The sequence below is a fragment of the Bos grunniens genome, chromosome 10 (genome assembly GCF_055505025.1).
Source record: "Bos grunniens cultivar Pamir isolate PY7600 chromosome 10, Bosgru_T2T1.0, whole genome shotgun sequence".
NCBI classification, from domain to species: domain Eukaryota; kingdom Metazoa; phylum Chordata; class Mammalia; order Artiodactyla; family Bovidae; genus Bos; species Bos grunniens.
The window spans coordinates 81658605-81730261 of record NC_141174.1 but is presented as its reverse complement, the minus strand read 5'-3'; the positions used below and the strand labels follow the sequence as shown (position 1 = coordinate 81730261).

The window sequence follows — 71657 nt, the reverse complement described above, 5'->3', positions numbered from 1 at the left end:
GCTGGATCCTGCATGAGTGCCAGGAGTCAGAACCTCCTGAGCTTAGAGGTCCTTTGGAGAGCGCTCTGCTGGGAGGATGCTGGTGGGATCTGATAAAGTGGTACAGGAGTTAGGGAATGCACTTGAATTTCTCTAGCTCTTGGTGAGAGTTTTGATTTCTTGCTGGGGATAGAGTAGGAGAGGAAGTCCAGCCTACGAGAGGTGCTGGAATGGAAGAGTCAGGACCAAGGACAGCTTCCTCCTTTCTGCTGAGCGAAGGTGAATTTGCGAGGTCCTAGTGCAAATGGTACCCCACTCCAGTACTTTTGTCTAGAAAATCCCATGGATGGAGGAGCCAGGTGGGCTGCAGTCCATGGGGTCGCTAGAGTCAGACACGACTGAGTGACTTCACTTTCACTTTTCACTTTCATGCGTTGGAGAAGGAAATGGCAACCCACTCCAGTGTTCTTGCCTGGAGAATCCCAGGGATGGAGAAGCCTGGTGGGCTGCCGTCTATGGGGTCGCACAGAGTCGGACATGACTGAAGCGACTTAGCAGCAGCAGCAGCAGCAGCAGTGCAATGGCAACCCACTCCAGTGCGCTTGCCTGGAAAATCCCATGGACAGAGGAGCCTGGTAGTCTTCAGTCCATGGGGTCGATGAGTTGGACACGACTGAGTGACTTCACTTTCCCTTTTCACTTTCACGAATTGGAGAAGGAAATGGCAACCCACTCCAGTGTTCTTGCCTGGTGAATCCCAGGGACAGGGGAGCCTGGAGGGCTGCCGTCTATGGGGTTATGCAGAGTCGGACACGACTGAAGCGACTTAGCTGCAGCAGCAGCAGCAGTGCTCTAAGCTAGCTAGCACCACTGGTGCCCTGCCCAGATCCTTCTTGCTGGGCCCATGCATCCACTGCCCAGCTGCTGCAAATGTCAGCTGCCAATGGCTCTCAGGCTCCTTCTTCTCTAGAATTGCTTTTGGCAAATAGCATTACCTCTCTTGGAAACTTCCACTCACACTGCACTCAGAGGATCCTATAGACAAGAACTGAATTGTATAGGCAAAAAGCTGCATCCTTTTTCCTTACCATGTGCCCCCCTCACCTCAGGTTGAGACTCCTTCTATGAAGCAGGTGCTATTTCACAGTGGGGTAGCCAGACCCCAGCTAAGACCACATCCTTACTTAAATCTTCCCCATGTTCTTCTGTCTTCCTTCCCTCTCTCCCTCCCTCCCATTCTCCTGCCAGAACCCCTCAATAAATCCTATGCACCTGAATCTCTGTCTTGGGCTCCATTTCCAGGAAACCTAAATTACAACAGTTTAGGTTGTTACATTAAACTCTTGTCGAGCTCTCACAGTATGCCAGACACAGCTCTAAGTCCCTTAAAAAGAGGAATTCACTTCATCCTCAGTTCAGTTCAGTTGCTCAGTCATGTCCAACTCTTTGCAACCCCATGAATCACAGCACGCCAGGCCTCCCTGTCCATCACCAACTCCCAGAGTTTATGCAAACTCATGTCAATCGAGTCAGTGATGCCATCCAACCATCTCATCCTCTGTTGGCCCCTTCTCCACCTGCCCCCAATCCCTCCCAGCATCAGAGTCTTTTCCAATGAGTCAGCTCTTCACATAAGGTGGCCAAGTATTGGAGTTTCAGCTTCAGCATCAGTCCTTCCAATGAACACCCAGGACTGATCTTCTTTAGAATGGACTGGTTGGATCTCCTTGCAGTCCAAGGGACTCTCAAGAGTCTTCTCCAACACCACAGTTCAAAAGCATCAATTCTTCAGCGCTCAGCTTTCTTCACAGTCCAACTCTCACATCCATACATGACCACTGGAAAAACCATAGCCTCGACTAGATAGACCTTTGTTGGCAAAGTAATGTCTCTGCTTTTGAATATGCTATCTAGGTTGGTCATAACTTTCCTTCCAAGGAGTAAGCGCCTTTTAATTTCATGGCTGAAATCACCATCTGCAGTGATTTTGGAGCCCAGAAAAATGAAGTCTGACACTGTTTCCACTGTTTCCCCATCTATTTGCCATGAAGTGATGGGACCGGATGCCATGATCTTCGTTTTCTGAATGTTGAGCTTTAAGCCAACTTTTTCACTCTCCTCTTTCACTTTCATCAAGAGGCTTTTGAGTTCCTCTTCACTTTCTGCTATAAGGGTGGTGTCATCTGCATATGTGAGGTTATTGATATTTCTCCCAGCAATCTTGATTCCAGCTTGTGCTTCTTCCAGCCCAGCGTTTCTCATGATGTCCTCTGCATATAAGGTAAATAAGCAGGGTGACAATATACAGCCTTGATGTACTCCTTTTCCTATTTGGAACCAGTCTATTGTTCCATGTCCAGTTCTCACTGTTGCTTCCTGACCTGCATACAGGTTTCTCAAGAGGCAGGTCAGGTGGTCTGGTATTCCCATCTCTTGAAGAATTTTCCATAGTTTATTGTGATCCACACAGTCAAAGGCTTTGGCATAGTCAATAAAGCAGAAATAGATGTTTTTCTGGAACTCTCTTGCTTTTTCAATGATCCAGCGGATGTTGGCAATTTGATCTCTGGTTCCTCTGCCTTTTCTAAAACCAGCTTGAACATCTGGAAGTTCACAGTTCACGTACTGCTGAAGCCTGGCTTAGAGAATTTTGAGCATTACTTTACTAGTGTGTGAGATGAGTGCAATTGTGCAGTAGTTTGAGCATTCTTTGGCATTGCCTTTCTTAGGAATTGGAATGAAAACTGACTTTTTCCAGTCCTGTGGCCACTGCTGAGTTTTCAAATTTGCTGGCATATTGAGTGCAGCACTTTCACAGCATCATCTTTCAGGATTTGAAAGAGCTCATCTGGAATTCCATCACCTCCACTAGCTTTGTTCATAGTGATGCTTTCTAAGGTCCACTTGACTTCACATTCCAGGATGTCTGGCTCTAGGTCAGTGATCACACCATCATGATTATCTGGGTCGTGAAGATCTTTTTTGTACAGTTCTTCTGTGTATTCTTGCCACTTCTTCTTAATATCTTCTGCTTCTGTTAGGTCCATATGATTTCTGTCCTTTATCGGCCCATCTTTGCATGAAATGTCCCCTGGTATCTCTAATTTCCTTCAAGAGATCTCTAGTCTTTCCCATTCTGTTGTTTTCCTCTATTTCTTTGCATTGATCGCTGAGGAAGGCTTTCTTATCTCTCCTTGCTATTCTTTGGAACTCTGTATTCAAATGGGAATATCTTTCCTTTTCTCCTTTGCTTTTCGCTTCTCTTCTTTTCACAGCTATTTGTAAGGCTTCCTCAGACAGCCATTTTGCTTTTTTGCATTTCTTTTCCATGGGGATGGTCTTGATCCCTGTCTCCTGTACAATGTCACGAACCTCCGTCCATAGTTCATCAGGCACTTGTGTCTATCAGATCTAGTCTCTTAAATCTATTTCTCACTCCCACTGTATAATCATAAGGAATTTGATTTAGGTCATACTTGCATGGTTTTCCCTATTTTCTTCAATTTATGTCTGAATTTTGCAATAAGGAATTTATGATCTAAGCCACAGTCAGCTCCTGGTCTTGTTTTTGCTGACTGTATTGCCTTGCTGGAGCAGCTGAGAAGAGATACCCCATGTTCAAGGTAAGAGAAACACAAGTAAGATGGTAGGTGTTGTGAGAGGGCATCAGAGGTCAGACACACTGAAACCGTAATCACAGAAAACTAGCCAATCTGATCACATGGATCACAGCCTTGTCTAACTCAATGAAACTAAGCCATGCCGTGTGGGGCCACCCAAGATGGATGGGTCATGGTGGAGCGGTCTGACAGAATGTGGTCCACTGGAGAAGGGAATGGCAAACCACTTCAGTATTCTTGCCTTGAGAACCCCATGAACAGTGTGAAAAGGCAAAATGATAGGATACTGAGAGGACCTCCCCAGGTCAGTAGGTGCCCAATATGCTACTGGAGATCAGTGGAGAAATAACTCCAGAAAGAATGAAGGGATGGAGCCAAAGCAAAAACAATACCCAGTTGTAGATGTGACTGGTGATAGAAGCAAGGTCCGATGCTGTAAAGAGCAATATTGCATAGAAACCTGGAATGTTAGGTCCATGAATCAAGGCAAATTGGAAGTGGTCAAACAGAAGATGGCAAGAGTGAACATCGACATTCTAGGAATCAGTGAACTAAAATGGACTGGAATGGGTGAATTTAACTCAGATGACCATTATATCTACTACTGTGGGCAAAAATCTCTTAGAAGAATCTCTTAGGAGAGGCCATCATGGTCAACAAAAGAATCCAAAATGCAGTACTTGGATGCAATCTCAAAAACAACAGAATGATCGCTGTTTGTTTCCAAGGCAAACCATTCAATATCACAGTAATCCAAGCCTATGCCCCAACCAGTAACGCTGAAGAAGCTGAAGTTGAACAGTTCTATGAAGACCTACAAGACCTTTCAGAACTAACACCCAAAAAAGATGTCCTTTTCATTATAGGGGACTGGAATGCAAAAATAGGAAGTCAAGAAACACCTGGAGTAACAGGCAAATTTGGCCTTGGAGTACAGAATGAAGCAGGGCAAAGGCCAATAGAGTTTTGCCAAGAGAATGCACTGGTCATAACAAACACCCTCTTCCAACAACGCAAGAGAAGACTCTACACATGGACATCACCAGATGGTCAACACTTCATCCTCAGCAACCCTATAAGGTAGGTATTGTTGGTATCCCTAGTTTGAGATAAGAAAACTGAGACAGGGAGGTTGAGATTCTTGCCCAAGTCAATCTCAGCAATAGGTTCAAAACAGGAACATGAACTCAGTCAATCTGATTCCAGACTCTGTGCCCTTAACCATTAAGTTGCCCAATATGTAATCAGTAAGCCCAGCAACTACTCTAAAGGCATGGGTGATGTGATTCAAGAGCCTGAACCATGCAGAGGGGTGAGGAGTAGCTTTCCTAAGGTCCTTTGTCAGGAGGATGGGGGAAAGCGGAGTACTGGCCTCATGGTGTCAGGGGTCTCTTTGTGGCAAACCCTCCTCCACCCCTCCAGGGATGGTACCAAAGACTGATAACATGACTCAGTGGAGCAAGTGAAAGTCAGACATCCCAGATTCTAATGCCGTGTCCCTGACTCCCTTCGTGACTTGAGGCCAGTAATTTTCCACCACTGGACCCCTTTCTTACCTCTACCATGTGAATGGGCCATTAGTTACAAAGCCTTGAAGAGCCTCACATCTAACATTTTGGCTTTAGCCAGTGGATATGTGAAGCATCCCTGGGAATCCCCCCATCAGAAGGTGAGATCAGATGTCCATGAGAAGCAGAGGAGATACATTTCATGACTTGGAGGTATCAATGGTCCTGTCTCCAAGGAACTGGGGGGAGAGTCCCACAGGGTCACAAAAGAACCTAAACTGCTCAAGACAATTTAGGGAATTAGAGCATTTATTGGGTGCTAATATTATGCCAGGGACTTTGCACGTGTAATTCTTGGCTCCCCAACCTAGGAGCACAATAGAGGCAGAAAGAAAAAAGTGAAAGTGTTAATCGCTCAGTCACGTCCAACTGAGCCCACCAGGGACTCAGGGACTATAGCCCGCCAGGCTCCTCTGTCCATGGGATTTCCCAGGCAAGAAGACTGGAGTGGGTTGCCATTTCCTCCTCCAGGGGATCTTCCTGACCCAGGGATGGAACCTGGGTCTCCTGCATTGTAGGCAGACTCTTTACCATCTGAGCCACCAGGGAAGCCCATAATGAAGGCACAGTCACTACAACTGCCTGACTTGACATCCAAGGACCAGCCCCATGTACAGATGCCCCCCAACACATATAGTGATATCTGGAGTCTCCATGGGGTATGTCCATTGTACTTGGATGAGTATTTTCTCTCATCAGTTGGGAGTAGGCCATGTCCCTGCTCTCCTGCCAGAGACCCTCTCAGTGATGCCCACTTCCTGTAGAGCCACAGGAGATGACCCCACGGCTGCCTCCATGGCCAATCCCTTTTATGAGAAAGGCACGTGTGGCTGTGCTCCCAATGCTGTTAGTCCTCAAGAGGCCAAGAGGCATGATATTCTCTGATGTTCCTCAAAGAAAGAGGTGAGACCCCCCCGCTCCCTGTACCTTGAGGCAGCTCAGGGGCAGGGTGAAGGCTGCGAGAGAAAGGGAACAGGAGCAGCATAATTATTTGTCCTTTCCTTCTCCTTCACCTTCAACCCCACCCCACCCTGCTTCCTCCTTCTCCAGACCTTAATGAGGCCATATCCAAGGGCAGCAGGGAGGGGCCAGGGAAAGGGTCCATCTGTCATCATGCCCTCTGTGTGTCCCCAAACCCATCCAGGCTCCTGCAAGGCAACAACCCTGACCAAAGTCCCTGGCATCAGCTGCAGCCAGATCAAAGCCTCTGTCCGGACTGGGACCCAAAGCCTGCCGCAGGGAGCCAGACCTGTCATGGCTGTCACCATACCAGATGGCAATCTCCTAGTCAGCGGAGCAGGAAAGGCCAACCAGTCAGGACTGGTCTTTTACTTTTTTTCATGCCGTGAGTAAAAAAATGATAGCTGTGTGGAGAAGGACACCAACTTTACTCTTGGAGCCAGGGCCATGGGTGGCATGTTGTGCAAACTCAGGCCTGCCTTCTTGACTGTTCGAGTCAGCCCTGACAGAATTTCCCTGGCTGTGTTCACAGCTTCCTGTCTTCCCTCCTCCATTATATACAAGCACAGCTCTGCTGATGTTCAAAAGCCTCCAGAGGCCTTCACAAACCAACGGGAGGAAATCTGAAGCATCCCATGGCATCCAAGGGCTGCCACACTCCAGCTCTCTAAACAATCTTCATATCACAGATGCCAGAGAACCTGGAAACCCATTCGTTCCCAAACTCACCCCTCTCTTCCAAGTTTCAGGGCCTTTTCACATGACATTTCTTCTGCTTGGAGTGCTCTATCCTCCCCTGTCCCACCTGTGGAAATCCATTTCTTCCCTAGGAAGTCTGTGAATAGAAGGAGGGCCCTGGCCATGCGGCCTAAGGCCACAGTATTATCCCTTCTCCCAGCACCCAAGCTTCCCCCACCCGACTCCCTTGGCCCCTGTCTCCCCAGACCCTGCTGAACACAGTAGAATTATAGTTGTAGGGTTGTAAGGGGCCCAAGAACTCCAAGTCCCAATGTTTCTCATATTTTGGGTGCATCAAATCCCCTGGAAGGCTGTTAAAACACGGGTCCCTAGGTGTTTTTGAGTCAGGAGATCTGGAGTGGAATCCAAGAATCTGTGTTTCTAACCAGCTACCAAGTGATGCCAATGCTGCTGGTCCAAGGAGCACACTGTGAGAACTGCTGACCTAGATTTTGACTCAGAAATTAACCTTGTATCTCTGGTTCTCCTGAAGGATCCAAGGCCGGCACACTTCCGCTTCCAAGAGAGAGAGAGAGAGGCAGGGCTTCCAGGCACCTGCCACTCAGAACCCTGGGGAAGGTCTCAGGTATCATTATTATAATGAAGTCAATGACAAGAACATAATATTCTCTGCAGGGAAAATAATCACAGTGATCCATAAAGTAGCATACTGTAACAATATCAATAGTGGCAATAATAATAGTAATAACATGATTATAATATAATGTCATCTGCCCTAATGTGCTAACTCCAGATTGATCTGAGCAATATAAAAGAATTACTGACATCCACAAATGCTCGCAAAGCCTAGCTTAGGCGTATTTGGGGCTGTTTGGATGATGGCAATGGTGATGATGACTATAATAACACGCCACATTTGTACACAGCTTTAGCATTTCTAAAGCACTTCCACTAGTTTTATTTTAGTGGCAACCCTGGGAAGGAGACTGGCAGGCAAGCTTCTCTGGTTTATAGATGAGGCTCACATTCACACGTCCTTTAAGCTCCCATTCGGCAAATGTGGGTTGAACACCTGTTTTGTGCAAGTCAGCACTGAGCAAGGACCGGGGTAGGGTTGCAGATAAAATACAGGATGCCCAATTAAACTTGAATTTCAGGTAAACAAGGAGTCATTTTGTAGTGTAGCTATACCCCCCATGTTGTAATGGACGTATTTCTAGGAAAAATTATTCATCGTTCATCTGAAATTCAAATTTTACTGGGCATCCTGTATTTTTATTTGCTAAGTCTGGCAACCCTACTGGGGAAGGAAGGAAAGGATAAAAAGAATAAGAAATCTTTCTTACCCTTAGAACAAGCTCACCATCTGGTTGGAGATGAAAGACCCCGGACAGATGACCCCAATCCTTGTAATCACTTGAATGTGCATAGGAATCACCTGGGGATGTTGTGAAACTGCTTGTTCTGACTCAGGAGGTTCAAGGCGGGGCCTGAAAGTCTTCATTTCCAACAAGCTTCCAAGAGATGCCAACTCCACTGGTCCCGGACCACATTCTGAGTAGGGAGGGTATAGAGGGAAGCTTAGAGGCTGTGGGAGCCTAGAGGAGGTGCTCGGTCCATCTTTGGGGATGAAGGAAAAGTTTTTTGGAGGAGGTGGTACCTGGTGGGTCTTGTCTGGTAAGACTCAGGGGTGGAAGGTTGAGAAGACTTTTAAAGTCCCTGTGATAGAAGAAAGTACTACATGTTTGGGAAGGGCAGGGGTTGTATGTGGATTGAGGATAGGTAAGGCAACACGGGGCTCTGAGAATCCAGAGGAGGATCAGACAAGGCCCCTGCCAACTCAGACCCACATGCCATGTTACGGGAGAGGCAGAGCCATGGACAGACCAGTACAATCCACTGGGGCCGGTGCCTAGTTGGAGATAAGCACCGGAGGAGCAGGAGTCCAGAGAGGGGTCAACTCACTCCACCTGGGGCTTATGGGATGAATGAATTTAATGTAACCCTAGCACAGAGCAAAAGGCCAGGCCCTTAGGAAGCCCAGCTGACACAGTATCCCACGCCCTGAACTGTCTCCATTCATCTCACTTCATCTCCATACCTTGGTCAGAACATCAGTGGCAGAGAAACTGGCTATGTCAGTGGATTTGGATTGATGAATGGGGTTCAGGAATCTTATGTGGTCTTGGGGAGCTTTAAAGTTAATAAACTGGGGTAGTAGCACCCGTGAGGCCTGTCCTGTGTTCTCAGATTTATCATAGTACCCAAGACAGATGGCTAGTGTTCCTCCACATCCATTTGCTCCCCTTTCCTATGGTAATATTAATAGATAGACTGTGTTTTCGCTGGGTACATGGCCTCTCAGAGCAAAGTCTACCCTTCTCATCCTCCCTGGATGTCGTGGACATAATCTGAGAGTCAGAATCAGTCTGGGTGCAGAACAGGAAACTATTCTAGGTTTTCCAAGTAAAATGAGATTTAATAAAGGGGTGCTGTGCTGTGCTCAATCATGTCCTACTCTTTGAGACCCCAGAGACGGTAGCCCACCAGACTCCTCTATCCATGGGATTCTCCAGGCAAGAATACTGGAGTGGATTGGCATTTCCTACTCCAGGGGATCTTCTCAACCCAAGGATCAAACCCACGTCCCTTGTGTCTCCTGCATTGGCAGGTGGATTCTTAACTACTGTACCATCTGGGAAAGCCCTGATAAAGGGGTAGGCACTTACAAAGTCACTGGCAGGGCTGAAAGTATGGAGGCTGTGGGATGCTGCTAGGATTTCTGATCACATCATGGCAGCTACAAACCAGGGGTCAGGATGCTCCAGGAAACGGCTCCAAAGTCACAGCCACCAACAGACACAAGGTGACCAGACAATGCACTGAAGATCCAGCTACTGTCAAAACTCCCATGAGCCAGTGGCTACAGACCATCCATGTCTATCGCCTAAGGAAGAATGGCCGCAGCCCTCTTTTTGCCTTCCAAATTGCATGTGGGTGGAGCACATGGGCTGGAACTCATAACCTGAGTCCTAGTCTCATAGGACTGTGAGAAACTCAGTAAGGAGGTTTCCAGGCGCTGTGATAAAGTGAAAGCGTGGTGGAGGGGGTGGGGTGGGGAGCCGAACGCTAACAGTATTCACCCTCACCCTTCCTGGCAGCTGAGATAAGAACAGGAGGGTGAAGGTGACATCCCAGGGTGGCGGAGAATCACAACAGGGGTCACCGAGATGCCAGAGGGGCTGGGACTTTGCATGAATGAGACAGAAACTTCTGCCTTGCTTCAGTCTCCGTTTCAGCAGCCAAGCCTGTGTCCTGACACAGCATCGTGACGTGTGAAATGAGGTCTCAGAGGTATCGCTTCCAGAATGTGTGGTGTTGACGCTACTGGAGGAGCAATTCAAACCTGGCCATTATGAGTGTGGCAATAAATATGCCATCAGCAGAGAAAGAAGTGTTCAGAGCTGTGGATGGCTGCTGCCAAACATGGGCCATTGCAGCTACGCAGAGGGAAGTTGTGGAGTGCTTGGAGGGGATGGGGTGTTCTGGAAGACTTCTTGGAGGAGGCAGAGCTGGAGATAGGGAGGAAGAAAAAGGCTTTCCAATGGAGGCCACTTTATTCTCCCTTTCCCGGGGCTGTACAAGCAGCAAGCTGTCATGGGGCAGGGGGAGAGAGGTGTGGTGCCATGGTGCCTATGGCTCACCAGGTGGGGTTGACCTTCAACCTGCAGCAGAATGGAGACCAGATGGCAACCCAGGTGTGCAGGGTGAGGGCCTAAGGCTGGCTGCAAAGACAGAGCCCTGTGTCTCTGAGATATTTAGACTCTGAAGACAGGACAGGATGGGGATGGATGTACTCAAGCAATGGGCTCCAGGTCATGAACTGATGCTGGGTTCTGCCTCACCCCCTCCCCACCATGCGGCTCCTCCTCAGGAAGGCACACAGGATTCACTCTTCAAACAGGGGTCCCTTTAGTGGGCCTGCAGCTTGGGGAACAAGGACAGTCAGATGAACCTTCGTGCCAAGCACTGGGACAATGCCACAGCCAACCAGTCATTCTCTCTTCACCCACCTGTGGAAAGAGTATGTATTTAGAGGCAGGATACACCCAGCTGGCCTAGGTCAGGGCTCATTTAGAGACCAGGCCAGGACGTCCAGCATAGAGGCATAGTCCAGGGCCAGGATCAGAAATCAGCCTGGCACAGGGACCAATCAGGGAACTAGGGTTGGGCTTGGCCTGGAGCCAAGGTCACAGCTTAGCTTGTGACTAGGACCACTGGCAGGGCTCAGTCTGGAACTGGAGTATGGACTTAGTCTTTTTGTTTTTTTAATATTTATTTATCTGGCTGCATCGGGTCCCAGTTGTGGCAGGCAGGATCTCTGGTTGAGGTGTGCTAACTCTTAGTTGCAGCTTGCGGGATCTAGTTCCTTGACCCCCGGGTAGAACCCAGACCCCCTGCACTGGGTGTTCACAGTCTCAGTCACAGACCACCAGGGAAGCCCCTGGACTTAGTTTGTGATGGGGAAAGAGTGTTGAACTAACTAACCCCTGTGTATGAGCTCAACTTCATCAGCTTCCTAGATAATAAACCATAATTAAAGGCTATCAGGGTATAAGTGTAATATCTTCATTTACATCATTCTTAACTTTCAAACGGAGAAGGCAATAGCACCCCACTCCAGTACTCTTGCCTGGAAAATCCCATGGATGGAGGAGCCTGGTAGGCTGCAGTCCATGGGGTCGCCAAGAGTCAGACATGACTGAGCGACTTCACTTTCACTTTTCACTTTCATGCATTGGAGAAGGCAATGGCACCCCACTACAGTACTCTTGCCTGGAGAATCCCAGGAACAGGGGAGCCTGGTGGGCTGCTGTCTGTGGGTCGCACAGAGTCGGACACGACTGAAGCGACTTAGCAGCAGTAGCAGCAGTAACTTTCAAAACCCTCTCATTACTCTTCCCCAAAACTTGTAGTACAGACCCTTTGTCCCTCTGGTAGAAGAGGGCAGACAGGTACAGGGTAAGATGAGCTGCCTCGCCTCTCACAACAAGTTCAGAAAGAGACAGAACCAGGCAAGAGGCCAGCTGAGCAGGTGCCCAGCCCAGGGCAGTCTGGTGCCCTCACAGCTTCCTGCAGTGCTTTGGAGACAAGCCCCAGGTCACCCTGAAACCCACGGGCAGGCGGCAGGCAGGCAGTCAGGCAGCTGGCTGGAGGAGTTGGCAGCAGGGACGTCCTGGATCAGAGCCTTGGGCCACAGCCAAGGCTGTTTAGTTGAGGTGGAGGGTAAGGGTGGCGACTTATTCATCCTCCTCTGCAGCGAGCCCCAGGGCAGGTGCCAGCAATTTGCCAGTCCTGAGTGACAGCTGGGAACCGCTGAGTGGCCAGGAAAGGTAGGGACCACCCCCGCCCGGGTCCTCATGGCCACGCTCAGCCGCTGAATGAAATAAGAAATGACGGTAAAGTGACAAAATCGAAAATGTAATTAAGACAGATGGAATCAACTGGCGGGGATGATAAAAGCCGTTCCCCAGGCTCTGAGATTTAAAGCGAGGTCACGGGATGATTCCATCTTGGCCACACAGCCAGCGAAGAGGTGGCAAGGGCGGGAGCTTGAGGATAGGAGCCAAGCTCTGTGGAGGACAGTGAGCAAGCTGGGCTGCGGCTGCAGCGAGAGAGATGTGGGTCGGATACAAGGATGAACTTCCTGGAGAAGCGGGTGGCTAAACTTTGGCATAAATGTGACATCATCTTCTTTCCCCAAGGACATGTACTTCACTCCTGGACTGACTTGGACACAGAGGCCTGGACGAACTGACCTCTCCAAGATCTGTAGGAATAAGAACAGCTTGATTGTCGAGTGAGGAGTCTGCACAGATGACATTTGGGAAGAGGACACACGGAAGGGGGCTCAGTGTACAGCAAGTCCCAGAGCCCTTCTGCAGGCCAGAAATGGGAGGGTGGGCACTCAGCCAGGCCCCATGGAGGAGGATGTCACCGTGCTTGGGTCTGACAGCTCCGAGTGACCCCTTTTTCTCTTTTGGCGTTGCCCCTCGTTAGACTAGGAACACAGCGGGTGTGAATTCCACTCCTGAACCCAGAGGAAGCAGCAGGTCTCCTCCTGCGCGTTCCAGAGGCTCTGATGGACAGAAGCCCAGGGGCCCTGGGAGGAGAGGGAGTTTAGGCCCTCGTGGAGGGCCAGGTGTCTGGGATCCAGGGGGAGATTCACGCTAGGAACAAGGGCTCAGCCCTGATACCTGGGGCAGGCTTGCTCTGCCAGCCACTACTGAGCGAGCCGGCTCAGCCTTTGCTTTGTGGGACTGCACAGGCCAGCTTTATTGGCCCGCATTCTCCCTGCATCCTCTGCCAGTGCTCTCTGCAGGGCAACAGGCTGGCAGGAAAGGCAGCTTCTTTATGCTTGGTGACCTCCCAGGCTGGTGGGAGAGAAGAGACTTGTCCTCCAATTCAAGGCAGTCATTGAGCTCCCATCTGTTGAACATCTACTCCCTGCAAGGCCCAGGTGGGCAGGGCGAGAGAAGCTTAAGAGGTTCAAGGTTTGTTAGGAATGGAAACCTATTCCTAGTAATTAGATATAAGTCACTTGTCACTTAGGTAGTAACCCAAAGTGATAGGTGGTTCACATGGTGAATGGATGCTCAGGAGCTGGGGGAGGAGGAATTCTGTGCAGGCCAGAGTCCTCAGTGCTGGCTTCTTGGATGAGGAAGGGCATGAACCTGACCTTTGCAGGACGAGAAAGAATGACTTGAAACATTAGAGGATCGGAATGCATCCTGGCTGGCTCAGTGCCTACGTAAATGCATAGAGATGAGAAAGAATATTCAGAGAGTTCATTTGAACTTCAGCACAGAACTAAGGTCCAGGGTGGGGTGCACAGAACTCCTAGGAGATCCCAGCAGGTCCAAGGCCACTATGGGATCAAATGTTTCTCTGTGAGTAGCGCTTGTGCCCAGGGGTGCATTCATTTCCCCAAATGGATGAATCCATCTCCACGTCAGTTTGAGATCCAATCAGCCAAGGATTCGGGCCTCTTACTCTTGTGTCTACACAACAGGTTCCCCAATCCTGACCTATTCCCCAAGTGACAGAAAATGAAACCACAGAGACTGGAATAAATGTCCCCCTTCTGCTGTGCCAGTAGTGAAGGATCAAAGTCAACCGCCCCCCACCATGGCCACACAGTGGTGAGATACTGGCGGGAGAGGAGGCCAGCGCCCCATGTATTCTCCTTCCACCAGGAGCTGGACTGTGCGCTCCACTGGCCCCAAGGCCGGCCAGCAGTCCTCCGTTACCAAAGAGGATGTAATGGAGACAGGTTGGTCCTGCCATCCCTGAACCATCTTTTATTATAGGACACGTCCTTGTTATAGATACTGAGCATAAAACAGGGCCGGCATCATCCAAGAGATTGGAGAGACACAGGAGGAGCGCTCCATCATTTCAAGTACACCATCCATCCATCCGTCAGAGGCCCAGCATTTATGCCTGCAGCTAGAACACTGAAATACCAGGTCAGGATTTATTGGGGGGAGGGCGGGTGTTAAGTCATAATTTATGCCATTCTCTCTCCTTCTTAGGGACAGTCTTTCTGAAACATCTCTGTCTCCCTGGCTAGCCATTCCTAATGACCCAAGACGTGTGTACCACGTCTTTCAGGGGTGTTTTCTCCATTATCTCCCCCAAACTTACCTTGGGGCAGTCCCTGCCTCTGATCTGAGGATACAGGTCCTCAGATCAGAGTACAAACTGAATGATGACAAGAAGATAAGGTCCCTTTGCCTGCTGGATCCCCTGGGGATGTCAGCATTTCAGGGAAACCCCACCGCTTCACCCCTGATGACTCCAAAGGAACAATGGCAACTCTAGGTCCAAGCTGTGTGGCCTTGGAGAGTTCACTCTCCACACTCTTACCTTCTCTGGAAAATGAAGGGGCCTGATTGGATGAACTCTAAAGCTTCCCCCCACCAGCCCCCCACCAAAAACTGGGTAAGCATGTGTCCTGGAGACCTCAGCTCATGAACTGGTTAGATAGCATCACTGACTCAATGGACATGAATTTGAGCAAACTCTGGGAGATAGTGGAGGACACAGGAGCCTTGTGTGCTGCAGTCTATGGGGGTCACAAAGAGTCAGACACGACTTAGGGGCTGAATGACAACAACTAGCAAAAGGTAGGCCTCCCAGCATTCTGGAGAGAAGTTAAAGTCAAGGACTGTCACAGGGGCTGTGAAGATAATGCTTTGTCATCCCTCATCTTGGGAGGATCCCAAAGGGAGCTGTTCTTTACAGGAGGGAAGTACAGGGGCTTCAGTGCTGGTTTCTGCCCCCCTTTCCCTCTCGTCTCTTATTCTCTCTCTGACTCTTGTCTCTCTTTTCATCCTCATCTGATTTATGCCTGCCTTGAACTTTGCCATCCTGCTTCCAACAAACTGCTTATTTCAAACCACCTTTTGCCAGACCACAAAGAGCCCCAGTGTTGACCCAGATGCAAACCAAAGCCTCAGTCTCCAAATTCTGATTGGTCTTATTGACATTTAATGGCCTCAGAGGAGCCTGTCTTAGCAAGAAACCCCCTCGGACAGGCAAAATTGTTGGAGAAACATTCTTGAACATGGGAGGTGGACATTGAACATTCTTAGAAGCTAGGAACCATGCTCACTCTAATTTCCTCATTCCACTGCGTTCTTTCTAGGTTCAGCTGGTTCTGTCCAGAACCATGAGCTCCAGGGCCCTTTCAGGGAAGGCTGACTTGGGATGGAGTTGTGTGAGATAAGGATTCACACAGAGGAAACGTTATAGCTCCAAACACACGTCTTAACAGAACAGGTAAGTAACACGGTTGTGAAACAGCACTGTCTTTTGATCAGATATACAGATTAAAAAAAATTTTTTTGAATCTGAAATATCTTCACCTAGCCTGGAAAGGAAATACATTAAAGCTATACAGTGAAAGGTTCCCTTTCATTCCCATCTAAGATCCAACCAGTTCCTATGCCCCCACCTCCAAACTGCTACTAATTTCTTATGAAGTCTTCCAGACTTTCCTTATGTCTGTTATAAACATAACCAAATATATATTTACATTTCTCCCCTATTTTCCACCAAAGTTAGTATCCTATATCGTATAGTATCCTATATAGTATTGTATCCTATACTAACTTTCACCAAAGTTAGTATACTATATCCTATATAGTATCCTATCCTATTCTGCTCCTTTCTTATTTCACCTAATGAAATATCTCGATCTTTTTATTTCTTAGAAAGTTCCTTCATTCATTTTCACAGCTATACAGTATTCCATTGCTGACTTTATGTAATCCAAAAATCTTTCTACATCCAAAAACATTTTGAAGTGGCTTGAAGGAGACCATGCTGCTTCCCTGGTGGCTCAGGGGTAAAGTTTCTCCCTGCAATGCAGGAGACCTGGGTTCAGTCCCTGGGTTGGGAAGATCCCCTGAAGAAGGGAATGGCAACGCCCTCCAGTATTCTTGCCTGGAGAATCTCACGGACAGAGGAACCTGGTGGGCTACAGTCCATGGGGTCACAAAGAGTCAGACACGACTGAGCAGCTAAGCATGCACACACGAAGGAGAACGTACCCTTACTGGAGGATGTTTGAGAAAAAAGATCAATATGACTCATAGCAGAGAGTCTTCAGTTTACATAAGGATGGACTTGGGATGCAGAAGACATGCTTCCCCACCCCCACACCTCACCCAGATGCTTATCCAGTAGGTCTGAGATCGGACCAGTAAGCTGCACTTTAGCAAGTTGATTCCATTCCAGGCATCTACAGCCCTTTCTTTGAGAAGCTCTGGTGAATGGGAAAGGAACCAAGAACTACATCCTCTGCTGAAAATATTGAGGTTGTTGCAATTAATCATTAAATTTAGCTCCAAGGTTCCTGGCAGCTCAGACCAAAGTGGAACCAAAAGGATATAGTGTTCTCCCTGCCAGAACAAAAGGCCGGTTTTTCAGGAGACATAAACGCATCTCTGGCACTAAATTCTAAGCAAAATTTATCATGGGAGCCATCACTGAGGGGACATTGAGCTGTACAACAAGCAGCATCTTCCCCAACAGCCACAGAAAATGCAGGCACATTCTTCAGAGTTCCTCTGCAGAAGTCATGGCCTGGCCCCAAGCTCCAGACAGTCCAGCTCAGGACACTGTTTCTGCAGGAAGCTCAGCCAATGCTGGCCAGAGGGGAGAAAACACAGGCCACCTGAGAGTGAACGTCCAGAACATTCATGCCATGGTCAGAAAGTGTGAATGGAGAAGCTCAGTGCGACTGAGGAGAGAAAACCAGAAGACGTACTCCCTGGGCTTCTGAACCCAAGGCAAGGCGAGATCTCTGTCCTCCGTCCCTAGGCCGTGACCAGTATGAAGAAAGAGGCCTCTCACTTTACCCTAAGAAGCTCCTGGAACAATATGGTGGGAGGGAGGAGTGGATGGACAGCTATTTCCCCCTTTTCCCCACCTGTAGCTTTGAGCATTTCTCAAGTCTTCAGCAAACAGTGTCACTTTCTCGTTAAGCATACAACTCAGGAATGGAGACATGGTGAACGCTCAGTAAATGTTGGCACTGATGATATAGGTAGGGGGGAGGGGCAGGAACCAGTGTGTTCCCCATCCTGCTGTCCTTGGTATATCTTGAAAATCCCTGGTGTTTTATAGATTCCAAGGGGACAAATCAAAGTAAGTATGTCCAATATCCTAAATATGATCCCTTAACCCCAACTTCTGTCGACTCAAATTTGTTGTTATTCCCAGTTGTACTGACACTTTGTGACGCCATGGACTGCAGTACGCCAGGCCTCCACGTCTCCCACCATCTCCTGAAGTTTGCCCAAGTTCACGTCCATTGCATTGGTCATGCCATCCAACCATCTCATCTTCTGACGCCCTCTTCTCCTTCTGCCCCCAATCTTTCCCAGCTTCATGGAATTTTCCAATGAGTCAACTGTTCGCATCAGGTGACCAGAATACTGGAATTTCAGCTTCAGCATCAGTCCTTCCAATGAGTATTCAGGGCTGATTTCCTTTAAGATTGACTGCCTTCTCAAACTTAGGCAGACCAAAATATAAAGCCATTTTCTCCTCTTGGCTCACCCTCACTCCAAACTGGACAATGACCTCGGCATCATGATTGTCACCAGGATGCCCAGAGACTTGAGGCTGTGACTGAGTTGGAATAGATGAGGACACATCCCTAGGGGGTATTTATCAGATGAAGCTGTGATCTGGGCAGATTTCATTCCTGTCCCCGTGAGATGGCAGAGAACTAAAGAATTACAGTGAGGACTGCTAGTTCTATACCAAATTCATTCTCCTCCTTCCATAATGATAAAGTTGTAGTTGGCCATGTGGTTGTCAGCTAGGGACTACATTTCCCAACCTCTGTGCAACCAAATGTAATTGTCAGACCAATTTCTCACGAATAGTGAATGCGGTATACACCATTTCCAGGCCTGGGCCATGGAACCTTAGCATGTGCTCCATTATCCTCCCATCCCACAAGCCCATACTCAAGACATGCCTTTGACTCAGCTACAACGAAGCAGGTAAGTACAGTGCCCTAAAAAGTGGTTCTTAATATTTTAGAGTACCTTAGTTATCTAGGAGGCTTCCCTAGTGGCTCAGTGGTAAAGGATCCACCTGCCAATGCAGGAGACTCGGGTTCAATCCCTGGATAGAGAAGATCCCCTGAAGAAGGAAATGGCAACCCACTCTAGTATTCTTATATGGAAAATTCTATGGACAGACAAGCCTGGTGGGCTACAGTCCACAGGGTCACAAAGAGTCAGATACAAGTGAGCATGCATGCATACAATCACGATGGTCCTTAAAAGCAGAAGCAGGAGGCAAACAAGTCAATGTCAGAGTGCTGTACTAGAAAGACACAACCAGCATTTCTGGCTTTGAAGATTGGAGGAAGGGGCCATGAGCCAAAGAAGGAGGACAGATTCTAGATGCTGGGAAAGGCAAGGAAATAGATTCTCCCCTAGAGTCTCCAGAAGGGAACACAGTCCGGTCAACACTTTGACTTTAACCAGTGAAACCTGCGCCAGACATCTGACCTCCAAAACTGTAAGAGAATTAACTGTGTTGTTTAGGCCGCCAGGTTTGTGGTACTTTACGTGGCAGCCCTAGGAATCGAACAGGCTTGGGAACTGTTCTCTGAGTAAGGCTGATCTGGCCCCGGAGCCAGGAGCTCCTTGAGGGGGTTTGTCTCCTCCACCTCCCCCATGCACCTGGCTTGGGGCGGGTCCTGGGAAGGATGCACAGTGAAGTCATGTGCATACGGCTGCACGGCCTTTCCTGCTTTCTGAAACAAAAGACGAAGACCATGTTGTGCCACTGTTTGGGACACCTCATCACTGACTCCTACAACTGAGCCCTGACTGTCCAGAGACAGGACTTCATTTTGGGCCTAACCTGAGCCTTCATTCTACTGATCACTTTAGAAAAAAACCTTGACCCCTAGAGACGAGACTGTGTCAGTATGACTGACACAAACTAGCCCTGCCCCCACGGCCCAGCCTTTCACGTCCATCAAGGCCACTGGGGACTTTGAGGAAGTCTTTTTTTTTTTAAATAAATTTCTAGATTTTTTTTTTAAGTTTTCTTTCAATTTAAAAAAAATTGGTTTTTTTTGGTCATACCACATGGCATATGCGAGTGTAATCTTAGTTCCCTGACAAGAGATAGAACCCACACCCTCTGTATTGGAAACGGGGATTCTTAACCACTAGACTCACTGCCAGGGAAGTCCCTGGGGAAGTCTTTGAGGGAGACTGCTGCTCTGTTAGAATATGCTCCAAGCTGGGGGTGGGGAGAGGCGGGAAAAAGTGAGGATAAGATCCAGGCTCCCTCTGGAGGCCCATCTTCAGCTTGTGGACCTGGGAAGGGCATCTGGCCTCTGGAGAAGGAAGCAAGCTTGACCAGGGACTCTGGGCATATGGAGGGCTCTGCTAAGTAAGGGGTTGTGTGGTGGAAAAAAGCAAATATCTACAGGTAGGGAGGACTTAACAGAATCCTCACTGACTCTCCAGCCTCTGTTCCCAAAAGGAGCCCATCACCTCACTGACACTCCACTCAAGAAGCTGCCCTGAGCCCGCAGTGGGCCGTGAGCCCTCCCAAGTGCTCTCTTCTGGGAAGACCTCGGTGATCTCCCAGCTCTCCTTGGTGTTCATGCACTGACCCCCTTCAGCCTGCACCCCCTTGCTGCATCTCCTTGCTCCCTGAGTCACACTCTTGTCTGCCCACCCAAACATGAGCCTCCTGAGGACAAAGCCCTATTTCTTCCTGAAAGCAGGCACTCATGTCTAAGCAGGAAGAACTGGAAATAAAGGATGACATTAGCTGGCAGTTGTAAAAAAGGTAAAACCACTGTAGTTGATACCTTTGCTGGCAGACTGGAAAGTTGGTGGGAACGCTAACCCTGAGCCAAGTGCAAGAACAGAAACTAGGAGCCCTGGGATTCAGACTCAGCCTTGCCAGGGTCTCCCAGTGTGACATTAGGCACGTCCCTTTACCATCACCTGCACAGGCTTGGCTTCCTTATCTTTAGAACAGAATTATAAATCCATTCATGTTTAGCCATGGGAGATGATTTATGAGAAGGACCTTAAAAGCGTCGGGAATTCTTTTCAGCCCTGAAATTGAAACAGGCAAAAGGAATGGACTCTGCACAACTGAGCCAGAATGAGAATTATGTCAAGCTAAGGACATATTAATTAAATCCAATAATCCTCTACCAAAGTGGACTCCTGGGGCCAAAACGGAGGGATGGGATGTTGGAACCAAGGAGAGAGGGACCAGTAGAGATGTGCTGTCTTATCCATCTGGTCAAACAGCCCTGGAGACAATAACTATCTGGAATGGCCCCTCAGAGTTCCGTGTTTGGGACCAGCAGGCCAGGTCTTGATCAGACAGGGAAGAACCCAGCCTGTCAATCATTTACACTTTAGTGTGAATTCTATAGCCACTTTACCCTCCGTAAGGGGTTAATCTGTCAGCCTGAACCCTCCAGAAAAATGCAAGATTCTGTCCCAGGTATCACAGTGAAAAGAATCAGTCATGGAGCCTTCAACTACACAGCCACTGCTCTCTCAGCTCGGTTCAGTCACCGCTGAATCGCAGAAATGTGCAAATGGTCCTTCTTGCCCTTCTCACAAGCGTAAGCAGTGAATGGCCATGCCCAGGAAGTAGAAAGATCCCATACTTAGCGGTGTCAAGCCTTGGACCAGTTCCTTGAACAGGAATCAGCCTTCTGAAGTGTGCATTGCTGCTGCTAAGTTGCTTCAGTCGTGTCCGACTCTGTGCGACCCCATAGACGGCAGCCCACCAGGGTCCCCCGTCCCTGGGATTCTCCAGGCAAGAACACTGGAGTGGGTTGCCATTTCCTTCTCCAATGCATGAAACTGAAAAGTGAAAGTGAAGTCGCTCAGTCGTGTCGGACTCTTCTCGACCCCATGGACTGCAGCCTACCAGGCTCCTCCGTCCATGGGATTTTAATGATATACAAGTTCCCTCATAAGCTTGGATTCCAAGATTCTGTGTCAAGGACACACACACAGATGCTCTAAGGCCCTGTTGCCTTTTCCTCAGAGGGGCAGTTTTACAATCCTCCGTGGAGCCCCTGACCTATTTGCATAGGGTTACTTCGTGGGAGGACACGGGGGCTGCAGGCCTGGCGCTTGAGGCTCACTCTCTAGGCACCCTGGAAAAGACCCTGGAGCAGCCAACTCCCAGGTAACCGGTTTGCACAGCATTTCCAGAGGGCCCTGGAAATGAAAGGGGCAGAGGGAGGGCCAGCCCGGACTTGCCACTTTCCCATGCCCAAACCCCTCAAACTGCAAGGGGTGCATTTTCCTTCCTTTGGAAACAGAAGGGACTGGCAGCTTCTCCACCATTCTGGCATTGTTTGAATGGGAATTCATGCCAGAAAGGGCCGAGGTGGAATGAAGGAAGGAGCTAACATTTAGAGAGAGTGAAAGACAGGGAAGCCTGGCGTGCTGCAGTCCATGGGGTCACAAAGAGTCAGACATGACTTAGCAACTGAACAACATTTAGAGAGTTCCTGCTGCTGCTGCTAAGTCACTTCAGTCATGTCCGACTCTTTGCGACCCCATAGATGGCAGCCCACCAGGCTCCGCTGTCCCTGGGACTCTCCAGGCAAGAACACTGGAGTGGGTTGCCATTTCCTTCTCCAACGCATGAAAGTGAAAAGTGAAAGTGAAGTCGCTCAGTCATGTCCGATTCTTCTCGACCCCATGGACTGCCGCCTACCAGGCTCCTCCACCCATGGGATTTTCCAGGCAAGAGAACTGGAGTGGGGTGCCACTGCCTTCTCCTGACAGTTCCTACCCTGTGCTCAAAACTGAGGGAGCACTTTATAAGCATTCATTCATTCTTTCGATCATTAAGTCATTCAGCAGTTACTTCAGCAAATACATAGTAAGCGTCCACCACACCTCAGGCCTGGTCCTGCCTCTAAGGAGTCCACAGAATAGCAAAAGATATGAAGGTTATGTCATTACCTCTCACAAAATCCCTATGATGAAGGTACTATTCTTCCCATTTTACAGATGAGGAAACTGACAAGCAGAGAGGTTGAGCAGCTGGCCCAAGTTCACACAATGTCTAGGTGGCACATCTGGGAAACAGCTTTGGGTTTTGATTCTTTACTGCGACCCCCTCCTACAGTGTGTCTGTCCTCACATGTAAAGTGGGCGTGCAGCTCCCTATTTGCAGCATTCCTATGAAGATTAGATGAGAGGCACGGGACATTCAGCGCTGTCATGACGTGGACGTGCAGTAAGTGGTTCATGGCACAGGGGCTCTTGTGGCTCCAAGCCCTGCGTTCTTCCTCATATGTTTGTCGGAGATAGGCTGCCACAAAGCTGTACTTAACAGGAGCGCTGGAAGGAAGGAGGCAATTAAAGGCTTGGGAAAGCCCAGGTTCTGTGAGAAGCAGATATTTATCAGTCTGTCACCAGGTAATAATTGAGCACCAGTTGTGTATCCTCAGGATCTGAGAAGGAAATGAAAGTCCAAGAAGATAAAATCCCCACCTTCAGGGAACTCTCAGCATGGTTATGGAGGTAAAGCAGACACATGAAACCACAGAGGTCAGAGGCCTGGCTATGAGTTCACAGCATAAGTACTATAGGAACCCAGAGGTGGGCATGGGTAATCAGAAAGCTTCCTGGAGAAGAAAAGACTCGAGCTCAGCCCTCAAAGGATCTAGATGGGTGAAGAAGAGGGGCTGATAAGAGGATATTAAGCAAGCTCAGCCATTGGGCATGATGTATTTTTTAAATTTTTAAATGACTGTAGGCTTCAAGAAGTTGCAAAAATAGCATAAAATGTCCTTAAGTACCTGTCACTCAGCTACCCCAATGGTATGGGGGAACATAGGGACAATTATAGTGATTTCAAAACCAAGAAATTGATGTTAGCACAATACAATTAACTAGACTATAGACCCTACCCAGATTTTACTAGTTTTTGCCTGGATTCACTTTTTGAATATGTGTAGTTGTTGTTGTGTGTTATTTAGCTGCTCAGTCGTGTCTGACTCTGCAACCCCATGGACTGCAGCACACCAGGCTTCCCTGTCCTTCACTATCTCCTGGAGTTTGCTCAAACTCATGTCCATTGACTCAGTGATGCCATCCAACCATCTCATCCTCTGTCACCCCCTTCTCCTCCTGCCTTCAATCTTTCTCAGTATCAGGGCCTTCTCCAATGAGTCAGCTCTTCATATCAGGTAGCCAAAGCATTGGAGTTTCAGCTTCAGCATCAGTCCTTCCAATGAATATCTAGAGCTGAATATTTAGGATTGACTGGTTTTATCTCCTTGCAGTCTAAGGGACTCTCAAGAGTCTTCTCCAGCACCACAGTTTGAAAGCATCAATTCTTCATTCTATAAGTTTATTGCGTGTATAAATCTGTATTACCACCACTACAATCAAGATACAAAATGGTTCTATTACCAAAGAGAAGCTCCCTTGAGGGCACAACTTAAATGGCCCCCATTATACCCTGCTCATAGGCACCAAGGATGTGACAGGCCCTGTGCTCTGCTCGCTGATTGGACAGTCTACTTATCCTGTCCGGCTCTGCCCAGTGAAGGAAGTTAAGGCCTGGGTATCCAGGGGCAGATCTCCTGGTCTTGGCTGCAGCCCCCATACACAAACCCTCTGTGAAGAGGCTCATCTTGCTACTTTCTGGCAGAAGGAGAAACTGAAACTCTGCAGACTTGGTCCTCCCCAGGTGAGGCTGGAGCAAGCTCCCTGTTATTCAGCACCACGGATAGATCCAGGGTGCCTGAGAAAGCAAAGGTTTATGAAGATAAAAGAAAGGACTGGGTGTGTCTCTGGGTCACCTCTTACTGGAGATGGACCAGCCCTGGATGAATACTGACTCCCTTCCCTCAAGGTCGCAGAGCAGGGAAGTGAGAGGACATTTCGGGAGCGTGGATCTCTGCTGGCCTGACTCCTCTCTGTTATTCAAGGCTCATCCTAAGTCTCTTGTTCTGAGAATCTCTCCTTGACTTTCCCACCTTGCTGGCTCCCTTCTCTGAATTAATTTACCCCAAGATCTGGCAGAACCACCCAAGGCAGCCTGGGAGCACACCGTGTGCTGCTCTCTGCCTGCTCCCACACATGAAGCGGCACCCCTACCCAGAATGTGCTGCCTTGAGACAGGACCAACTTGTTCTTCACTTGTCTCTTCTGTTCTCTCCTTATCCTCCTACTCATTGCAGATCCACACAGGGCTAGGCACTCAGGTTCTTTCTGTATAACCCATTAGCCAGAGAATGACTTTGTCCTCAGCTTTTTCCTTTCACAGTCCCATCCTGGGCACCTTTTCTATCTGGCATTGTTGGTACAGAGAGTAGAGGGGAAATATTCAGACTTTAAGCTGCCTGCCAGAACTCCTCAGTCCAGTTTCCTTCTCTTTCTCCCATAGGCTGTAGGACCCCTCCCCCTATGAAATCCTCATCCATGGTCTTTATTATGCCTGGATCTTGTCTCCAGTCACCTCTCCCATTGGCATCAGTGAGAAACCTTGCCATGGAGGCTGTGCTGCCCCACCCAGATGGCCCTTACAGGACTCACTCTCACAGTTGATGGGAGGTGCTTGTCTGACAGCTCTCATCTCTCCACTCTCTATGGGAATTGTCTCTGAAGAAAGTGTCCTTGTCCAAGATCACATTCCCTTCCCAAGGCAGTCAACACCCAATTACTGGTCAATGACACAGTATAAAGGCCCAGCTCCTTCACCCCAACTCAAGACAACTCTGAAGGATCATTCCAGCATCAGAGCTCCTGCAGAATCAGCTGAGACTATCACTGAGACTGCCTTGCAGCTCAGCCTCTCCCTCTGCCCAATCCTGCTCCCTTTCTTCCCCCACAAACATTGGCCCTGGGGCCATTCTCCAATAAATTTTCTACATATTAATCATTTCAGAGTATGCTTCCAGGTGAACACAAACTAAAATCTTGGCCCCATGGGATCAGGCTTCCTATTGATACCCCTGCACCATCTGACAACTCAGACCCAGGCCCATCAAGGCACAGTAGAGCCACCTTGCATACCAATTTTTCCCCAATTTCCTAAAGACTGCTCACTCCACTTTCAATGACAGCCCTCAGTCTTGCTTCTAGCAGTAGGCCTTCCCTGATGTTCTCTGGGTCACCTGCCATAGTCAAATGGGCTTTGAATGCAAGAAGATTGGGGTTTGGGTCTCAGCTACCCCACTGACCAGCTAGGTGAACCTGGGCTCATTATCTAATCTTTTCAAGTCAGTATTCCCATGTCATAAGCAGAAATTATAATAAAAGCATCACAGGCCTGTTAAGAGGGTTAAATGATGCAGGATAAGGAAACCTGTTTAGCACAGTGGCTGGCATATAAAAATGTGCTCAACAAATATGAATTTCCTTTCCTTCTTCTTTTGGGTCTGGGACACTTTCCATATAACCGCCTATTAACAAATTTTTGTTAACCCAATACTGAGCATCACAAGCACGGGGTGGCACAGGTCTACAGGAAAAGTTTCGAATTTTCCATGTGCCAGAGCAGGGGAGTAGGTGATGGTCAATCAACTCAACTCTCCTTATATGCTAGCCTTGATTTTCATGGTGCTGGAAAATTCTTGGCATCCAACGAAAATTCTTCACAGCACAAGGAATAGCAGGCATTTTCATTTTGCCCTAAGAGGAAATGGAATCCAGCCAGACCTCCTTTTATACCTGGCTGGAACAGGGGCTGTTTCCTTAAGACGCAGGACCAGCCCTTTTTCCCAAGCAGCAGGGAAATGGGTTGGAGCGAGGGTGGTACCTGAGAGTATGGCTGCTGGGGCCACACTGCTGGGTGCTGGCTGAGAGCAGGTGAGCAGACAAATCAGCCTGTTAAGATCGTTTTGTGAAAGTGCAACTTGTACTGAAATAATAGCACCAAGAATCCAATTTTCCAGCCACTGTCTCTTCCCAAATGCAAGGAGCCTCTGCTCCCCTCTACTGTCTCCCTGCTCCCTCAGCCGAATCCCTCTCCCCCCTCCTCAGGTGAGCAGAAGAGGCCCTGACCTCCCCAGGCTGAGCCACCTTCTCAGAGCAGCATCCTTGCATGAGCTGAGTGTGCATAACAGGAGCTGGAGGGGGCGTAGGAAGCCTGGGGCAGGAAGCCACGGACCCCAGGCACATCCCAGCTCCAGCTGGGCCCTTTCTGTCAACCTTGGCCCGGCACATGCCGTCCTCAGTGACACTGCACTGGGCTCAGAGAATGCTGAATTCAGCCCCAATTAAGGGGCTGTCTCAGGGCAGGCTGCCGGCACCAGCAGCTGCTATTTTGGGACTTGGTGAAGACACAATCTTCTCTCTCTCTCCTTCTCTGTCTCTGCTCTGTTTTATTTCTCCTCTCTCTCCTCTCTCCATTTCCATTATCTCTCTAGGTTTTTCTACCTGGCTCTGTATGTCTTTCCCTCTCTTGGCTTCTCTGTCTGTCGGTCTCCCCCTCTCTGTGACTGTATCTCACTCTACGTTTCTTATCAAACCAACTTGACAAACATTCCCACTGCTACTGCACCAGGCCCTGTGCTCTGGGGAGAAAATGAGGCACAGTCTCCTGCTCTGGAGGAGCCCTGGGTGTGCTCTGCCTTTTTACGGTTCTCCCCACCCCCTCTGCATCTTAACCAGAGGTTAAGACACTCCCTCCACCCAGGAACTCCAGGTCTTCGGAGGGCCACCTCCTGGTCCTTGTGCAGTTTCTGTATCCCAGGACCTCTCCCCTTATAGGCTTCTAATTCCAGCAGCAAAACCCCTGGCATTGCTCAGGTGGATCTGTGGCAGAAAATGCTCCAGGATGCCCAAGAGGTGCAAGGCCATGCTGCCCCACTATCCTGGGCCTGAGCAGACCTGGCCCAGGGCCTGCAATGTAGGATTGCTTGATCTCCCTGGCCAGACCAGTAGGACATGACCTTGTCAATCAAGAGACCAAGTATTCATAGATCAAAGTCTCTTCCTTCCAGGGGAGAAGGTCCCCTAAAAGGCCCCTGATCAGTACCACACTGGGTTTATGAGGATGTCTTATCTCTATCCTCTCTGCCTTTCAAAATGCTGGGCCCAGCTCACTTCTCTCCTCCTGATCACCCAGCCCATGCCACCATCTCCTGCCCCAGCCTCAAAAGCCTGACCTGGTCCCAGGTCTCCAACCCTGGGACCTGCTGGCTGGACTTATCCTGATCTGTGTCCTTTGATGCAGGGTGTAGGGCAGGAACATTTAACAGGATACACCTGTGAACTCTCCAAGGTCCTTCCCCTCAAAGATTTCTCCCTTCTGGGGCTTCCCCATGTACTAGGAATCGAGGGTGTGTGATAATTTCTTATGCACATTATTGAATTAATGAATTAAAAAAATTACCACCTATGATGTGCCAAGGGATTCACAGACCAGTCTCTGAGGTTTATTAGCATCATTCTAGAGCTGCAGGAACTGAAGCCCAAAGAAGTTTCCCAAAGTTAAATGATAGGAACCCAGGCTTCCTGATTCTGCAGCCTGAGCTTAATCCAAAGCCCAGCTCCTGCTGATAAATAAAAGAAGGAAAGAAAAGACTTCAGCAGGGCATGGTTCTTCCCCAGGGAATTCTTAATTTGAGATCCAGGGGCCTCACTGCCCTGAGCAGTCTGGGCCATCTGCACACTGAGCCAGTCTCAGGCTCTGGCAGAGTGGAGAAATCTTTGCTCTGGGCCAGTGGGGCACAGTTAGTGATAAGTTCGACAAGTTCTCAAAGGGAGCCCAGGGGCCAGAGGACACCGTGGGGGAGGAAGGGGTGCTCCTTGAGCCAATGTCAGCCAAAGGTAAGGGGAGAAGGCACCAAAGGCTCCCCGGGGGGCTGAGACTTCCACTTCTGGTGGAAAACAGGAGGTTGGCCATCCAGGGCTGTCTTCGAAAGTTCCCCACGGAGTGGACATGGAACCTGGGTCCTCCTTGGTGATCAGTCAGTCCCCTCAGGCCTGTGGCATGAATGAGGTGTCTGGAGCAGGTCTGGGAAGTTGCTTTGGCACCTCCTTTCTTTGGTGGCTTTTTCAAGACCCCTCTGCTCTCGGTCAGCAGTGCTGTCATGTCAGGATGTGCCTAATGAAGAAGCAGGGGTGGGGGAGACGGGCTGTGCCAAGCTGCTCCTGAGCAAGGCCGGGGCCCCTGGGTGGGTGCTGTGCAGAGTCAGGGCCTGAAACCTGTCAGCAGTCCAGGCCCAGCCCAGGAGGCTAGAGCCCTGACCTCTGGGGGTCCCGAGCCACCCTAGCCTAGGTCCAATGACTTCTAACCAGCGGGCAGTCTCTGGAGCTGTAGGGGGTCCCAGCCCCTGAATTCTGGGCCCGAAATGACTCAGGCCACCAAGCCCAGCAGATTCTAAACCACCTCCTCTTCTTTGGTTCTACTACCTCTGCTCGGATCAGACATTCCTCACGTGACCCCTGGACTGCTGTCTATATGCTCATTCAGCCTCTGTTCTGCCCCATCCACTGCAGGGCCAGCTTTCCAGCTCAGCTTCATGACCACCCTCATCCTGCACCAACACCCACGGTACAGTGACAGGGTCCCTGTAACCTCTCCAGGCCCATCCACAAGCTCCCCAACATACCTCCCTGGGTTCAGCTTCATACAACCACGGCCATTCCCCAAACACACCCACCTGATCCCTCCTGCTCTCTCCCATGCTATGCCCTCTGCACAGGACAGATTCTCCCAGATCTGCCTAGAACTACTGGTGCACTTCTAGTCCTCAACTCCGCTTCTAGATGCCAGTGAAGCTCTACCTTCTTCAGGAAGCCTTTCCTAGCCACCAGGATAGGCCCAGTAATGCCCCTGGTCTCTCTTTGTGCCCCATGGTCTTGTGTCTTGGTCCTTGCTGGGTTGTCACTGCTGGAAGGAGTGTCTCCTTCAGAGAACTGGGCATCCTGGAGGGCAGGGGGTATCTCTGATTCACCTCTGTGCTCCACAGCCCAGCATGGTAGGATGATTAAAAAAAAACCCAGCAGGCAGCCACTCACTAGATCCAGTCATCTCACTGAGGTGACAACACAACACACACACACACACACACACACACATCCCTACCTGAGCCCTCAGAGGACCAAGAAGTTGAGGGCTAAGCCATCATGGAGTGTTCCCCTGAGAAGGCAGGATTTGAACTAGGTCCTGGAGGCTTGCTCTGCTCCTGTGCAAGGATACAAGTGTGGATACTTGCACCAAGCAAGGCTGGACGGAAAATGACTGTGGAGGATCACATTCATGGTCCCAGTGCTTTACCCGCCCGTGTCCATGCCTTTTACTGTGTGATTCTGCATTGCTCTTCCCTATCCTCCCCTGCCCCTGAGAACAGCCATGACTTGTCTGGGCCTATGGGATGCCAGCAGGCTTGAAATGTGCTTTGACATCAGAGCCTGCCTTCCTGCGCTCTGCCATCACCATGAGAACACACCCCCACTAGCCTACTGGAGGATGAGAAACGTGGAGCAGAGCCAAGTCATCATAGTCACCCCAGCCAAGGCTAGTCTAGGGCAGTCAGTGGCCAGCCAACCTCCAGAGATGTGAGCGAGCCCAACTGAGACCTGAAGAACCACTCAGCAGAGCCCAGTTAAATGCTTATTATTTCAAAACACTGAATTCCAAGGGTTTGTTACACAGCATTATTGAGACTATACAGTGACTAAGGCTAAGTAGATCAGCCTAGGAAGATGTGAGTTTATCCATAATAGTGCCCACAGTGGGCTGGTTATTAGGGAGTCTGAGTAGAGTCCCCCTTTCCTTTGGCATTTCCCACTGCCCTCACATTTCCGGCCACCTTGGGCTTTGTGAGGCCTCACACATGTACTAAATCTCTGTACAACCTATTCCCTCCTCCTAGAGTGCCTGTTCTGTCTTGTCCTCTTTGTATCCTGTTTTTCCTTCGAGGTCAGGTCATACTCTAGAGACCTTTGTGGATACACAGCCTCCTAGCCACCTTAAACCTTTTAGGAACAACTCAAGGTGTAAGTGAGTAAAATTCCCTACTTTTTCTCTCTGCCCCTCCCCACATCCCACTGTAGTCTGCCTTAGCTTTACTGTGGCACAGTCATTAACTCATGGAGCTCTGCTAGTTTCTGAATAGTAAGTAGGTCCTGCCCGGCCACAGAGGGAGCAGGCCTCCAGGACTCCTAGATCTCACAGAGGCTCATCAGAGTTTCTGATACTAAGAAGCATCTGGGAAGGGGGCAACAAATAGAGATGAATACACTTTCCAGCTTTTGATTTTCAAACAACGTGACATGATGCATTGTAAAGAAAAAAAAAAAAAAAAAACTGAAATCCAAAGACCTATTTTCAAATGGGCAGAAGACCTAAAAAGACATTTCTCCAAAGAAGACAAAAGCATAGACAAAGAGGCACATGAAAAGGTGCTCGTCACTGCTAATTGTTAGAGAAATGCAAATCAAACAACCAGGCACCACCTCACACTGATCAGAATGGCCATCATTAAAAAGTCTACAAATAATAATTGCTGGAAAGGGTGTGGAGAAAAGTGAACCTTCTTACACTGTTGGTGAGGATGTAAACTGGTGCAGCCACTATGGAAAACAGTATACAGGTTCCTAAAAAAAAACTAAAAACAGAGTTGCCATAGGATCCAGCAGTCCCACTCCTGTGCATATATCAAGACAGAACCATACTTCAAAAAGATGCACGCATCTCCATGTTCACAGCGGCACTGCTCACAATAGCCGAGACCCGGAAGCAACCTAAATGCCCATCAACAGATGAACAGATAGAGGTGTGGTATAAATATACATACAATGGAATATTACCTGGCCATTAAAAAAGAATGAAATAAGGCCATTTGCAGCAACATGGACAGACCCAGAGATTGTCAGCCTAAACGAAGCAGGTCAGAAAGAGAAAGACAAATACCATATAAGATCACTTATATGTGGAATCTAAAATATGACACAAATGAATATACCTGTGAAAAAAACCAGACCCAGATAGAGAGAACAGACTGTGGTTGCCAAGTGGGGGGAGACTGGAGGAGGGACGTGTTGGGAGTTTTCGATTAGCAAATGTAAACTATCCTATACAGAATGAACCACAAGGTGCTACTATACAGCACAAGGAACTATATTCAGTATCTTGGGATAAACCGTAACAGAAAGAATATAAAAAAGAATATATGCGTGTGTGTGTGTAACTGAGTCACTTTGTTGTATAACAGAAATTAAACACAACATTGCAAATCAACTATACTTCAATAAAAGTAAAAAACAAAACCAAAAAAACCCCCAAAGATCTATCTTCAGTGCTTACCTTGCTCCTCAGCAAGGAGATCAAACCAATCGGTCTTTTTTTTTTTTTTTTGCCCTCATAGAAAAACTTTATTGGAAAGCAGGGAAAACTACCAAGATATGAATGAAGACAAAAAATAAAAAAAGTTCAGACATAAAGTGTACGACCTTGGTTTAAGTGGAAATGGAACCGTTTGGTGGTTTGTAGTTAGTGACCTATATTTTCACTTTGTGGCACTGCTGCTGCTACAGCTAAACCGCTTCAGTCGTGTCTGACTCTGTGCGACCCCATAGACGGCAGCCCACCAGGCTCCTCTGTCCCTGGGATTCTCCAGGCAAGAATACTGGAGTGGGTTGCTATTACCTTCTCCAAGGCATGCATGCTAAGTCGCTTCCGTTGTGTCCGATTCTTTGCGACACTAGGGACAGCAGCCCACCAGGCTCCTCTGTCCACAGGATTCTCTAGGCAAGAATACTGGAGTGGGTTGCCATTGCCTTCTCTACCAATCGGTCTTAAGAGAGATCAACCCTGAATATTCACTGGAAGGACTGATGCTGAAGCTGAAGCTCCGGTATTTTGGTCATCTGATGCAAACAGATGACTCATTGGAAAAGTCCCTGATCCTGGGAAAGATCGAGGGCAGAAGGAGAAGAGGGCATCAGAGGATGAGATGGCCAGACAGCATCACTGACACAATGAACATGAACTTGGGCAAACTCCAGGAGATGGTGAGGGACAGGGAGGCCTGGCACACAGCAGTTCATGGGGTTGCAAAGAGTTGAACACGACTGGGCGACTGAACAACCTTGTTCTGTGACACCTGGCCAAGCCCTGATCCCTCTGAGCCTCAGATTCCCCATATGGATAATGAGGGGTTGTGCTGAGCCTTCTCCACACTCCCTGCCAATGCTGAGCATCTATGACATTCGCCCATGTATCTAGTCCTCTAGCTGCTAGCTCTGGTCTGGTTCCTTCCACCACTCCTCACTGGCCCTAAGTTCAGCATCAGATCTTCCTGCCTGCCGGCAGCCCTAGCCAAACCTTTGGAAGGTGGCTACTGAGTTGGCCTGGCTTTTTTTGACTGCCAGCAGCCTCCACTTCCTGAGCCTGCCAGTGAGCTTGGTGTTGGGAGTCATCTCTCCTGCAAGCTCTGCTGGGCAAGTCCGGGTCCCTGTCCGTCTGACAGGGGAGTCCTGGCCTGTCTTTCGGAAATACACACAGGGACACGTACACACACACACACACACACACACACACACACACATACGTGCGAGCTCCTCTCCTGGCAGCTTCTGCTGGGCCAGTGGGAAGGAATGCTGACATGCTGTGCTAGAGTCAGGTGAAAAGAAGAGAAAGGAAGAAAATGAACCAGGGCAAAATTATCCAGAAAGAGGAAGACCCTTCTAGGCCAGCTTATTGAAAACAAGGATGAGAGATTTCAGACAGCAAATCTTCCTGGGATACAGTGCAGGAAGGGAGGAGGCAGGGGCCTCTGAGCTAGATCGCAGCCTCTATCTGAGATCATTGCTTTCTCCAACCTCACCTCCAGCTCATTCTAGAGACACTCAGATCTGTGCCCCTCGGGATACCAGGAAGGAGCCTGGGATGGGAATTCACAGGGTCGCTGTGTCCAGGACTGGGACAGCAGGGTGGAGGGACGCCAGGCCTATACTCACATCCACCCTGCCCCCATGGCTTTCAGATACTGTGATGGGGGCTGATGCGATGCAGAGTCCCCAGCTTTGCTTCTCTGCTCCACCTCCTTCCTGGTCTGCCCCCTCTCCAGCAGAGAAGGCTTGAAGGAAGCACAGAAAGGCTGCAGGCAGGCGCTCACTCACTTCTGTGCCACCTCCCACCTCACCTCATGCAAGTCAGAGACAGAGATTAAGAGGCTGAAAGTAAAACCAAACCTGAGGTTCTAGCCAGGGCAACTGCCTTAGCACCTCTGCACCCTGGGAAGATCCAGCTTTTCTTTTCTATATCTGAATGTCTCTTTTGCAGGCAGAGGTCATCAAACTCACTCTATCAAATGGCTGCAGGGATGAAAAAGACCTTCTGAATCCATGAGGCCCTACATATATGGGAGATGTTTCATTATTAAGACCAGAGATTGGTCCCCAGGGAGCTTTGGGTCTCACTGTGGGGGCTTAAGACCCTCTTTGCAGCCTATACTTTGAGGAACACAGCCAAGAGCTGGCCCCAGCCCCCCACCCAACCAGTCAACAGCCTCAGAGCCCCTCTGGGCCCACCCCAGAGTAGGGCTGTCAGGGAGGAAGAGAAGGTGTTCTGGGCATTCCCTTCTGAAGCTCCCACGTAGGGTGTTGATGAGGTGACAGAGCCTCCTAAAGAACAGGGAGAGGCCAGGGCAGGACAGAATATGAGCAGGAGACAAAGAGTGGGGCTCATACTCTCCAGGAAGGGACAGGGTGGCATGGGCTAGATGAGCCAAGAGGGCTTCCTGGCAGAAGGGAAGGGCATGAGTTGATCTTGAAGGACATGGCTGCTGATGCAGTGAGCCTGGGCATGGCTGATTGAGGTTGCAAGACTCAAAGGCAGGCACACAAAACTCCTTGGGAGGCCACCCATGGCAGCGCTAAGGAACAGACCCCCAGACACAGGAGTGCAGCTGCAGGGGAGCCAGCAGTGGCTGCAGGGGGATTCGAGCAGAGGCAGGATGGCACTGGTGCCCAGGAGTTCCCCTTCTGCCTTTTCTGTGAAGGAGTGAGCACTGGACTGATGAATGAATGACCCAGAACACAGGCCTGCAGGTGGCTGCCTGCTTCTGCTCTTGGGCCTGATCATAACGGAAGCCGACTATCAGCCCTCGGAAGCACAACTTCCAGTCGTAGTGAGAAGGGGCCAGGGAATCCTGCTTTGCCCACAGATCTCCTAGGTCTGGCAGGGCAAACCAGCCCCTCAGAACTAAGCTCTCCACATCCATAGGCCATTTGAGCTATGTGGGTCCAGTGGCCCCAAAATGGGGATTATTATACCCAATCTAGAGATTGGAAATCTGAGTCCCAGGGAGAAGAAGGGGTTTGACCTGTATCGAGGTCCAGGACTAGGACCTGACCTTCTGCTCCTCAGCTGAGTCAGCATAGACAAAATAACCAGATAAGCTGGGTCAGTGTAGACAAGATAGCCAGATAACTTGGGTCAGTGCAGATAACTGGATTACCAGGAGCAGAAGAATCCATTTTAGAATCAAATTCACACTGCGGAGATATACGGTAAGCCCTGTATATGTGCTCATGCTAGGCACTGAGCTGGACACTGCACAGGGCCTCATTTAAGACTCAGATCTACCCACTGGGATCATGATCCTCACCTCCATGGGTAGGGGAAGGAACGGAGGCTTGTTTTTTTAGAGCCTGGGGATCTTTTCCAAACCACCTAGGGGGACGGGCAAAGCCTGGGTCTGAATATGGGTCTCTGCAAAGCTCTGCATCTTTCAACCACTATCCGGCAACACCAGACAGCTGCCTTCACTGTTAGGAGCTCTGGGCCAAGGAGGGAACAGCCATGCAGGTAGGACAGGACTGAGAGTCCTCCTGCCAACCACCATGTCAGTTTGGTTTTCTCATTGCCTCTCCCAGTGCCAGGGCCTGGCACCTCTGGGAACTGGTTCAGAGCACAGCACCAGCAGCGGTAATAGCTTTACTATTATTTTTGCTTCTACTCCAACTGCTACAGTTTCTATGCTGAGCACTCTACATACACATACACACACAAGCACTTTACATACACCATCTTATTGGATCTTAAAACAAACCTTAGAGGTAGGTTCTTTTTATTTCCATCTTGCAGATAAGAAAACTGAGTCTACAAGGAGTAAAGTAACATGCCAGTTAATCTTTCAAAGTTGTTCAGTCCACACTACCCCAAGATTTCAGGTAAAAAGAAAGACATTTTACCAACAGTGAGAGTGCTCTGAGAGTGACATGGTCATCTCTGGAGGAGGTGATCCCCCATCACTGATTTTTAGTGTATGTGCAGAGTGACTGTGTGGGTCACAACAAACTGTGGAAAATTCAAGAGATGGGAATACCAGACCATCTGACCTACCTCCTGAGAAATCTGTATGCAGGTCAAGAAGCAACAGTTAGAACTGGACGTGGAACAACAGACTGGTTCCAAATCAGGAAAGGAGTATGTCAAGGCTGTATATTGTCAGCCTGCTTATTTAACTTCTATGCAGAGTACATCATGAGAAACGCTGGACTGGATGAAGCACAAGCTGGAATCAAGATTGCTGGGAGAAATATCAATAACCTCAGATATGCAGATGACACCACCCTTATGGAAGAAAGTTAAGAGGAACTAAAGAGCCTCTTGATGAAAGTGAAAGTGGAGAGTGAAAAAGTTGGCTTAAAGCTCAACATTCAGAAAATGAAGATCATGGCATCTGGTCCCATCACTTCATGGCAAATAGATGGGGAAACAATGGAAACAGTTACAGACTTTATTTTTGGGGGGCTCCAAAATCACTGCAGATGGTGACTGCAGTCATGAAATTAAAAGACCCTTGCTCCTTGTAAGAAAAGTTATGACCAACCTGGACAGCATATTAAAAAGCAGAGACATTACTTTGCCAACAAAGGTCTGTCTAGTCAAGGCTATGGTTTTTCCAGTGGTCATGTATGGAAGTGAGAGTTGGACTGTGAAGAAAGCTGAGTGCTGAAGAACTGATGTTTTTGAACTGTGGTGTTGGAGAAGACTCTTGAGAGTCCCTTGGACTGCAAGGAGATGAAACCAGTCAATCCACAAGGAAATCAGTCCTGAATATTCATTGGAAGGACTGATGCTGAAGCTGAAACTCCAATACTTTGGCCACCTGATGCTAAGAACTGACTCCTTGGAAAAGACCTTGATGCTGGGAAAGATTGAAGGCGGGAGGAGAAGGGGACAACAGAGGCTGAGGTGACTGGATGGCATCACCAACTTGATGAACGTGAGTTTGAGTAAGCTCCAGGAGTAGCTGATGGACAGGGAGGCCTGGCGTGCTGCCGTCCATGGGGTTGCAAAGAGTCGAACATGACTGAGCTACTGAACTGAACTGAACCGAGAGGGGATGTTGTGCACACAAAAATACTATTTATAGTTGCCTTTTTAAAATTAATATTCAATTTACTAAGGACACACATTTGAAAGCAAAGCTTTTCTTCAGGATTAAGTTCCACTTACTGATCTTATTCTATTTATAAATGTAATATAATCAGCACAAGACCTTCACTTTTTCTTCAATTAAAGTTTGATTAACTCATGTTGGAAAAACTAAACTCTTAAACAATCAGTGCCATTTACAACTTAATTAAATTTGCTTAAACAATTTCAACTACATAGGAACATTTAATATATTTGATTTTCCTAAGTAACTTAAATGTCTAATTGAACAAGTATCTGGTACTCATAAAATTGTTGTGAGTCTGACAAATTAAATTTATAAATACAGTGACTTTCACATTCTTTTAAATTTTGCAGTACTTTTGCAAAATTCGCTAGAGTCTCCCATACCTTTCAGTGTAAAACTACATGTCTACAGGCTTCTGTTACAGCTAAGATAGAATAAGCATACTTCTTTTTCCCCCTCCCATTGATAATAAATAAAAACCCTGGAAAAGGTACGTACAACACTGCCTAAGGACTCTGAAAAATAAATAATAGAAGGTGGATTGGAGAGGGAAATAAACACTCAAAGAATGACCAATACGGAAGTAAGTTTCTTAAGTATTTTTTCCTCCACTATTTCCCAGCTTAGACTCTAGAAAGCATGAACCCCAGACTGTGCAGTGGGCACAAACAGAAAGAACTCCAGAAAAACCCTCTTTCTTCTTACCAGAGGATTGGGGAGAGGGACCCTGCTGGATGGCAAGTGGGGTGGGGGGTGCGGAATCTCCACTTTTTCTCATTTACTGTCCAGAGTGTGATATGAGGAAAGCCCTGGTCTTGAGGTTATACTCCTGCAGTGTTGGTGGCGCAGGACTAAAACTCTGAGAAGAAACCCTTCTCTCTAGCTGGAGACAGTGAGTAAAGGGGCTCTTGTGGGGAGTAGGGGGGAAATTCTGTTAACTTTTTCTCTCTCTTATCTTGATTTACTCAGAAAGTGAACACAGTCAGGGGAAGTGTGTGGCAACATGAAGAGGCTAAAAGCCCAGGTTTCTAGCCCAAGGATCAGGAAAAGGGCTTTTAGGAGCCATAGAGGGTGAGGTCAATCATGGAGAGCTGGAAAAGAAGCTCTCTTAAATCTGTGTATAAAGTCTTGAACTCACTCTTGAGTTGTGCATTCACAGAACTGAGCCAAAGCAGAAGGCAGGTCAGGACTTGGGGTCTAAAATAAATAGGATTGATTGTACAATATTATATCACATTCAAAATGCCCCAAGTAACTCCACATACAAGGAACTAGGAAAATCTTAGCTACTTTCAAAGGAAAAGATAATTAGCAGATGTTGGCCTCAAGATGATCCAGATGATGGAATTATCACATGAAGACTGTTACATCACATCAGATCAGATCAGATCAGATCAGTCGCTCAGTCGTGTCCGACTCTTTGCGACCCCATGAATTGCAGCACACCAGGCTTCCCTGTCCATCACAAACTCCCAGAGTTCACTCAGACTCACGGCCATCGAGTCAGTGATGCCATCCAGCCATCTCATCCTCTGTCGTCCCCTTCTCCTCCTGCCCCCAATCCCTCCCAGAATCAGAGTCTTTTCCAATGAGTCAACTCTTCGCATGAGGTGGCCAAAGTACTAGAATTTCAGCTTTAGCATCATTCCTTCCAAAGAAATCCCAGGGCTGATCTCCTTCAGAATGGACGGGTTGGATCTCCTTGCAGTCCAAGGGACTCTCAAGAGTCTTCTCCAACACCACAGTTCAAAAGCATCAATTCTTCGGCGCTCAGCCTTCTTCACAGTCCAACTCTCACATCCATACATGACCACAGGAAAAACCATAGCCTTGACAAGACAAACCTTTGTTGGCAAAGTAATGTCTCTGCTTTTGAATATGCTATTTAGGTTGGTCATAACTTTTCTTCCAAGGAGTAAGCGTCTTTTAATTTACATCACATAGCATATATCATATAAAGCAGCTGTTACAACTATAGTTCATGAAGTGAGAAGGAATAATCTTGAAATGAATGGAAAGACAGAAATTCTTAGAAGGAAATGAAACCTATAAGAAAGATCCAAAAGAAAACTTTATAACTGAAGATTCAATAAGTGAAATAAAAAATTCACTCCATGAGCTCAATGGCAAAATGGAGAGGAAGAAGAAAGAGTCAACGAACTTGAAGATAGATTAGTATAAGTTATCTAATCTGAAAAACAGAAAAAAATTGGAAAAAAAATAGAGTTTTGGGGATTTATAGGATAAGAGCAAAATCTCTAACATTCCTATCTTTGGTGTCTCAGACAGATTGGAGCAAAGGCTTGGTGCAGAAAAGTATTGAAGAAATTATCATTGAACATTTTCCAAATTTGGTGAAAAGACATAAATGTATAGATTTAAACAGCTCTGCTGCTGCTAAGTCGCTTCAGTCGTGTCCGACTCTGTGCGGCCCCATAGACGGCAGCCCACCAGGCTCCCCTATCCCTGGGGTTCTCCAGGCAAGAACACTGGAGTGGGTTGCCATTTTCTTCTCCAGTGCATGAAAGTGAAAAGTGAAAGGGAAGTCGCTCAGTCGTATCCAACTCTTAGCGACCCCATGGACTGCAGCCTACCAGGCTCCTCCGTCCATAGGATTTTCCAGGCAAAAGTACTGGAGTGGGGTACCATTGCCTTCCCCGTTAAACAGCTCAGCAAACCCCAAAAGAAAGACAAATTCAAAGAAAACCTGATTCAAATACATCTTAATCAAACTGCTAAAAAAACAAAGAAAAAGAAAATATTTTTGAAAACGCCAGAGGAAAGCAATACATTACACTAAAGGAACATAATTAAAATGACTACAGATTTCTTATCAGAAGACACGGAGACCAGAAGACAGTGGAACCCCATCTCTAAAGTGCTGAAACAAAAGAACTGTCAACCCGGAATTCTATATTCAGTGAAAATGTTTTTCAAAGGCAAAATAAAGACATTTTTAGTTGGAGGAAAACCAAGAAGATTAATTGCCAGCATGCCAGCTCTAAATGAAATGTAAGAGGAAGTTCTTTAAGAGAAAGAGAAATGAAGGAATTCCCTGGCAGTCCAGTGGTTAGAACTCAGCACTTCACTGCAGTGACCCAGGTCCAGTCCCTGGTGAGGAACACAAGCCAGATTGTAAGGCTCTCTCCCAAAATAAAGAAAGAAAGAAATGATACCAGAAGAAAACTTGGAACTTAAGGAATAAAAGAAAAGAAACAAAAATGAGAACATCTGAAAAATCCCCCAAACACTAGAAATTAAGCAACACACTGCTTGCTAAATAATACACGGGTCAAAATCTCGGAGTTTGAGGAGCCGGCAAGCTAGTTCTTAACCACAGGCCATGTGGCTCTCAAAGTTCTTCAGAACCTTGAAGGCTAGGCTAAGGAATTTGGAATTGGCACTGTATTTAATAGATAAGCATTTAAGGATTTTCACACATAAGGCACATATTTGCAGACAGAGGCATTTGGATATAGATTGGGGGATGGTGGGGCTGGGGAAGGAAAAATCTGTGTTCAGTCCTGCAAAAGAGGCAAAGTAAAAGTAAAGAATCTGGATGTTTCCAGATGCCTGAAATAAGACATTTTAGAAATAGGCTTATCCCTCCTTTTTCACAGAGGTTATTTTCACAGTCTTTCTGGAGTCTACACATGCTAAGTGAACCGGCTCCAGAGGCAGGAACGTGGCTCTGCCACCAGCCAGGGGACTTTCTGAGGACAAGGGCCATGTAACTCCATAATAATGGGGTTAACTAGCCTGTAGCTCTGGACAAGTCACTTAACCTCTCTATGCCTCAATTTGTCCTCTGTACAATGAGGCTAATATCAGTTCCCATAGACTGGGTCATGACCTTGGGCTGAGCTGCCTGGAGAAAATGGACGCCTGGCTCCTGGTAACTGCTGTGGGATTCTAGCTGGAGGACGTCTCTCTAGTATGCAGGGAGACTTGGAGTAAGGCCTCAGCATGAGGAGAAGGAGTGGGACTTCTGCTCCAATGGCCTGAAGCAGGGGAGGGGAGGGCACGCGAAACATCCTCTGCAGAGACTTTGATCAACAGTCATGACAGGGACGGCTTCCATCCTCTTTGAAGCAGCAGAAAGATCAATCCTCCTTCTTATCTCAGCTTCTTTGTGCAGTAGCACCACGTGCTTCTGCAGCCGCTGCTACTCCGGGAGAGACCAGAGTAGCAGGTGATGCCTGACCCAGGCCTGCTGCCTCCCCTCAATTCCTTATCCACCCCCCGGGATGAGAGGAACCTGGCACTTTCTGGCCTTCACCTGGCCCGACCTCAGAGGGGAGGAGAAGGAAAAAGAACGCCTACACCCCAGAAAGTGAGAGCTTCTTCGACTCCTTCATTAAACTTTCATCAGGGTCCCTCCTCATCTGTACGTCCCCCTTCTTTTGTTCAAAGCCTGGCTTTAAAACATCACATTTTGCTGAGATCTAAAGATACCAAGACAGGCGGCAGGAGACTGGATTCTACTTACAAGTCTGCCTTTGATTTGCTGTGTGACCTTGAGCAAGTTACTTCCCCACTCTGGAGCTTAATTTCTCTATCTATGAAGCAGAGTTGCTGTAAGTGTTTTTTCAGCTTTCAGTTTACAACTCTGGGATCAAGACCAGCCTGTGCCCAGGCCAGGGTTCCATTCAGGTTCAGATGGTAGAATCGTCTTTCTCAGATCCTGTCACAGAAGAACTGCCCTCATAACTCTGATTGCCTCCAAGTCCTTGGCCAAATGTTTTTCTGTATAATCCCATCACTGGAAAGATAAGCCCATGGGTTCTGCCCATGAAGGGGAGGAACAATTCCTATAACAGCTGTCCCCAGCTGCTCGAGGACTACAGAAGGCAGAGAAGTCTGCAGGCTGTGTCCCTGGAATGCTGGAGGAAGAAGAGAAGGGGGCACAGGACAGGGGAGGAGTAGGTGGTGGGAGGAGGAACCTCTTAGGACCTTCTGCTTCCGCATGTGGCATGCTTATAATCCCACCAGACTGGTGAGTTAGGTTAAGGGCTGGTAAGCCTCTTCTACCCTGAATGTCAGCTTACCCCACACAGGTACAGCCCCTCCCCAGCTGGGCAAGTGAAACAGTTGCACACACAGAAGAATTAAGATTCTCTACTCATGATCTTCCCCACCCCCTGCCCCCCAGTTCAGTTCAGTTCAGTCGCTCAGTCGTGTCTGACTCTTTGCGACCCAATGAATCGCAGCATGCCAGGCCTCCCTGTCCATCACCATCTCCCGAAGTTCACCCAAACTCACGTCCATCAAGTCGGTGATGCCATCCAGCCATCTCACCCTCTGTTGTACCCTTTTCCTCCTGCCCCCAATCCCTCCCAGCATCAGAGTCTTTTCCAATGAGTCAACTCTTCGCATGAGGTGGCCAAAGCCAAAGTACTGGAATTTCAGCTTTAGCATCATTCCTTCCAAAGAACACCCAGGGCTGAACTCCTTTAGAATGGACTGGTTGGATCTCCTTCCAGTCCAAGGGACTCTCAAGAGTCTTCTCCAACACCACAGTTCAAAAGCATCAATTCTTCGGCACTCAGCTTTCTTCACAGTCCAACTCTCACATCCATACATGCTGCTGCTGCTGCTGCTAAGTCACCTCATTCGAGTCCGACTCTTCGTGACCCCATGGACTGCAGCCCACCAGGCTCCTCTGTCCATGGGATTTTCCAGGCAAGAGTACTGGAGTGGGGTGCCATCGCCTTCTCGGCTCACATCCATACATGACCACTGGAAAAACCATAGCCTTGACTAGACAGACCTTTGTTGGCAAAGTAATGTCTCTGCTTTTTAATATGCTATCTAGGTTGGTCATAGCTTTTCTTCCAAGGAGTAAGCGCCTTTTAATTTCATGGCTGAAAAAACCATCTGCAGTGATTTTGGAGCCCAGAAAAATAAAGTCTGACACTGTTTCCACAGTTTCCCCATCTATTTCCCATGAAGTGATGGGACCAGATGCCATGATCTTCATTTTCTGAATGTTGAGCTTTAAGCCAACTTTTTCACTCTCCTCTTTCACTTTCATCAAGAGGCTTTTTAGTTCCTCTTCACTTTCTGCCATAGGGGTGGTGTCATCTGCATATCTGAGGTTATTGATATTTCTCCCAGCAGAGCAGGCCCCAAAGACAGGACCAAGGCTGCAGGGGTCCTGGTCCTCCAAGCAGGACCCACGAACTGACATGGCTTAGGCACCAGCCAGACACCTCCTTCTGAGAAGCCCAGTAATAGGTTTCCTGTGTCTGGTCCCTAGAACAATCACGGACCTACTCATGAGGTCAGGGCCAGTGCTCTCAGTCTCCCAGGGTCTGGAGGATAGAACTGTTCCAGAAAAGGGAAAAAATAGGTGGGAAAGGAATACTTTCGACCTCCCTGCTTTGTGAGGTGCTGATGTGTGTCAGGATCTCCTCTCTGCCTCCAGTACTTGGTCTTCAGCAACCTCCTCCACCTTCCGGGGCCCCAGCATGGCATGCCCCCTCCCATCACTCTGGACACCTGGGATTGTCCTATTTCACCCTCCAGGAAGTCCCCAGAGTCAGCCCTTGGCCTATCACCCCTCACTGGCCTCTGCAGCTCGGGCTGTCTCTGGAATGGGAACCACCTGTGATCTGCTGCCCGGATTGGTTAGGCCCAGCTGTGGCAGCCCTGCCACCTGCCCATTGTGTGTACCTGAGGGTGGGTGTGTGTTTGTGTGCACACGCATACACACTCATGCATGTACTCTGTAGTACATACTGTATGAAAGTATAAAAACATGTAAAATGAGATTTTATCAAATTTGACACACATGCATACCTTCCTGAAAGTCCTAATTTTGTATGTATCCATGATAACACGGTTCTTTCCCACCTTACTTTTCTAGTCTTTCTAATCTCTAGTAGCAAAACCTCTTGTACATGATGTTGAATTTGAAGCCATGGGTAACTCGACCTATATTACTAAAGGATCAGCATGAAGAAGACTAAGATGGAGTGAAACTGGAGAACTCCCAATTTAGAATTTCTTTTCCTTTCATGGCCTTGCAGCTAAAGCCCTCTACATTTCTTTTCACGAGAGCCCTGGCATCACTGAACTTCAGGCCCCCGTCCTACCACAGCCAACCTGGTTACCACAGAAGACCCCTAAAGCCAACGCGGTTTCCCTTCAGTCTCTTCTCCATTTCACGTGTAGACCAAAGAACATCGGTAATCGTGGCTGATAAACACAAGAGCATTTCCAGTGCTAGACCTGAGAAGTCACCTGGGGAGGCTCATTAATTCAACAAACCGGCTTCTGGTTTCAATTTGGCTTTTAACTGGGGAGGGAACTTGATCTTCTAAAGGAGCTCTGTTTCTATAAAACTGATAAAAAGCCTGTTTTCCCACCTCCCTTTCAGAAACACACGTGCTCACGGCAGGCTTTACCATCCCGTCATCTGCAGGACACACTTTAGATGGCAAGTTTGGCGTAGAGGTGAGGCGCCCTGGATTGACATCATGCTGTGTTTTAGGAAATGTGTGGATGTGTGTATTGAGGGGGCAGAGTATATATGTGTGTTTGCACACACTTTGATGGGGCTGTTTGGGTGTGACTACGTGGAGAATGATACTAAAGCCTGTGGTCCTGCAGTTTAGGGTGCTTGTATATTCCTGAATTTGAGGGGTGTTATATGAACTCCTTATTGCCAAATTCAGACTTAAATTGAAGAAAGTAGGGAAAACCACTAGACCATTCAGGTATGACCTAAATCAAATCCCTTATGATTATACAGTGGAAGTGAGAAATAGATTTAAGGACCTAGATCTGATAGATAGAGTGCCTGATGAACTATGGAATGAGGTTCGTGACATGGTACAGGAGACAGGGATCAAGACCATCCCCATGGAAAAGAAATGCAAAAAAGCAAAATGGTTGTCTGGGGAGGCCTTACAAATAGCTGTGAAAAGAAGAGAAGCGAAAAGCAAAGGAGAAAAGGAAAGATATAAACATCTGAATGCAGAGTTCCAAAGAATAGCAAGAAGAGATAAGAAAGCCTTCTTCAGCGATCAATGCAAAGAAATAGAGGAAAACAACAGAATGGGAAAGACTAGAGATCTCTTCAAGAAAATCAGAGATACCAAAGGAACATTTCATGCAAAGATGGGCTCAATAAAGGACAGAAATGGTATGGACCTAACAGAAGCAGAAGATATTAAGAAGAGATGGCAAGAATACACAGAAGAACTGTACAAAAAAGATCTTCACGACCCAGATAATCACGATGGTGTGATCACTGACCTAGAGCCAGACATCCTGGAATGTAAAGTCAAGTAGAAAGCATCACTACAAACAAAGCTAGTGGAGGTGATAGAATTCCAGTCGAGCTATTCCAAATCCTTAAAGATGATGCTGTGAAAGTGCTGCACTCAATATGCCAGCAAATTTGAAAACTCAGCAGTGGCCACAGGACTGGAAAAGGTCAGTTTTCAATCCAATCCCAAAGAAAGGCAATGCCAAAGAATGCTCAAACTACCGCACAATTGCACTCATCTCACATGCTAGTAAAGTAATGCTCAAAATTCTCCAAGCCAGGCTTCAGCAATATGTGAACCGTGAACTTCCTGATGTTCAAGCTGGTTTTCGAAAAGGCAGAGGAACCAGAGATCAAATTGCCAACATCCGCTGGATCATTGAAAAAGCAAGAGAGTTGCAGAAAAACGTCTATTTCTGCTTTATTGACTATGCCAAAGCCTTTGACTGTGTGGATCACAATAAACTGTGGAAAATTCTTCAAGAGATGGGAATACCAGACCACCTGATCTGCCTCTTGAGAAAGCTGTATGCAGGTCAGGAAGCAACAGTTAGAACTGGACATGGAACAACAGACTGGTTCCAAATAGGAAAAGGTGTACATCAAGGCTGTATATTGTCACCCTGTTTATTTAACTTATATGCAGAGTACATCATGAGAAAAGCTGGACTGGAAGAAACACAAGCTGGAATCAAGATTGCTGGGAGAAATATCAATAACCTCAGATATGCAGATGACACCACCCTTACAGCAGAAAGTGAAAGAGGAACTAAAAAGCCTCTTAATGAAAGTGAAAGTGGAGAGTGAAAAAGTTGGCTTAAAGCTCAACATTCAGAAAACGAAGATCATGGCATCCGGTCCCATCACTTCATGGGAAATAGATGGGGAAACAGTGGAAACAATGTCAGACTTTATTTTTCTGGGCTCCAAAATCACTGCAGATGGTGACTGCAGCCATGAAATTAAAAGATGCTTATTACTTGGAAGGAAAGTTATGACCAACCTAGATAGCATATTCAAAAGCAGAGACTTTACTTTGCCAACAAAGTTTCGTCTAGTCAAGGCTATGGTTTTTCCAGTGGTCATGTATGGATGTGAGAGCTGGACTGTGAAGAAGGCTGAGCGCCGAAGAATTGATGCTTTTGAACTGTGGTGTTGGAGAAGGCTGTCGAGAGTCCCTTGGACTGCAAGGAGATCCAACCAGTCATTCTGAAGGAGATCAGCCCTGGGATTTCTTTGGAAGGAATGATGCTAAAGCTGAAACTCCAGTACTTGGCCACCTCATGCGAAGAGTTGACTCATTGGAAAAGACTCTGATGCTGGGAGGGATTGGGGCAAGAGGAGAAGGGGACGACAGAGGATGAGATGGCTGGATGGCATCACTGACTCGATGGCCATGAGTCTGAGTGAACTCCAGGAGTTGGTGATGGACAGGGAGGCCTGGCGTGCTGCGATTCATGGGGTCGCAAAGAGTCGGACACGACTGAGCGACTGATCTGATCTGATCTGATCTGATGAATGATTTTGGAGCTCTCATGTAGAATGAGTGACAGGGCTGTGAACCCACTGAGGGGTGAGCATGTGGCTATAGAGCACTGACGTAGGGATCTGTCTGCCCTGAGGGTAACGTGGGCTGGGCACCTGTAGACCTTCGAGCATCATGGTCACGTTTTTTCCTGGAGAAGCCTCCTGCAAACTCTCGCCTTGCTGCATCTTCTTGCACCAGAGGGCAAGCTGGGCCTCTGACCAAACAGCCTGTCTGAGTCAGCCTTGCTGACTGTTGAGTCAGCAGCAAGCTCAGTGCTCCTAGCTGTCCCTGTGGTTCTTAATGCCTGGCCCAGGTGGCCATGCTAGGTAGGGGCTGACTGAGGCTGGGGTATATCAAGTAGCTACTGTTTCCCCCTTTTTCAGGTGAGGGAACTGAGCCTGGGAAATTAAATAACTTTCTCTGGGGACCCAGGAGAGAGTTTCTTGGGAAGTTCAAGGTTAGCCTAGATGTGTCCTGGAAGAAATAATAACACAAACAACTGCTCAGTCTGTGCTGGACACTGTGCTAAGCACCATACAGACATTATTTAAACCTCACAGTAGTATATCAAGTAGCTACTATTTCTCCATTTTACAGGTGAGGAAACTGAGCCTGAGAAATTAAATAACTTGCCCTGGGTCACACAGTAAAGAGGTTGTAAGACTCGGATCTGAACCTAAGACTGTTTGACTGTAAAATTTGTGCTCGTCTCTCCCTATTCCCACTTACAGAGTGTCCCAGAAAGAGGGAGAATGGGGCTCACTTCTTCACAAAGCCATGGATAAACCTTAATTTCACAGAAGGAGTTTTGTACCCATGGATTTAAGATCCATGACTCTTGATGAGAAGAATAGGAGGGGGTGGGCAGGGGAAATAAAAAGCAGAGACATCACTTTGTTGACAAAGGCCCATATAGTCAAAGCTATGGTTTTTCCAGTTAGTCATGTACAGATGTGAGAGTTGGACCATTAAGAAGGCTGCGTGCCAAAAAATTGATGCTTTCAAACTGTGCTGGAGAAGACTCTTGAGAGTCCCTTGGACTGCAAAGAAATCAAACCAGTCAATCCTAAAGGAAATCAGTCTTGAATATTCATTAGAAGGACTGTTGCTGAAGCTCCAATACTTTGGCCACCTGATATGAAGAACTGACTCATTGGAAAAGACACTGATGCTGAAAAAGACTGAGGGCAGAAGGAGAAGGAGGCGACTGAGGATGAGATGGTTGGATGGCATCACCAACTCAATGGACATGAGTTTGAGCAAACTCTGGGAGATGGTGAAGGACAGGGAAAGCATGGCATGCTGCAGTTCATGGGGTTGCAAAGAGTCAGACACGACAGAGCGACTGAACACCACCACCACCACCTAGAGAAGGCCCCTGGAACTACTGGAGAGAACTCTCTCTCAGCTCTGACAGGTGATGGAGCTTGATGTACAGATCTCAGTCCACACTGCTGTCCCTGGAGCCCTGTGTGTACAAGGTTCCCGCTGCTGGTTCTTATGCCTGCTTTGCATCACCCGAGGGGTAATGATGCTGGGAAGGGACTCAGGTCAAGTGGTCAGAGACACCACTGGACACACAGTGGCTCTTGCCTGCGCTGGGAGACGCTGCCCATTCCTTTTTTTCTTGGATTTCAGTTGCAGGGGAAATGCATTATTTTTTCATTAAAAATTCATTTTGGAACAGATAGCCTTCAGAGATGTAATTAGCCATGTTATTTCTCTCCATTAGCTGTCCCTGGAGTTTGCTGGAATTCCTTGTCCTTTTTCCTCTCCATTTCACTCTTTTCCATCCTCTTTACATGTAGGTTGTAACACTGCCCCACTATCTCCCCCAACACTGCACACTCTGAATTTGGGTGGAATAACTATTTTAAAGCCTGGATGAGGAGTTAGAGCAAGCTCCCTCCTCCCGCCTGGGTTCTGGGATCATAGTCCCCTGAGCCTGCAAGGGGTTCATAGATGCCCACTTCTGCTCATAGGATGAGGGGGTCAGCTTGACATGACACAGAGCTGGCCTGGCTGGTAGCCAGTCTAAGCAGAGTATGGAGGTTCCTGGCTTCCCACTGACTAGCTGGTCGATCCCAAGCAAGTAGATTCTGTTGCCCTCACCAGGCGGTCAAGGTTGGCAATGACATATACAAAGTCCCTCCCCTGATGTACGTAGCGGGTGCCCTCTAAAAGGAAGTCGTGGTCAGGATGTCCAGGGACAAGACAGGGGCTTCTGGGGACTGAATGAGCAGTAGACAGTGCAGCATGAAAGAGGCAGCCTCTCACTGAGAATCGAAGTCCCGTGCTTGGAGGGCAAGAGTCAGGAAGAACCATGATGAGGATCCCCTAAGGAGCAAGACCACCTTCAGAGAAGGGGCAAGCTTGTGGGGACAGCTGCCCAGGGCTGAAAGCACCTCTTCTTTGCTGACTGTGGTGGTTTCTACCTAGAGTTGCTCCTATGAGTTATTCCTGGCGTGCATGACAGCTGGATTGAAGGTGACAAGTGCTGTCATCCTCAACTAACTAAGGGGAAGGATAGAGCAAGGGAGGGCTCCCCAAGATGATGAGGTTGGCCCCCAGTGCAGCAAATAACCCAGGACACCCCAACTGGCTCCAGGGACTTCAGGTGGCTGGGCAGGCTATTGCTCTGGGGAATTCCAACACCACACGCTCAGAAGACAGCTGTCTCCGCCCCTAACCCCCAGCCCTCTCTTCCCCTCCCGCTAGTGACACATGAGGTGCAGCTGTCTCCAGCATTGTCAGAAATACTGCACTCCATGGGGGCGAGGGCAGAAAACCTGCTGCCGAAAACCTAAACTTATCCCGGTTCCCCACAAGGAGGGGCAAAGAGAAAAGCACTGCTTTAGCATAAAAGGTTGTTGGCACTTCGCGGTGAAATCAAATCCGAATGCATGTGATTTATACCAAGAGGTTGCATGGCCCAGACTAGACAGTCACGGGTAGGCGTCCTTTGAAGGAGGCTACCTGATAACTGTTCCAGGGACCTGGCTCATCTCATTTCACAGAGTCGTGTCATGTCGCATTGACATGAAGGGAACTGGAGGGAACTTGGTTTCTAATACAGGCCTCACCCCGCTTTCATAGCAACCGTGGTCCTCGGGTTCCTGGAAAAAGGCAGAGAAACAGGAACTGTCGGGCTCACAAGCTCTTTGAACTTTTTCACTGATGTTCTTGCAAGCCTGGTGGAAGCCGGCGGCATCTTGACTCAAGTCTAGTTCATAGAGATTTTCACAGACGTTTCCTGGGCATTGGTAATACTAATGTTGATGCTGAGGTTTCTGACTACGCCCGCGCCCTGGGCTCTTGGACCCTACTCAGCTCTCAACACAGGCTGCTTCATACCCTCCTGTTCCATGAGGTGCTATCATTCCCTGCCCCAGGACATACGATGCTGAGACTCAGAAAGGTTAAGAGATGGTGTCAAGCAAATGACACCTGTTACCACCTCTGGGGTGGGGAGGGGGCAGTCCCACTGCATGGAGGAGAGCAAAGAGCACAGAATGCCTGCCAGCAGCAGCCCAGAATGTCAACCTGCTCCGTGGTCTGCATGTGTGTCAGGGTTCCAAGAAAGACACGACTCCCACAGGCACTGGAGGGAAGAGTGCTTTACTCACGCAGAGAGGCGACAGAGCAGGATCAGCTTCAGTAGCTGGCATCGGTCCCCCGGGGCCCCAAAAAGACCCCTTTCCCTCCCTGCCAGGTGGAGATACAGCAGCAGGATTGGCCAGGTGCCATATGATGCACACACTCAAGCAGAACAAAGGAGCACACACTAAATCTAAAACAGGGAAAGCTACCCCACACAAGGCGGTCAGTCCAGCATAGCCTGCAAGGGCTCCCTATCTCTTGGCAAGGGAGCGCCCCAGGCCTAAGGCCCACTCTTACACGCTGAGCAGGGGCGGAAAGACAGCACAAATGAAATGGTCTTTCCCAACAAGTGGGGCCAAGTTCACATCGGGGCTGGGCGGCAGGGTCAGGGTCTGAACCTGGGCTTTTCTGGCATCAAAGCCCACGAGCCTTCTCATTGTACCAACACTGTATATCACTCTGCCAGGTACCTCTCACCAGTTCCATACAGGGAACTGAGGCATGTTTCAGTATCATTGTGTTTCCCTTGCCTGCTTCTTCTATTTAAGAAGTTCAGAAAAACTGTACCACAGATCAGCACTGCGTGTGTGCCTGCTAAGTCACTTCAGTCCTGTCCGACTCTTTGAGATCCTGTGAACTGTAGCCTGCCAGGCTCCTCCATCCATGGGATTCTCCATGCAAGAATACTGGAGAGGGTTGCCATGCCCTCCTCCAGGGAATCTTCCCAATTCAGGGATCAAACCCAGATCAGCATTACAAACAGCAAATAAATATGCAGTGTGGAACAGGCATAGATTTATAGGCTCTGGTGGGGGTGGGGGTAAGTTATAACCAACAGATTCCCATAGCCAGTCTCTCTTCTGCGTCTGCCTCCCCACCACTGTCCCGGCAGCCCCTGGACAATCAGAGTCCTCAGAGCAAAGATGGACTGGGAGGTTTTCTCCCTCCCAGGATTTCTCTAATAACAAATGCTCTATCTCACCAACCTTTACCCACACTCTAATACCAAGAATAATATTTTAAAACCTGGGATTCTTGTGCCCTGAAGAATCCCCACATACAGGAATTTAAAGCAGAAAAGTGGGCCCCCATCAAGGACGTGGGGAGTGTAATGCAGGAGAATCTACAGAATTTGGAAAGTGAAAGTCACTCAGTTGCATCCAGCTCTTTGCAACCCCATATAGTCCATGGAATTCTCCAGGCCAGAATACTGGAGTGGGTAGCTGTTCCCTTCTCCAGGGGATCTTCCTGACCTAGGGGTCAAACCCAGGTCTCCCACATTGCAGGCGGATTCTTTACCAGCTGAGCTGGTAAATGCAAATAAATGGACATGGGAAGGACCATTCAGCCCTAGAGAAAATGAGATTGACACATGTAAATCCCTTATAAGAATCAGAAAGAGGGGAAAACGGGATCAAAATCCTCACTTCAGCACAGGGTCCTCTTTGAATATTAAGTCTCCATGCAGTTGCTATGAGGCTTTTGTGATATGACCAAACTATACTGGCTAATTGGGGAAGGGTTATTATCTGCAATTTGCAGATAAGGAGCCAGAGGTGAAAGGAAGTTCAGTAGATGATCTATGCCCGTCATGTTCATTTTAGAAGCCACATCGGATTTAGCACTCAGATTTTCCAGCTCCCTGCCTGATTCTCAGTTTCTCGAGGCAAAAATCATAGTTAATTCTCAGTTGTCGACGTCGTTGATGTGGAGGAACAGAGGCATAGATAATCCCAAATGGTGAGTAATGCCCTCGCCACGCCTCCCGCTCTGGACATTTGCTTCGAAAGGCGCAGAAGGAAGGTATCCTGCTGTTAGAGGCTGCCCTGTCCTTATACCACCCCTCCCCTACTCAAAGCTGCCCCACCTCCTGCTCCTTGAAGACCTAGGGGCAACAGATCAAGAGGAAGAGGCTGTCACGCTTTCCTAGGTTGGGATGGAGTAGTGGAGAGAGGCAGAGAATAAAGCGTTTTGATTTAAAAGGCCTCCTACAGTGCCGCAAGCGAGCAGAACAGTAACAGTAAATGAGACAGTGAATTGTGTCCACTGAAGACTTCCATATGGATGCTGATTCATTATGCTAATAAGGACGTGCAAGCCAGAGGCTGACTGTATTCTGATTTCATGGGTGGGGGATCCATGGCTCAGAAGGGGGGGGAGCATCCAAATTTGAGGTCAGAGTCCACACTCCAGCTCTAAGCTCCTGATTACAATTTGGTTGGTCTAATTACTTACTCCTAATGACTAAGGATGCTTTAGAGCCAGGTGGCTTTAACGGTTGAGACCTGAGTGGGAATGCAAGCAATGCTTAAGGTTGGAGAAGTGATGCTGGAGCCAAGAGAAGCCAGCTCCTCAGGTTCATTCAGCAAATACTGAGCACCGACCAAGTGCCAGGAGGTGGGGCTGGCACTGGGAGGGGAAACACAAGGATCAGACACTGACCTTGGCCAAAAGGAACTCAGGGACGGAGTGGGGATGGGGCACGTACAGAAACCTCTGTAATATATACAGAGAGGAAAGTAAGAGGAGATCTAAGGGCTTCATTTACTCTTCTCTTCAATTAAATTATTTGTTCAGTCACTTGGGCACTGTCTTTAGTGCTCTAGATATAAAGATAAATGAAACTGATCTCTACCCCTTGAAGCTACCATCCAAATACCTAATCTGAGTCACCCAGGGAGTTTTTCAAAATACAGTTCCCCGTGTCCCCAGCCCAGACATTCTGATTCTGAATCTCTGAAAGTTATACTCAAGAGACCTAAATCTCCTATTCTAGGTGCTTTCCAGGTTTCTGTACTAGTCTGGTGAGATAACAAATGAAGCGGGCCCAGAAGAGGGAGAGCCAGAGATGGAAAGACTGCCTGGTTTGCCTCTTTCAGGAAGCCCTCCCTGATCAGCCCAGCACACTGGTCTACATGTCCTCTGATCCAAGCCCCCATTACACATCCTGTGAGCACTACAATTTTTCTGGGTGACTGGGAGGTTTAGTCCCCTTGGTTCTTGGGTGTGTCTTACCTCTAAAGTTGGGTGCTCCCATGTTCCAAGGCCATTGTGACGAGCATTCCAGGGGCTTTATGACATATTGGCTGGCTCTGTTCGAGTATGGGAGGTCAGCAGAGGCCCAGTTCCTCCTGGGAAAGCAACGCATCCCCCCAAAGGAAGACCACCTTCCCCTGCTTAATTAAAGCATCACTTAGGGCTCCAAGTAAACTCCAGTCAGAAGCTGCTTGAAGACAGCCAGCAGGGGCCATGACCACCCTCTCTCCTGAAAACAGTCTCTCTGCCAGGCAGTCGGCCTCCTTCATCCTGGTAGGTGTTCTTCATCAGCTCCAAGTCCCTCCCTCCCCAATCTCTGGTTTGCATTAGGGCTATTTTCCCCTGTTAGGGCTATTTTCCCCTGTTGGGTGGGAAGGACTGGAACCCTGAGCTGGCCTAGAAGGTGGAGCAGGGTAGGTCAAACCTTGGTCTCACCGTCATCACTGACAACAGGACTGAAAAACACAAGTCCTTCCTTTACCCTTCTATCTAAGCCGGTGTTACTTTTCTCCCATAAGTGACATTCTAACTTTAACGAGTTCCTGGTTTGCAAATTGTCTTAAAGATGCTGAATTTTCCTTGGTGTTTTTGCCAACAATTTTGGTATGCTGCCACCAGGTGGCAGTAATGCTTTTGTTAGCAGGTGGTTTCCACGTCCAATTAATAAGAGAAGCTATTCATTAGAATTCAGCCTCAGTCAGAATTTTCCACACTGTATATTTTTCAAAATCATTGTGACTAATTAAAATGACCTTAACCAATCTCAAGTCTCATTAATCATTGTGATTTAGAGAGTGATACATAGAAAAGCAGAAATGCAAAATGGGTACCTCTCTCCCTGAGTTTTAAATGTTACTGCTTTATTGCAAGTTATCACCAGGCCTTGATTTGAATTTTCTTTATATCTCTCTTCATTTCTCTAAATTTAGAGAAGGATAATAATAAAATAACAAACTGTCATATGGCATTTAGTATGTACAATGACTGTTGTAAGTGATTTCTTTACAGTCTCATCATAACTCTGTGAGGTGGGTGAAGCTATTATATTCACTTTATAAATGAGAACATTGAACCAGCGGGGCTAAGCAACTTCCTACAGACCCACTGCTAGTAAATGGCAGCTGTGCTGTGCTCAGTTGCTTCAGTCATGTCCAACTCTTTGTGACCCCATGGACCACAGCCCACCGGGCTCCTCTGTCCATGGGATTCATCCAGGAAGAATACTGGAGTGGGTTGCCATGCCCTCCTCCAGGGATCTTCTTGAACCAGGGATCGAATCTGCATCTCTCATGCCTCCCGCATTGGCAGGCAGGTTCTTTACCACTAGCACCACCTGGGAAGCCCAGTCAGTGGCAGAGTGGGTATTTAAACCAAGCTGTGGAGTCCATCTCCTAATCAGTGATTCTCCAAGTGTGGTGACTGAGTCTGCAGCATCAGCATCAACTTTGGTCTAATAAGGAATGCAGATTCTTGAGTCCCAGATCTTTTGAACCCAAAACTCTGGGCAAGGGGCCCATCAATCTATAGCTTCACCTCGGGGTCATTCTGATGTGCACCTAACTTCTTTGCATCACACGAATCTCTAGTTGCTCTGCGGCATATGGGATCTTAATTCCCAACCAGGGATCGAACCTGCATCCCCTGCATTGCAAGGTGGAATCTTAACCACTGGACCACCAGGGAAGTCCCTAAGCCATTTTTTAAAGATAACTATACTACTCTGATGATACACACTCCACACCTGGGTTGATAAATATCACCCAGATAACTCTCTCAAGTCACACACATCCCTCCCTCAAACTGTCTACTCTTAATATGCCTGCCCTCCTTGAGACACTCCCTCTTTCCTTGGTAGGAATCTCTGAGACGATTATGGTTACTGTTGGGAGTATGTCTTGTCCACAGTTGAACTCAGGCTTTATTGGGGGCTCTGTTGCTACGCAGGATGTGAGAGTTGGACCATAAGAAGGCTGAGCACCAAAGAATCAATGCTTTCAAACTGTGGTGCTAGAGAAGACTCTTGAGAGTCCCTTGGATTGCAAGGGAGCTCAAACCAGTCAATCCTAAAGGAAATCAACCCTGAATATTCATTGGAAGGACTGTTGCTGAAGCTGAAGCTCCAATACTTTCGCCACCTGATTCGAAGAGCCAACTCATTAGAAAAGACATGGATGCTGGGAAAGATTGGCGGCTAGAGGAGAAGAGGGCAGCAGAGGATGAGATGATTAGATGCATCAGCAACTCAATGGACATGAATCTGAGCAAACCCCAGGAGATAGTAAAGGACAGAGGAGCCTTGCATGCTGCAGACCATGGGGTCGCAAAGAGTCGGACACGACTTAAAGACTAAACAACAACTGTTGCTATGAGGATTCAGAGCAACTTGGCATCAAAAAACCCATCAAGAAAATTTTTCTTATCCTCCAGTGGCTTTCTTATTTCACTAAAAAATACTGGAGAAAATCCTTAACCTAATGATGAAGTGGGGGAAAGAGGCTGGAAAGATGTATGCCTGCAGCAAGGGCCACTAACAGCTGTTAGAGAGGTTGAACCATTTAAGGCTCCCACCTCTGGCCCCCTTCTCCAGGGGAAGCATGGCCCACCATTCCCCAGGTTTGCCGGTAGGGAGTTTCACCCTGCTGAGGTACACCACAAAAGCGGGAAGAGATTTCCATACCTGCTTTGCCTAGCAGTACTCTTCCTAGGGGAGTAGGAAAGGTGTTATTGCAGAGCTGGTAGCACCACACGGTCTACCAGACTCTCCTCCTGGGTGACCAGGTCCTTGTACCCAGATTGTGGGCAGGGTGTTAACAGGTTGGTGGAACAAGGAATAGAGGAATATAGGAGGATGAAGGTGGATTTGAGTGGCCATTGAGGTCACCGTCTCCATTATTTTGAAGAACCCCAGATACAGATTCTGTTTTCTGGCATAGACAGGCGATGTTGATGTACTAGTGAAGAGAGGGAGGGGACTTCCTGTGGAAATTCCTATCGCCACCCACCTTGCCTCTGCCCCCTACCCCCGCACCAACCTGCAGGCCTCTGCCGGTGGTCAGGCTTTTTGAGCTTGTCCTTGGCTTGCTAGCAAATGTCTTACAAGTTCTTGTGGGTGCCCCGTAGTTTGCTTGGGTCCAGGGACATACAGGGAAGAGGCTGGGCAGAGAGAAGCAGAGTTTACTGGAAGAAGTCAGTGGCTTTTTAAAAACAAATTCAGCCAAGGCAAAGTAGGCAGATGGCCAACTGTTGCAGGTAGAGGTTTAGTGATGCAAATTCTCCGAGCGCTCAGCAGATGCCTTCTTTTGATGTTTCTAATTATCTCTGCCTTATTATGTCGATGCCCTATCTTTTACTATAGTGTTCTGTGCATATTGCTTTGATTAGTTTGCCACTATCATTATGTTTAACCCTTTTTTCATGTCTTCGTTCATCATTTTTTAATCTTTCTATGGCATTTAATTTTAATGTATACCTTTTGTTAACAGCTCTCATGCATGCTTAGTCCCTCAATCATATCCAACTCTTTGCGACCCCATGGACTGTAGCCCACCAGGCTCCTCTGTTCATGGGATTTTCCAGGCAAGAATCCTGGAGTGGGTTGCCATTTCCTCCTCCAGGGGATCTTCCAAACCCAGGAATCAAACCTGTGTCTCCTCAGACTCCCATATTGACAAGCTGATTCTTTACTACTGAGTCACCTGGAAAACCTAACAGCTTGAGTAGGGTGTATATCTTTTATTTAAACTGAAAATCCTTGCCTTTTACACTCCCTGGTGGCATGGCATTGGAGTTAAGCACCCTGACTCTTGCACCAAACAACTCTGGGTTCAATCTCAGCTCTGATACTTACTGTGTGACTTCAGATACACTAATTAACCCTCTAGACCTCTGGTTCCCTAACACGTAAAGCCGTGTAACAACCTCACCTGCCTCATGGGTGGTTGTGAAGATTAAACAGTTGTAAATATAAAGTGCTTAAAATAAAACCAGTGCTTTTAAAGTGTTTGCAACTATTAAGGAAACTTAAGCATTTGTTTCCATAATTAATTTCTTTGGGTTTCAATCATTTTTATGCTTTATGCATTTATTCATTCCTTGCTGTTTCCTGCATTGTTTATTTTTTAAAGTGAATTAGAAGGAAAATGCCCTATTCTGATAAATCTCTAATTTTAAAAAGTCAAAAATAAAATTATTTCTTCTGACACTATCTTTCAATCTAAAAAAAAATTGAATTTGTAGTTAAAAATCTTCCCACAAAGAACACTCCAGACCTAGCTGGCTTCACTGGTGAGTTACACCAAATACTGAAGAAAGAAATAATACCAATTCTATACAAACTCTTCTAAAAAAATTGAAAAGCGGGAATAGGTTCCTACTTATTCCATGAGGCCAACATTGCCCTGATATCAAAATCAAAAATATTACAAGAAAACAAAATTATAGACCAAGCTCTTTCATGAACAATGATGCAAAAATCCTAAATAAAACTGTAGCAAATAATATCCGATGATGTCTAAAAAGGATAATACATCACCACGAGGGTTTATCCAAGGAATGACAACATTCAGAATAATTCAATGTAATTTACCTTATTAACATGCTAAAAAATGAAAAATCGTATGATCATCTCCATTGATGAAGAACATCCATCCCTGATAAAACGCTCACAAAACTAGGAACAGAAGGGAGCTTCCCAGCCTGATAAAGGGCATCTACAAAAAGCCTACAGTTAACATCACACCGAACCATAAAAGCCCAAATGCCTTCCCTCTAAGATTAGGAACAAAGCTAAGATGTCTGTTCTCACCACTTTTATTTGACATTGCCCTTGAAGTTCTAGTCAGTGCATAAGACATGAGAAAGAAATAAAAGACATCCAGCTTGGAAAAGAAGAAGTGAAACTGCCTTTATTCATGGATAACATGCCCATCTATGTCAGGGTTGGCAAACTTTTTCTGTAAGGGTCAAAGTAGTAAGTACTTTAGTCTGTGTGTGCCATACTTCTCTGTTGTAACTACTAAACTCTGCCATTGTAGCATAAAAGCAGCTTCGGACAACAAATGAGTGAACAGGCGTGACTGTGTGCCAATAAAACTTTATTTGAAAAAAAAATGGATTGAAGGCCAGATTTGGCCCATGGGTTATAGTTTGCTGATTGCTGGCCTATATAACAAATCCTATTGACCCACCAAAAAAGCTACTAAGACTAATAAGTGAGGTTAGCAAGGTTGTAGGATACAAGATCAAAACATAAAAATCCGCTATATCTGTAAATACTAGCAATGAGGAGTTAGAAGTTGAAAGTTTAAAAATGACACCTTTTACAACAGCATCCAAAATATGAAATGTTTGTGAATAAATCTGATAAAATAAATGAATAACCTACACATACCAAAATCTCACCAAAACATTGCTGAGAGAAATTAAAGAAGACCTAAATAAATGGAGAAATATACTATGTTTTATGGGTCAGAAGATTCAGTAGCATTATCAATTCTCCACAAATTGATCTATAGGTTCAATGCAATCCTCATCAAAATCACAGCTCCCTTTTTTTTTTTTTGTAGAAATTGACCAACTGACTAAAATTCATAAGGAAATGTATTCCTAAAGTTCAGTCATTCCCTCTATAATGAAAGATCCCAGGACACAGCCCTACTCTTCCTATTCCCTTCTACTTCCTGCCAAGTGTTGCAGTTTCTGAGTACAGGTTGTGAGAACATGACTGCTGTCAGAGGGCAGAAGCCTGGCTCTGATCAGCTCAGACGACAATGTCTATACAACTGGGACGTGGCATCAGGGCAGACCCTGCTTCCCAAGGTTAGGCCAAAGCGAAGATTTTCTGTACCTTCTTGGGCCCATATATCCTATTTTGGTTTAGAAGATGGAGCATGTATGAGTAATTAAAGTATATTGCTCGATCCATCTCTACCAAACAGAGTTAGCAGAAATTACCCCAAATTTGGGCCTGTGGGCTCTAATTCTTAATTTCCAGTGCTGTTTTTGTTTCTAACACCTTTCTACACCTGTGGTCCCAGCATGCTCTGGGAGTTTGTTAGAAATGTGTCATCTTGGCTTCCACCCCAGACATTTTGAGTCAGAATCAGAATTTTAAGATCTTCAGGTGACTTGTATGCAAATTTAAGTTTGAGTCACACCTATGCATATTCAGGTATCTATCAATGGGAAGTTGGGAATATATATATCAGACATGTCTAGTCACCTGCCAAGCTCTGTCCATCAGCATACTTTCAAGACTGAGATGTGACATTTCAAGATATTCTCTTCAATGCAAGACTCCTCTAGGCATCTTCCCCTATTCCAATAGGAATTCAACTCCTAATTATTGTCTTACGAGCATTTTAAATTATTTTGCACGCACTGCACTCACCTTTCCCCAACACACACACACACACACACACACCACTTATGTAAGCAGAAACCATTCCTTATGATGTACCATTTTACTCTTCTAGAAAAGGTAAAATGTATCTCATAGATGTGTTCAATTAGTACTTATTTTATTTTTCCATTATCAAGGCAAGTATACATTATAGAAAAGTATACATATAGTTATAGAAAAGCTTGAAAATACAAGAAAAAGGGAAAATTATAATCCTATCATTCAAAGATAATCATTGTTTTGTTTTTAGGTGGTTTTTTTCAGGGTTTTTTTTTTCAGTCTTTTTTCAAACAGGATTTTTATAGTGGTTAATTCACTTCAAGAGTATATAAGGTGTGGTTTTTACAATATGTAACATGTATATGGAGTATGTACACAGACAGAATGCAGACTGAATGCATTCTGAATGCTTTGCTTTCTGCTTTTTTCCATTAACATTTTGTATTTTGTATTTTCCCAGATTATTCATTCCTTGTATCGATTTAAATGCCTCACAATATTCCATTGAGCATATAAACCATAGTTTACTTAACTATTCCCTTATTGCACAACATTTAGAGAGTGCTTGCCTTTTTCATTCTAGTAAGTAGTGTGCAATGAAAATTATTGTGCATACAGCATTTTTCTATATGTTTTCAGTAATTTCCTGGGGTTAAATTTCAGAAGTGAGTCTGAGGCTGTGAATTTTGATTCATGTTGCAAAATCCAGAGTATATCACTTAAAACTCACTCTTAAAGAAAAGCCAAAGGTTCCTAACCGAGGGCTGACGTGGTTGTCCTTGCCAGGTGAAGAGAAAACCACCCATTGACAAGACGGAATGGGATGGCTTCTTTGATGAGAACGGTCACTTGGCCAAGTCACGAGACTTCATTTGTGTTAACATCCTGGAAAGGGTACAGTCCTAAGCTACCCTCGGTCTCACCCTGGACTGGGGGCGTGGGTGGGCAACAGGGCGGGCATGGCATTGGAGGGGGCTCTTTCAGGCATTCAGGGGGCTCACAACCTCTCACCTCTGCCCCCACCCAGGGCCTGCACCCCACGGTGAGGACAGAAGCCTGGAAGTTCCTCACGGGCTACTACTCATGGCAGAGCTCCCAGGACGAGCGGCTCACGGTGGACAGCACGAGGAGGTAGACCGTTTCAGATCCTTTCAAGAGGGAGGCGACAGTGTAGGTGGGAGGGGGCGCCCACCCCAGCCTGCTAGGGTCAGGGTGCTTCCTTCAGATGGACTTCTCTTTTCAAGAGGCAAAACCCCCATGGCTCTCCTGACTCAGGACCCCCACACAGGGGGCACAGGCACCTCCCCCACCCCCACCCTGGACCCTGCATGCTCCACCTGCTCGGGATTACCAGTCCACACCCTGCCAACTTGAGCTCGACCCTAGCACCTCCTCACGCTGCCCCGCCACCCTGCCCAGCCCAGCCATCCCTAGGCCTGTGCAGCCTTCTTGAGCTAGGGAATATCCACATGCTCAGGGGCCAGCTAGAGACCACTCCAGGACAGTTGGGGGATCTAGGGCCACCTGGATAATTCAGCTCAAGATCCTTAATTAAGTATACCTGCAAAGACCCCTTTCCAAAAGAAAGTCATATTCACAAGTTCCAGGTGTTAGGGCATGGACCTATCTTTGGAGGTCACCATTCCGCCCACCACACACCTAAGCTCATTCCAATGATGGGCACAAAACTCCGCCTCATCCAGTCCTTCCAATCCTGAGGCACAGGCGCTAGTGTTAGCCCCACTCTACAGACAAGGAAACGGAGGCTTAGGGAGGGCCAGTGATATCCCCCAGTCATGATATCCCCTAATGGCAGACATCCAGTTCTTAAACTATGGATCCAGGATTCAGGTGCAGGGGTCAGACTACAGAGCCACCTCCCCTGCACTCCAGGTGCCCCCCCGGAGGATGGTTAGGGTTGGGCAAGTTGGGGGGATGGGAGGCAGCACAGGGAGCGCGCACCACCTGGGTCAGGGCACTGCTCGGAGTTCCCCCGACTGGCCTGGAGGGAAGGATGCCTCCTTCAGCCTCGGGTCTGTCCTCACAGGAAGAACTACGAGGCCTTATGCCAGATGTACCAGAAGATTCAGCCCCTTCTGGAAAACCTGCACCGGAACTTCATAGAGACTCGGAACAGCATCAGTGAGCCGAGGAGGGTGGGCGGGGCCCGGCAGAGGGGAGGGTTGGAAGCCCTCCTCTCTGGCTCCTCCTACGTCATGTCTGTGCCCTGGTTCCTGGGTGCTGCCTTGACACATGCTGCGGATTTTGCCGGCTCAATCTTGGTTACCCTACCAGCCTGGCTCCACCGGCTGCCCCAAGCGGCCCAGTGTGTGTCCCTGGGCGTATGCTCTTTCTCTGGTTGTTTACATCTCTTCCCCTCTTGGCCTTGAACTAGGTTGGATTTGAACTGCAGGAAGGAGGGACATTCCTGGCAAAGGGTACAGACTGGTCAAAGATTTGGAGGCAGGAAAAACTCCAGGCAGCTCAGGTTGTGGTGAAGGGTAAAGCTTGGTGGTCTGATGTATCTTTTTTCATTTCATTTTTGGTTGCTGCGCATGGGCTTTCTCTTGTTGCACTGCATGGGCTTCTCATTCCAGTGGCTTCATCTTGTCCTGGAGCATGGGCTCTAGGGCATCTGGACTCAGTACTTGTGGCACTTGGGCTCAGTTGCTCTGCAGCATGTAGGATCTTAGGTCCCGGCCAGGAGTAGAACCTGTGTGCCCTGCATTGGCAGGAGAATTCTCAACCACTGAACCACCAAGGAAGTCCCCGATGTAAATTTTTTCATAGCCCCCTTCCCAGGATGTCCTGGGTCCTACCCTCTTGGATTGGGGGTAATAAACTCACCCATGGACATTCTGCTAGATGTGATCTGGTGACGCCCACCTGTCCCTTGCCCCCAACCTAGCATACGACATTAAAAAACTCTATGACAAAGACCCCCTGGGCAATGTCCTCCTCGATAAGAAGAGGCTGGAGAAGATCCTGCTCCTGAGTTATGTCTGCAACACTCAAGCAGGTGTGCCACAGGGTGGGGCCTCCCTTCAGCTCCCCCTTCTCAACTCCTTCCTGGGACAGTGCCCTGCCCCAGCCCAGGCTCCGCCGTAACCCCCCACCATTCCCCGCCCCGGCCCCTCCTCACTGGCCCCCCATCCACTCCAGAGTACCAGCAGGGCTTCCATGAGATGGTGATGATTTTCCAGCTGATGGTAGAACATGACCATGAGACCTTCTGGCTTTTCCAGTTCTTCCTACAGAAAACGGTGAGAGCTGGGCCTGGCTTAGGGACCTCCGAGTTCCTCAAATGACCCCTTGAGGTTAGGCAGGCACTGGCAGCCCCAGTCATTTCCTCCAGCCCTGAAACAGCCCTCTGAGTCCCAGAGGAGCTTCTCCCAGAAAAAGGCAATGCCAGCCCCCGTGGGGTTTGTTCCGGGTTGTGGGGGTGGAAGCATTGGAACTGAGAAACGAGGATAGCGATGCACTGGGTCCAGCTCTTGTCAGACCTTGAAAGGTTTGGAAAGGCCCAGTGAGGGCACCTTTCCCCGGCATTCGTCCTGCCCCAAACACGGCTCTGCTCCTGCAAATCCTCCAGGGCTCCCTACAGGCTCCATAGTAGAATCCCCAAACCTCAGCCAAACACTCCAGGCCTCGTCTTCACTGTTGTCTCTCACCGCTACTTTCACTTGACCTGCACCCAGGCCCTCCAGGGACTCGATATTCCCACACTGTGAGGTTGAGAGCTTTAAAGGTGCTGCTCCCTGTTACTCCCTTTCCTCATGATCTGTGAGAGGCTGCCCAGAACCCACCCTCATCCCCTTCTCCATCCCTGAAACAACATGCCACTGCTCTTTTCTTGTCCTGATTGGTTCAGACCCATGGTATGTGTCTGGAAGAATATCTGAGTTCACTGCATTGTGAGCCATACCTGGTCCATCTCTACATCCCCACTACACACACACATCACACAGGCAAGATGTGTGTTTATAAACACCCATGCTCCAACACCCAGACACATACAGAGACTCAGGCCAGGCCCAGCCAGACATACACAGGGCCTCCAGCATTGGGAAGTTGATGGAGCAAGGCTGACTCATCTAGTGCTTTCAAGGGGGTCCCTCCTGCCCACTCATCTCTCCCAGGAGCACAGCTGTGTCATCAACATCGGGGTAGGGAAGAACCTCGACATGCTCAACACCCTGATCAACTTCCTGGATCCCATGTTCGCTGAGCACTTAAGTGAGTGGCTCCCTCTGCTACCATACACCTCCCTCAACCCCAGGGAAGGCGTGGGAGGGGGCCGGGACCCAGTCCAGGGCAGCAGCTCCCAAGCATGGGGGAGGAAGTGAGATCATTTGGTCTTTTCTTCCGGCCCCGGGAGAAGGGTTCATCTGGATGGGGTTAGGATCTGGACAGTTGAAAATCCACCCCGAATAGTCTCCAAGGGCAGATGGAAATGTGACAGCCTGGGTTTTTTTTAATTTCCCAAGTGTGCTTCCGTGCTCAGTTGTTCGCCCATGTGTGTTTCCGCTTTATCTCCCATCCCCTGACCATGGCCTCTGGGCTTCTCTCCCCACAGAAGGGAAGGGTGCGGGGGCTGTGCCATCCCTCTTCCCCTGGTTCTGCCTCTGCTTTCAACGTGCCTTCAAGACCTTTGACGACGTCTGGAGGCTCTGGGAGGTGAGGTGCCTGCTGCTCTGGGGCAGAGGAACAGGGAGGCCCTTGTCCTTGCTTCCCTTTACTGCCAGCTTTGGACGGGTTCAATCTCTGGATTGGGAAGATCCTCTGGAGAAGGGATAGGCTACCCACTCCAGTATTCTTGGGCTTCTCTGGTGGCTCGGCTTGTAAAGAATCCCCCTGCAATGCAGGAGACATGGGTTCGATCCCTGGGTTAAGAAGATCCCCTGGAGAAGGGAAAGGCTACCGACTCCAGTATTTTGGCCTGGAGAATTCCATGGGTCCATTGGGTTGCAAAAAGTCAGACACAACTGAGCAACTTTCACTTCACTTCACTTCACTTCATTTTGGATACAGTTCATTGAGATTTATTGGGCCAGTGGCCCTGCTCCTGCCCTGTTGAGAGATGTGAGAACATCAGTTGATCCCTCTGTTCTTCTTATCCCTCCACTGCACCTTCTCAGGGCAGTGCAGGCAGGAGGGTCCTCGAGGCTCGTGCAGCAGAAGGCTGGTCTGTATTCAGCTTCCCTGCCACCCTGCCAGCCCAAGGGCCCTCACTCTGCCCTCACTTTCCCAGCTGCCTCTTCCTTGGCCTTCCCTTCCACCTGAGTGCCCACACCTTCTGAGCCCTGACTCCTGGAGAAGGAGGGGCCCCCCAAGGACAGGTCACACCTACACTTCTTTGACCCCAGTCTCCAGGGCAAGATGCACTCCCCGGGGAACACACCCACCACCCTATCCTATGGCCATTGCTGCCTGCAGGATTGGGCCCACTGCTCAGCCTGGCATTCAGCGCCCCACAGGTCAACTCCCCCCACCTCACTCCTCACTCCTGGCCTGTTGATCTCTGTGCTCAACCATCAGGCCTTTAGTGACACCCCTGACACAACTGTTGTTTTGCCAAAGCACCACTCAAAGCTACAGAGTTAACCAGTCATTCTTGGAGTTCTCTCCCCCTGTCTCTCTTCTTTCCTGCTCCCTCCCTTCCTCCTTCCCTTCCTTCTCTCTTTCTCTGTCTCTCCTCTCTAGCTGATGAATCCCTAAAGCCTTTTTCCTTGAGTCCCCCAACAGCAAACACAATGCCTAGAACCCCAGAGGTTGAATGAATGAATGAGAGTCAATGAATGAGCACACGGGCAGCAAGGCCCAGGCATGGCTGACAGGTCACGTGGTTGGTGGGAACCGCACCATCCGAAGGGCATCTGACCACAGGCCAGACTGAGGTTCACTGGCCCCTGCAGGTGCTGCTCACAGGGAAACCCTGCAGGAACTTCCAGGTGCTGGTGGCCTACAGCATGCTGCAGATGGTGCGCCAGCAGGTGCTACAGGAGAGCATGACGGGCGACGATATCCTCCTGGTGAGAGCGTCCTCCAGCAAAGCCCAGTCCAGCCCCACCGGCTCCCGGAGACCCCTGACACAGACTCAGAGGCCCTGGCTGCCCCTGGGCAATACTGGGGAGACTGACATACTCCAAACGCTGTGCCAAGTGCTCGTATAGACCAGCTCATGTAAACCTCCAGACAGGCCTGACACAGAAGCGTGATAACCATCATCATCGCCAGTACCCCTGTTTAGCATCGGCGGTGGGGAGCTAAGACCCTGAACGGTTCTTAACCTTGAGGCTGGACTGACTGACAGTTAACTCTTTGGCCCTAGGGTCCTCCTGTGACAAAAGACCTAGAGTTTTCCAACAATTCTGAAAAGCAGCTGAAGTCTGTGATCCAAAACATCTTAGATGGCACCCCCATCATAAAACGAGTCCTCCCAGAATCCCATGAAGCACTCGGGGAAACCCTGGGGACCCTCTAGTGCCAAGAATGAAAACTGCATTCCCCATCTCTCCAATATATAAAATTCCAATGGTAAAATTCAGGCACTGTGCCAAGCTAGTTGAGAAGAGATTGGGTGGCCCCAAGTGACTGCCATGAGCAGCGGCCTCGTCCCCTTGAAGCAGCGGGTCGCTGCCTGTGCCAGCCTGTGCCCAGGGAGACCTGCTTCCACCCACCTTCTTCCGGCACAGGCCTGCAACAACCTCATTGACCTCGATGCCGACGAGCTGATCTCCGCTGCCTGCATAGTTTACGCTGAGCTCATCCAGAAGGATGTAAGTCACTTTGATTATTTGTCTTCCTTCCCTTCTTCCTCCAAGAGGCCTTCCCCGATCGCCCAAGCCCCCTCCATGGCAGGTGTATTCAACTTCAGAGACATAGCTTGTGCTATATTCTCCACCACCAACCCACGGGGGTTGCTCTGCACAGACTTCTCACTGTTCGCATGCATAACTTGTGCTTCACAGAGAAGACTGGGCTTCCTGAGAACGCAGCCCTCATCCCTCATTCCCTGCATCCATCCGGGCAGATCTGGGCACAGGGCTGGGCACCCAGGGGCTCAGGGAAACATTGCTGAATGAACTGAAGAATGAGAGCGACAGACCGATGTCTGTCCACCGCTACCTGCGAGAACCCTCCTCTCCCCCAGGTTCCTCAGTCGTTAAAGGATTTCTTTCTCTGAGACTGCTCACAATGGACAGACGCCCTCCATGGACAGGATGAGGTGGTACTTCAGCTGTGAGGTCAGGATGAAGTCCAAGGGGGCATTCCGGTGAGGGTGTAGGTAATACAGCTGTGATAACAACAGCCTTCTGGAGTCATGGTTTGTGGTGAGCAGTGTTTTTCCTGGGGTGGGGAGTGAGAGTAGAGACAGGATTGTCTAATGAGAAGAGAGATGGGAGAGCTAGAGAAAGGGCACACACTGGGAAGCGACGGTGCTGGTCAGCGACTCCTCAGGGGCTGCGGGTTTTCCAAGGCTGCAGTGGTCCGCCAGGCAACAAAGGGTTTCGGGCATAACTGACTCTGAGTGGGCTGCCTCCTGTGGAAGAGATGGACATGTCCAACATGCTTGCTCAATCCCTGGTCTAGAGAGGGGCAAGAGCCCAGGGCTTCCCACCCCATAGCTCTTCTATACTCCCCACACATGAATCATACATGACTGTTTTTCCAGAACCTCCCCAGCAGCCTGTGGAAGGATACAGCACAAATCTCTGGCTAGCAAGAGGCTCCTTCCTTGGTTTCAAAGCCCCTCACAATTACATCTTGTTTCTCAGCCTGAAATGCCGCCTCAAACTAAACTCCCCTTTTCAGCCTTAATCTCTCCAGATAGTGGCATCTCTTCCCTGACTCAGGCAGAGCAGTCTCTCCCTGAGGGCAGAAGCTCCTGCCACCTGCTCTCCCCAAAGTGTGCACCTGCCCCAAGCCCCCCACCCAGCCTGCCCATGCTCTGAGGGTCACCCTGAGGGCAGACCCATAGCTGCTTGGCAAGTGTGCGCACCTACTGTGTGAATGTACATATGTACGCATACACACGAGCCCTGCCCAGCGGCTACACTTTTTCAGAGGGGGCTGATTGATGGGTGGGAGGGATCTGTGGTTTTGCTGTGGACCTGGCTCTTGTGGGTGAGGCACGACTGTCATCGTCATGCTCCTGCTCCCACCTGTCACTCTCAGTGACCATCACTGGAAAGGCACTGTGTCCCCAACTAGTGGCTGGTCTTCTTCCCCTCAGGTGACAATCTCCCATCCATGGCTGGCTCTGAGTCTCTTGTCTGCTATGCCTCTGATGGAGGGGGTTACTCGGAAGAGTGGGATCCTGCTTCCCCCGCACCCCAGGGTCTTTTCTGCAAGGTTAATAAGCCAGCATTTGCTGGGCAAGAGGGTACATGGGTAAATTCATATACTGTGCACTTCCTCAAGCTTCTGTTCCCAAGACAATTTATCTAAATAAGGATCCTGTGTGGAATAAAGTTCTCAGAACAAAACTGTTTTCCACTTCAACAAAGAACCAGAATAAAAGATGAGCTAACTGTGACCTTGGGAAGAGTCCATAAAAATATCACGTGTGCATCTTCTAATGCTTCTTTTGGCCTAGTGGCATTAATTGGCTTATGATTTTTGCTTGGGACATCAATGACAAACATCTACTCCACAACTAAGCAATTCAAGTACTTGCCTTCTAGGCCAGTGGTTTTCAAACCTGATTTTAAAATTACTGGAGCTCCATTATTACAAAATCTGCACTAAGAGTTCTGTGGTTGAAATTTGGTTGGGAAGTCCAGAAGCCTGCCTGCCTGTGATCGCTCTCTCAGACCCCTTTTTGAAGCTCATCATTTCCTCCAAGTTACCTCCAAGGAGGCTCTGACTTACTGGGAGCATGTCTGAACACCACTGTCTGTCTTCAAGATGAGCTGGATTGAGTCTTGATGCTGAACTGATCCAGGTTCAGATAAATTCCAAGTGATACAGTGATGGCAATGAAGATCTTCGAAGACTGAACATCTCTCAGCTCACCTGCTGTGCTCCTGGCTGGTGGCCTGCGGATTAAGATCTTCCCACACTGTTACCATGTGCATCACGGAGCCAGCACAGGCTTCTCCTCTCTTAGTTTATCACTTTTATCACCGCATGTTTTTTTCCCCTCCAGTAAAGTCCAGTCCTGAGGTAGAACTATGGGGAGCATTCAGATCCAAGAGACTAAGTTCCCTTCAGTGTAGAGATTGTGTGGGTCTAAATAATTTGCTAATTCAACAGACATTTATGGAGTCCGTACTGCGAGGCACTGTCCAGGCACTGAGGATTCCACCATGGGGAAAGGAAGGACACAATCCCTGTTTCCATGGCAGTCGCAGTTGAGTGGGAACCAGACAATTGCCTTGAAGAATATATAATTGCATATTCCTTTTGTGCTCTGAAGGAAGAAAATGGTTCTAGGAGAGAAGATGGCAATGGGTGGTGGTGCCGGTGGCGCCAATGACAACAGTGGTGATTCAGGCATGATGGTGATGAGGAGGACAGTGGGTGGGAGGAGCTGCAATGTTGGTAACGATGGTGGTGCATGGCTGTAGTCGCGATGTCAATAAGGACCGCAGTGGTAATGTCCATGACGGTGGTGGTGGTGGTAGAGTTGATGTCAAAACTGGTGTAGTAGTGGAGGCACAGGTGGCAATATAAGTTTGGGTGATGATGGTGGGGAGGTTGGTGATAATGGTGGTTGTTAGCAATATTGCTGTTATCAGTGGTGGGGGGGTGGGGGTGGCAGAAAGTGTGATTAATTGATGACAGTGGAGGTGGCTGCAGGGAGGATTTGATTCTGGCAGTGGTAGAGATGAAGATGTCAGGGGTGGTGATGGTAGTGCCGGCTTTCATTCGGTCAACAAAAACGATCTACAATGGCCATTTCTGTATTGATACTGGTGATGGGGTTGGTGGTAATGGCAGTCATGGTGGAGATGAAAACAGGGACAAATTCATTCTGGAAAGACTAGTGTCTACATACTTCCAGTGAGCAAGACCTAAATATAATGTTTTAAAAGAGCGACAGTGGTCATGAGCACAGAGATAAAGTAAATAGAAGCACCCCGGCCCTATCCAAGCTTCCTAAAACTTGGTCCTGAGCCTCAGGTGAAAGCGTGGACTGGCTTTATCCATTCTATGATCTCATCCCACCCCTCCTGCTTTCACTCGTGTTCTAAGCCTCTTGCCTGGAGGTTATTCATTTTCCCTTCTCCAGCAAACCTGAGTGACCCTAAGCCCACTCTTTGTTCCTGGAACCAGGAAAATGGTTCTCTATCCAGCTAAGGCTGCACAGAGGTGGCATGTGTAAACGCAAGTTCTCTGGGCCCCAGAGTCTGTATTTTTGACTCAGAGAGGGATAAAGGAAATGGGTGGTGGCCAGCAGAGCCCAGTCCTGTGCTGAAGCCCAGACCTTTGCCTGGGGGGTAAGGGCCTTACCTGATGCGGAGGGGAAGGACATAGCTGGTGGGTGGGGCCTCCGCTACCCAGGACTCAATTGCACTGATGTGACCGGGCTTGAAGATGTAACACTGGCTTCTCAAGGGGACATAGGGAGGAAGAAAGAGAATGAACAGGAATTTAAGGAAAGAAAAAGAGACGTGTTAGAACACTGGGGGAGGCAGTGAAATAGGAGGGAATGTAAGGTTTCTTTTTCAACTAGCGATCATCCTAGTGACCATCAACAGACACATTAGTCTTGGCAGAGCATGGCAAAGTGACAAATGGCACTTGTGTGCTGAGTCTTAAGGCTGATGCTTCTCGCGGATGTGTTTCCCAGGCCTCTGCCCCATCCCAGCCACAATACACATGTGTGCACAGACACACATGCATACACACACACACTCTACACACCCACACTGCGGCCCCGGGGTATCCCTGGTGGTTTTCTTGTTCAACCTGATCCAGATATAACTAAGTTGGAAATGTCTTTTTCCTCCACCTTTCAGAAGAAGGATGTTCAGGTCTATTTAGACTAAAGGAACTCTCTACTCCTCCTCCCTACTGCACTTGCCACCTCCCCTCCACGCACACACACGTACACACTGCAATCCATCACCGAGTTCCGCCAGCTTTACACCTACTTAGACCAGTTGCTCAGTTCTGTCACTGCTGGGGAGGGAATATGGCTTGACCATGCCCAGACCCTCCTCCCTCTGGGTGGACTCGGGCCAGGGTCTGCAGGAACAAAGCTCGTGAACTGCAGGACCTGAGCTGCATCCTGGTAGGTGGCAGGGGCTGCTCCAGCTCTGGTGCTCCTGCTACTGTCACCACCAACCCCAATTAGAAGCCTCAGGCCCCACAAGGTGGAGCTGAAGTCCCCACCCCAAAGGGCAAGGGCACAAGTCTTCCCTAATCCCACTTTCTCACTAACCGCTTAGAGGCCTGAAACCCAAGGGAGAGGGGACTGTGGCCGTAAGGAGTGGCCGGAGCTCCGGGAGGTCAGGAAGGAGACCACAATAATCACAACAGCACTTACTGAGCAACTGCTGTGTCCCAAGCCCAGCTCAGGTGGTAACGAATCTGCCTGCAATGCAGGAGACCTGGGTTTGATCCCTGGGTCAGGAAGATTCCCTGGAGAAGGGAATGGCTATCCACTCCAGGACTCTGGCCTGGAGAATTCCATGAGAAGCGTGGTGGGCTACAGTCCATGGGGTTGCAAAGAGTCACACTCCACTGAGCGACTGACACTTTCACTTTTCTTTCAAGCCCCATGCTACATCACAGGCTTCCTCTCCCATAATCCTCAAATTCAGAAGACAGATGCCAGCATCACACTTTTTTTTACTGGTGAGGAGCCCAAGGCACTGGACTGCACAGCCAGTGATGGCAAAGTCAGAATGTGAGCGCTGACAGCAAACCCCGTAGCCCACACTGCTAGCCTCGGTCCCCGAGTTCACATCTTCACCTACCCGTAGTCTCTCTCGAGGTCTGCCATCTCGCCGGAGGCACACACCTGCCTGGTGTTCTGTCTGTTCCTCTGTGGGCAGA

General features: G+C 48.3%; 1 protein-coding gene and 2 long non-coding RNA genes across 3 annotated transcripts; 1 reads left to right on the top strand and 2 right to left on the bottom strand.

The window, feature by feature from the left end:
* Nucleotides 1-12286: 12286 nt before the first annotated feature.
* LOC147365200 (uncharacterized) lies at nt 12287-53475 on the bottom strand. The gene is made up of 2 exons (XR_015135236.1): nt 53228-53475; nt 12287-12656 (listed from the first exon to the last, which is right to left on the bottom strand). It is a non-coding gene; the product is annotated as an uncharacterized LOC147365200 (long non-coding RNA).
* TBC1D21 (TBC1 domain family member 21) lies at nt 53336-66953 on the top strand. The gene is given in 11 exon segments (XM_086322590.1): nt 53336-53521; nt 60435-60542; nt 60676-60779; nt 61696-61790; nt 62557-62667; nt 62811-62911; nt 63788-63884; nt 64225-64330; nt 65352-65472; nt 65564-65680; nt 66344-66953. Coding segments are annotated over 11 exon segments (1410 nt in total). The 5' UTR covers nt 53336-53461; the 3' UTR covers nt 66734-66953.
* LOC147365198 (uncharacterized) lies at nt 64640-69291 on the bottom strand. Its single transcript, XR_015135237.1, has 2 exons — nt 68523-69291; nt 64640-67191 (listed from the first exon to the last, which is right to left on the bottom strand). It is a non-coding gene; the product is annotated as an uncharacterized LOC147365198 (long non-coding RNA).
* Nucleotides 69292-71657: the final 2366 nt, after the last annotated feature.